The sequence below is a fragment of the Entelurus aequoreus genome, linkage group LG11 (genome assembly GCF_033978785.1).
Source record: "Entelurus aequoreus isolate RoL-2023_Sb linkage group LG11, RoL_Eaeq_v1.1, whole genome shotgun sequence".
NCBI classification, from domain to species: domain Eukaryota; kingdom Metazoa; phylum Chordata; class Actinopteri; order Syngnathiformes; family Syngnathidae; genus Entelurus; species Entelurus aequoreus.
In genome coordinates this window covers 29,344,244-29,416,332 of record NC_084741.1, presented here as the reverse complement: position 1 = coordinate 29,416,332, position 72,089 = coordinate 29,344,244, and the positions used below count along the sequence as shown (strand labels likewise).

The 72,089-nt window shown below is 41.0% G+C and overlaps 1 protein-coding gene and 1 long non-coding RNA gene across 3 annotated transcripts in view; both read right to left on the bottom strand.

Moving 5' to 3' along the window:
• Positions 1-3,643, bottom strand: part of LOC133660620 (uncharacterized) — a 4,196-nt gene extending 553 nt beyond the window's left edge. The window contains exons 1-2 of the long non-coding RNA XR_009827848.1: positions 3,595-3,643; positions 3,465-3,515 (exon numbers count right to left, since the gene is read on the bottom strand). This is a non-coding gene — a long non-coding RNA (uncharacterized LOC133660620). The remainder of the gene's footprint in view (positions 1-3,464; positions 3,516-3,594) is intronic.
• Positions 3,644-25,688: 22,045 nt separating this feature from the next.
• Positions 25,689-67,912, bottom strand: LOC133659961 (transcriptional repressor scratch 1-like). Of its 2 annotated transcripts, none has more exons than XM_062062908.1 (2): positions 67,368-67,912; positions 25,689-29,096 (listed from the first exon to the last, which is right to left on the bottom strand). In XM_062062908.1, the coding sequence occupies exons 1-2, from the start codon at positions 67,480-67,482 to the stop codon at positions 28,369-28,371; spliced, it is 843 nt and encodes a 280-aa protein (XP_061918892.1). In that variant the 5' UTR covers positions 67,483-67,912; the 3' UTR covers positions 25,689-28,368. The 2 variants fall into 2 exon arrangements, with proteins under 2 accessions (XP_061918892.1, XP_061918893.1); XM_062062909.1 differs by having other exon boundaries at positions 25,689-29,093.
• Between the last annotated feature and the right edge of the window lie 4,177 nt (positions 67,913-72,089).

The following is a 72,089-nucleotide window of genomic DNA, read 5'->3' as shown; positions in this document are numbered from 1 at the left end:
GGTTGTATGTTATACTGGTATTAGTATCGTACCACGATACTAATGAATCATATTCGGTACTAGACCACCTCTGAAACGTACCAGTCCCGAACCCCCGTCGTCACGTCGTGACATTGCTGGTTTACAAGCAGACGAGCATGTTCGGCAGTGCACAATCACGGAGTACTTACAAGCAGACCCAATGTGTAGACAGAAAAGAGAGAACAGACGCATTTTGGCTTAAAAAGTAACGATAAAGGTGAAGTTATAACACTGAAACGCCCTCAGGAAGAGGTGCTTTAAGACATGGCTAGCTAGCCAAAGTCCAGTCGCAGTCAGCAGTGTTTTAGCTATTTCTGAATCACTAATCCTCGCCTCCATGGCAACTAATAAAGTACGTTTTTTACAAGTATCATCCCTGCAGGACGAGGAATAGCTAAACATGCTTCACTACACACCGTAGCTCACCGGCGTCAAAATGTAAACAAACGCTATTGGTGGATCTACACCTGACATCCACTGTAATGATACCAAGTACAGGAACGTATCTAGTCGATTTTACTGTGATTATGTCGATATTATTTGGCATCATGACATCTTCTTTAATTTTTTTAAAATTTATACTATGTTTATAAACTCAGGGAATTTGTCCTTGGACACATGAGGACTTTGAATATGACCAATGTATGATCCTGTAACGACTTGGTATCGGATTGATACCCAAATTTGTGGTATCATCCAAAACTAATGTTAAGCATCCAGACAAAGCAGTATAAATGATTATTACATTTAAACAGAAGTGTAGATAGAACATGTTGAAAGAGAAAGTAATCAGTTATTAACAGTAAATGAACAAGTACATTAATAATGATTTTTTTACCATAATTTTGGCAAAATAGTAGAATGGAAAATGACACAATATGTTACTGCATATGTCAGCAGACTAAATTAGGAGTCTTTGTTTGTTTACTTACTACTAAAAGACAAGTTGTCTTGTATGTTCACTATTTTATTTAAGGACAAACTTGCAAAAAGAAACATATGTTTAATGTACCGTAAGATTGTTTGTTAAAATAAAGCCAATAATGTAATTTTTTGTGGTCTCCTTTATTTAGAAAAGTATTGGAAAGTACCGAAAAGTATCAAAATAATTACTGGTACCGAAAATGTACACATCAAGGCTGTGTGCTGACCTATTTAGAGTGGGGATAAGTACAGTGCCACAGTGGCACCAGTGCAAATGGAAATGGTGGTAATCAGACCAAAAAACGAAGTAGATAATGTTGAAATATGTCAAATAAAGTAGCGTCACAACGAAGGCACACTCGAGTCTGACGCTTGTCTGAAACGGTGCTGTTGACCTTAACAACAGTGCTCGGTTCCTAGGGCACATGACACTCTACACACCAGCAACATCAATCCATCCATTTTTCCACACGTTATCATTATGCAGCAATCACACAATCGGCAAAGTGCATTCACAAACTCCACCATTCTGGATATCAACATCACACCACAAGCAAGTCATTATACTAAATGAAATGTGTTGATGTGTGCACGACTATTGCCTTAAAGACATCTAGCAAACACCAATATAACGTTTTTGTCATGATCCCACATGACAGCTTTGACTTTGTTAGCTATTTTCTTGTGTTTTGTATAATTTCCTTTACTGCTACTTCCTTCTTGTTTTGCTGCACTTTCACTTTCTGTTCTGTTTCCTGTCAGCACATCTGTTTTCCTCTCCTTGATCTAGCCTATTTAGATTCACCTGTTGCTCCTTGCCTGTCACGATCTCTGATGACAATTATTAGTTTCTGGTATGTTGTTTATTTTCTTGTTGAGCCCTGTTATTTGTGTTCCTATTACGTGTTTGCCTCCTTTTCCCACCGCTTCTCCTGTCTAATCATCTTACCTGCACATCGCCTGCCATCCCTACATTCTGGAGTCAGGACCAACACAATTGTGAGAAGTTCCCCTGCTACACCGGAACATAACATTGCCAGTGCTGGATCAATGTGATTTGAACCTAAACACGTCCTTGTCGTCTGTGCACTCCCATGCACTAAATTTGTTTTGAACTATCTGCGTTTTTTCTAATTAAACATACTTCTTGCCTGTACATTAGGCTGACCATATTCTGAAATCCCAAAAAGAGGACATATATGTGTGCCAAGGCGGGGACTAGGTGAAAATTTGCCAATGATACTCGAACTTGCTTTATAAATAATATATTTATTTAAATAAAGCATTTTTCTCCTCTGTTGACAGCAGTGTTGGCGCTAGGAATTTTCAAAATGGGGTCCCAGGGACCCCATCAAGTAATAAAAATGGGGTACCACAGTAAAATTGTGGGGTCCCACTTTCTCAATATTGGGCTAATCAGAAGTCTAGATTACGACTCGGAGAGCGTAGGACAGACAATTAAATGCTTTAAATGATACTGGTGTTATTTAAATATGTACAGTGCAACAAATAGTGGACAGACATTGATAGGAATGGCCATTCAAAACAAAAGAAAAAAACAAAGGAATCTCAACAAACAATGTTGGTTTAGTTCATTGATTAAGAGTTCAGGTAATTCATACAAGGTGGTATCAAAAGTTCTTCAAGTTCATAGGAGTCATATGAGACTTGTCGCAGTCCATATGCGCACTCACAGTTTATACGGCCACACGGGTTTGGGTTGTGGATATGGCAGTTTGTAGTGACAGTTCAGTTTATGGGCAGGGTGTGTATGAGGTAGTGCAAAGGGCTGCAGAGTAATGAGATGCGAGGCAAGGGGTTCGGCTATAAGCCGCCTACCGGCCCGACCAGAGCAGGAGGAGTTCAGGGGTTGAGAGGTGGAGATCCTTGGGCTCGGGCTCAAGGCCTATCTACAGCTCGCCATCCAAGACTTAGGGACCTGGCCTACACAGGACCCGGAGTTCAATCAATGTGCGCAAATAAACATCAACATTAGACTTAATGTTGTTCGACCTTCAATAAATAAGCTACACTTATTATTATCATTATTAGCAATAATACTGCTAACATTAACAATATTAAACAATCCCATGTATGTACAAAATAACAAACACGACAGTACACAGTGTTGTCACTATGACGGGTGCAACATGAACAATATTAAACAATAGAAAATAACAGTGACGTCACTATGACGGGTGTAACATTAACAATATTAAACAATAGAAAATAACAGTCACGTCACTATGACGGGTGTAACATTAACAATAACAGTGACGTCATCGGGTGTAACAGTGTTCATTCATTGTCTTTACCGTAGCATAAAAAGTGCAGATGGCCTTAAAAGGCCACAACACTCAGTCACCATATGTAAGTACCCAAAATAAAGACTCAAAATAAATATAAATTCAATGGGATCAGAAACATTGGAGGAAACGGGATTAAAAGCCGATGCTAACCGCCCATAGACAATACATGGGTACGGCTAGCAGCTACTATTAGCAAACATATTCACTTACCAACTCGGTTTAATAACTCTCTCGTCGCAACTCGGCCCTGATGGTCGGCACCTATAAGTTTACAATTAGTTGTAAAATGTTGGATGTTTTTTTTTACGATATGCAGGCAAACGACAACTTTAAAACATACCGGCTTCAGATGTCCCCAAGCTTAGCCACCGCACCTGGCAGCCATCTTGGGACGGTGGATCATATAGAGCGCGATAGGCTGCAGCGGGTCAAGTGAGCGCGTGTGTTAAACTCGTGAGATTAAACGTGGAAACGGCGCAGGTAATATGAGGGGATGCCATGAGAGGAAATACGGCTTATTTCCCACCCGTGTTACACGCACGCCTCCACACTTTGTTTTGTTTAACCCCTTCTTAACTCTGGACGTACATTGAAAATACACGCAACCCTAACTCAAAATGCCGGACATTTGAGGCATTTAAGAAACCCCGCCCGGACATCCCCGCAAAAGAGGACATGTCCGTGGAAAAGAGGACGTATGGTCAGCCTACTGTACATCGCCTTCCTTGCTCTGCATCCTGGGTTACAGAACAGGGAACATAACAGTTATCCCAGCATCACCACATTTTGAAAATCAGTTAGCAAATGTTGCTGAAATTGTGCAGAAAGCTCGCAATTTCATTACTCTACTGTAAAATTGTGCAGATTTTATTGTCACACTCTTTTTATTGTTTGGACTTGTGTTCTTTTTTCACGTGTGTGGTGTTTAAGTTCCTACCTGGTGCTCTTATTTTGTAATGTCACTTCCTCTGCCTTGCCATTGAGCACTGGCTCCCACATCCATCCGTGATTGGCAACCGGCACACACCTATTCCTGGTTGCCAATTAGGCTCATATGAAGGACAGGGCTGGATCATTGCTTCTTCCGTTGTTCTCCGAAGACTAATCTTTGAGTAGTGGCTTCCCGCAACCTCTGCTAGTGTGCTTGAGCTCTCTTTGTTGCTTTTGCTATTTTGTGCACTTCCTAGCTGCACAAGTTTGTGTAATTAAATATTGTTTTACTCACCTACCAGCTGCCGTTTTTGTGTGGGGTCAAGCTCCAAGCACCGCTTCACCAATTGTGGCATTTATTGCACATTTTGCACATAATTGCAATCAACTTGCTGTAGATTTTTTGTCACATAGGTGACAGTAATACTTACTCAAAATTGTATTTGCATATATTGTCTATATATATAATAAATATTTGTATATACTTCCCCCTGGTGTATGTTTGCCGTCACCTCCCCTTTAGTTGAAACACAACAGTAAGTTCCCGCCAAATTAAATATCAGGACCTGACGGCACAGTTCCTTAGCCCCGCCCCCAGTGACTTTCGTTCCGCCCCCTGTAAAAATATATTTATTTTTTTTCTCCTCTTGCCCCAGTCACCATGTCTTTTTCTTTTTTTCACTCTACACGGGAGGATTTGTCTTGTCCTGCCGAACGGTCATGGAAAGGCATGTTCAGTAGTGATATGAGCAAGGAGGAATTTTCTCGTCGCCTGGACACCCTCCTCCCACCCTTAAAGACTGTTCCTCAGTCAGCAGGAAGCGTCTGGCATCCCCTTTCGAAGGGGGGGGATAGTACTGGTGGCTGTGCTGGTGTGATGGCGCAGCTGCAACCAAACAGGCTTCCCCTGCCAGACTAATTCCACCTGTCTTCCGCTTTTCCCAGCCGCAGCCACCAGTCCCCTGGCTAGCCTCTGAGCTAGCACCAGCCACCAGGCTAGCCCCTGAGCTAGCACCCGTCCCTCGGCTAGCCCCTGAGCTAGCACCTGTCCCTCGGCTAGCTCCTGAACTAGCACCCGTCCCTCGGCTAGTCCCTGAGCTAGCACCCGTCCCTCTTCTAGCCCCCGAGCTAGCACCAGTCCCCAGGATAGTCCCCGCATCTCCTCCAGCTCCCAGGCTGACCCCCACGTCTCATCCAGCTCCCAGGCTGGCCCTGACCTTCGCCCCTCGGCCAGCAGCGCCAACTTCTGCACTTCGGCCAGCAGCGCCGACTTCTGCACCTCGGCCAGCAGCGCCGACCTCTGCACCTCGGTCTGCAGTGCCGACCTCTGCACCTCGGCCTGCAGCGCCGACCTCTGCACCTCGGCCTGCAGCGCCGACTTCAGCACCTCGGCCAGCAGCGCCGACTTCAGCACCTCGGCCAGCAGCGCCGACTTCAGCACCTCGGCCAGCAGCGCCGACTTCCGCCCCTCGGCCGGCAGCGCCGACTTCCGCCCCTCGGCCGGCTCCTCAGCTGCCCTCCCCGTCTCCGGCTTTGACTTCTGCTGCCGCTTCCATGGCGCCAAAGACATCTGCCGCTTCCACGGCCCCGAAGACGTCTGCCGCTTCCACGCTGCCGATGACGTCTGCCGCTTCCACGCCGCCGATGACGTCTGCCGCTTCCACGCCTGCATCGCCGATAACGTCCGCTGCTTCCACGCCGCCGATGACGTCCGCTGCTTCCACGCCGCCGATGACGTCCGCTGCTTCCACGCCGCCGGCTTCCACGCCGCCGAAGACTTCCGCCGCTTCCACGCCGCCGAAGACGTCCGCCGCTTCCACGCCTCCGACTTCATCCTCTTTGCCTCAGACGTCACCACCTCATTTCCGGCGAGACGCACCATGGCGCCACTCGTGTCTGCCTTCCCGACGGCCAAGATGGTGGCCATTCCTGGGTCGGCCGCCCCGCCGGCCTCAGCGGCGTTCTACTCGCCGCCGCCACCAGACTTGTCTCCGGTGGATTCGGGGACACTTGGGCCGGCGACCCACCACCAGTTCGCCCCTCCGCCCTCCCCTGTCTGTTGTTCCTGTTTGGGGGGGTTCTACTTCCAGGACATCTGGAATCTGTCCATAGGGGGGGGGTACTGTTACGGCTCAGACCCCTGCCATCTGCGCGCACCTTGGGACACGCCCACGGCCGCGCAAATCCAGGGATGCGCCGTGCGCGTCTCCGCCCTGCAGCAGCCGCCAGCTGCAAACACTCACCGGCTATGACTGATGATGAGGGCGTGCCGGATAAAGGCAGGGTGGACCCAAGGATCGGCGCGGGAACTTAGCTTTCTCATGGTATACCGTAAGCGTCAAGCGTTATGCTCTCTTGTCTTGTTTTCCTCTCCGTGGCTTACTTGTCCCTTGTTTCTCCCGTGTCCCCCGCAGAATTCCCTCCGTCGCCTTGGAACTGAGCTGTGCGCATCACTTCTCTGGACCCCTCTGGATTCTGACTGCCTCCCTTGATCCTCGACCCCCCCACTTTGGACTCTGACTTCTTGACGCCCCTCTCAGCCCCATGGACCCCCGCTTGTATCCCGGATCACCTGCCTGCCCCTGGACTTCCTCTTCTCTCGTGCAAGACTTGGTAACACACATTCCAGTTAAATACTACACATAGTCTTACACCATACACACTGTTGTATTCTAGTTCACACTCCATTTCCTTAGTTTAGTTGTATTGTTTAGCATTATTATATATATATTGTCTATATATATAATAAATATTTGTATATACTTCCCCCTGGTGTATGTTTGCCGTCAACTCCCCTTAGTAACCACAACATTTCTATCTGCATTTGAGCCCGATGCTATCAAGTTAGCTCAGTAGCTAAAGACCTTCGCCGATGTATTGTCGTGGAGATAAAAGTCACTGTGACTGTCCTTTTCGCGTTCTCGACTCTCATTTTCAAGAGTATATAGTATCCGAGGTGGTTTAAAATACAAATCCGTGATCCACAATAGAAAAAGGAGAAAGTGTGGAATCCAATGAACCCTTGTACCTAAGTTACGGTCAGAGCGAAAAAAGATACGTCCTGCACTGCCTCTCTATTCCTTCACTCTCACTTTCCTCATCCACAAATCTTTCATCCTCGCTCAAATTAATGGGGTAATCGTCGCTTTCTCGGTCCGAATCTCTCTCGCTGCATTGTAAACAATGGGGAAATGTGAGGAGTCCTTCCTCCTGTGACGTCACGCTACTTCCGGTATAGGCAAGGCTTTTTTTTTAATCAGCGACCAAAAGTTGCAAACTTTATCGTCGTTGTTCTCTACTAAATCCTTTCAGCAAAAATATGGCCATATCGCGAAATGATCAAGTATGACACATAGAATGGATCTGCTATCCCCGTTTGAAAAAAAAAAAATCATTTCAGTAGGCCTTTAAGCATTCACACACAACACCAGCAGTTTGGAACCAAGATGAAGTGATAAAATTAAGTTAAAATACACCATATTGCCAAAAGTATTTGGCCACCCATCCTAATGATCAGAATCAGGTGTCCTAATCACTTGGCCTAACCACAGGTGTATAACATCAAGCACTTAGGCATGGAGACTGTTTCTACAAACATTTGTGAAAGAATGGGCCGCTCTCAGGAGCTCAGTGATTTCCAGCGTGGAACTGTCATAGGATGCCACCTGTGCAACAAATCCAGTCGTGAAATTTCCTCGCTCCTAAATATTCTAAAGTCAACTGTCGGCTTTATTGTAAGAAAATGGAAGAGTTTGGGAACAACAGCAACTCAGCCACCAATGGTAGACCACGTAAACTGACAGAGAGGGGTCAGCGGATGCTGAAGCGCATAGTGCAAAGAGGTCGCCGACTTTCTGCACAGTCAGTTGCTACAGAGTTCCAAACTTTGTGTCACCTTCCAATAAGCCCAAGTACAGTATGCAGAGAGCTTCATGGAATGGGCTTCCATGGCCGATCAGCTGCATCTAAGCCATACATCACCAAGTCCAATGCAAAGCGTCGGATGCAGTGGTGTAAAGCACGTGGTCACTGGACTCTAGAGCAGTGGAGACGTGTTCTCTGGAGTGATGAATCACGCTTTTCCATCTGGTAATCTGATGGACGAGTCTGGGTTTGGACGTTGCCAGGAGAACGGTACATTTTGGACTGCATTGTGCCGAGTGTGAACTTTGGTGGAGGAGGAATTATGGTGTGGGGTTGTTTTTCAGGAGTTGGGCTTGGCCCCTTAGTTCCAGTGAAAGGAACTTTGAATGCTCCAGGATACCAAAACATTTTGGACAATTCCATGCTCCCAACCTTGCGGGAACAGTTTGGAGAGGGCCCCTTCCTCTTCCAACATGACTGTGCACCAGTGGACAAAGCAAGGCCCATAAAGACGTGGATGACAAAGTCTGGCGTGGATGAACTTGACTGGCCTGCACAGAGTCCTAACCTGAACCTGATAGAACACCTTTGTGATGAATTAGAACGGAGACTGAGAGCCAGGCCTTCTCGACCAACATCAGTGTGTGACCTCACCGATGTGCTTTTGGAAGAATGGTCGAAAATTCCTATAAACACCCTCTGCAACCTTGTGGACAGCCTTCCCAGAAGAGTTGAAGCTGTATTAGCTGCAAAAGGTGGACCGGCATCATATTGAACCCTATGGGTTAGGAATGGGATGGCACTTCAACTTCATATGTGAGTCAAGGCAGGTGTCCAAAGACTTTTGGCAATATAGTGTATAACAAATGTACATGTGGAAGCATAGGAGAAAATGTATGTACAAGTTTCAATCTTGCATTTTATTGCAAATAACTGTGGTGTGTTCAAGGACCCTTGAATAAAGTCGGGAACAGAGGTGTCACTTGTTTGTAAAGACAGTGGCAGATTTAACTCCCAGGAGATGCACTAATAATAACATAGTCATAATAATATGAAGGAATTATTATGATCCGTATTATCCACTGGTGTCAATACTATTAGCTACTGTTTACTTTACACTCTGAAGTAAAGGGATACTGTTTTTTAAGTATATTTTAAGTGACAGTTTATATGATTATTTAAATTCCCTTTTTAGCCACTTTCTATTGAAATCGGTGGCACTTTTTTGAAAAAAAGCACCTATTTCTTAACAAAACCAAATTATTTATGGGGGGTTATCTTCATATGTTCTCGATCGGTTAATCCCATTTTTAAAAAGAAAAAAACAAAATTAAAAGACTGGTTTCATGTGTGTGTATGAGGTGGTGATGTTGGATGTAGGGTGGGATGGGGGAGAAGGGTCTTTTGGAAGTCTTGTGTATGGGGTACCAGAATTTAGTGCTAGGGCAAAACATTTGCCGAAATGTGATGGTTGATCACATGTTACATTTCCAGAAATATAAGCTGAGCTGGGACAGTCCGAGTCACTCATGTGAGTGCTGCCAGGACCTACTTATTACACACAACTGAAAGATGGACATGGAGTCTTTGAAATGACCACAGTTACACTAAGGGTGTGTTCTCCTTTGTGGATGAAAAAGTGAGGTTGCGTGGACGGCGGAGAAACGAGAAGAAAAGGAAAAAAGGTCATGTAGTTATTAGATTGCTGCTCTCTCATCCTGCACTGATCACATTCAAGCTTGAGGTCATCGGCGTGACATCAGATTATTACACGTCTTCGCCCTTTCACGCCCCATGTGACCTCGCATTAAAGATCATTTTCCTCTTTCACTTGAGTGGCCACTTTTTGCCTCGCTGTCCTCTAATTGGTTGCTGAATGATGAGGGTGTTTTTTGGAAGGGGGATTTCTGACGAGGCTTGGGAACATAAATACAATCCCACCTGTGGTTGTGCTGTTAAAAGATACAGGTGTCGTCGCTATTGTTCCTTAAGCTTTACTTGTTGGATTTTATTTTGCACCTTTGACGTTCCCTCGATCCTCGCTAATCACACACTCACACACATGCACGCACACACACACACACAAGCACAGTGTTAATTTGACTTGCCAGGAAGGAAATGGTGTGATTCGCTCGACTGAGTCCCCGGACAGGAATCTAAAGACAGTTAGGAGAGTGCAGAGCAATCAAGCGATAAAGCTTATTATCAGAGGGGAGCTATATTCTAAGACTTATTATCTACCAGGAGTTAAATGACTTCCAGGTCCTCAAAGGCCCGGTGGCCTGGTTTGGCTTGGCAGGAGAGGGAGGAGAGGTTGGAGGGTAAAAGGATGGAGGCGATAGAGAGGGATGAAAAGATGTACGCGGTGGGGTGGGAGTAGGAGTGGGGGGATGCTGAAGGTGATTCATAGGTGTGCACGGGCACTGCTGTGAAACCAATTTTCTACTTGAAGTCGTGAGATGTACTTCACTTGATAAAGCTTCATAAAGTGCTGCATTGTGTCGTTTCTGGAAGCGGCTCGTCTCCCGCGAGATAGTGGAGATTGTTTTTAGCGTCAGATGCTACAAGTGATGACAGCAGCAGCAACAGACTTTTGGACAAAGCGGCCTAATTGGATTGTGGTGTCACAGCAGCACAGACCCCTAAGTGAAGAAGAAAGCTAAGGGTGTTCCATCAGTGTTATTCTGCCGATTATCCGTGAGTAAGATTGTCCAATGCAATCACGTTAATTAATTAGTACGTTTTTACGTACGTGTTATTGACAATGTGTAACAATATCAACAAAATAGTACGGTGGTACCTCAAGTTAAAATGTGTTTTGAGATAAGACTTAGAGACTTAGACTTAGACTTCCTCTTATTGTCATTCAAATTTGAACTTTACAGTACAGATAACAACTGAATTCTGTTGCATTAGCTCGTTGCAGTGCAGGATAAAAGAGCAATAAGGTGCAGATATAAATAAATAGATTACTATAAAGATAAATATATTGCACTTTTGCATATGCATCCACGTTTATGGATGTATGTTAAATTGTCTTTATAGAGTCCAGCAGTGAAAACAGTCCTTAGTGGGGTTGGGAGGAGTCTGCAGATTTTCTTAGCCCTGATCAGGCAGCGGCTTTTTGCGATTTCCTGGATAGGAGGAAGAGGAGTCCTGATGCTCTTTTCCGCCGTCCTCACCACTCTCTGCAGAGACTGCCAGTCTGAGGCACTGCAGGCTCCAGTCCGACAGAGATGCTGTTGGTCAGTAGGCTCTCTATAGTGCCTCTGTAAAATGTGGTGAGAATGGGGGGAGGGAGCTGTGCTCTTTTCATCCGACGCAAAAAAGTGTATGCGCTGCTGAGCTCTTTTTACAAGAGCTCCGGTGTGTAGGGACCAGGTTATATTGTCATTTATCTGCACCCCTAGGAACTTGGTGCTGCTTACGATCTCCACTGCTGTGCCGTTGAAGAAGAGTGGAGTGTGGCTGGACTGGTGCCTCCTGAAGTCGATGATGATCTCCTTGGATAAGAGCTGTGGTGTTAGGGTCAAGGTGTTGACCCCAGGATGCGGAGATGGGAGGCAAGGTGGAATTACAAAAAGTAAATATTTTATTTAGTCCAAAAAGGGTAACAAAAGACGATGGGGCAGAAGCGCACACCATGTATCACAGAACAAACAGAATCCTCAGTGGTCGGCAGGGGGATCGGCCAGGGCACACTGAGCACAGAGAAAGTCCAACAAAAGAGATCCTCTCTACCTCAGGGAGGCTAGGAAAAGAACACAAGGAGTATAGGGATATCAGGACTAAAGAGCGACCAACGTACCAGTACTGGGTAGGCGAAGCAGGCGCATGAGACGTGGAGAGCACAGGAAACAATAACCGGCAAGGAAAATCTGTCTGTGACGAGCTTAAATACTAACAGGCTAATTAGTTGCAGGTGTGCCTCAAAGTCAGCCCCTCGCCGAGGACGAATAAACTGAAAACATAGACTACAGGACAAAATGCAGACATCAAAATAAAGGGGAAGGCAGGAGAATAATAAAACACAACATGAGGTTTTGCTAATTGTTATGCTTTACATTGCAAACAACAATTGGAGATAGAAGCATTACATCGATAGCATTAGCTTACAGCTGTTTTTTTCCCAAGAATTAGAATGAAGAAAGTGAGTATGAAGGACACTGCTGAGAAAAAGAAGCGGCGTTGATTTGAGATACAATTGTTTCGAGTTAGGAGCTCCGTCACAGAACCAATTAAGCTTGTAAGTTGAGATACTGCTCCAGTTCCATATACCTCCGCTATTATATATAATTGTTTGCTCAAAACACATTCAGTAGTACACAATAACTAAACAAACAAACAGAAAAGGTCACGATGTGAAAATAATCACATTTTAAATTAGAACCGGGCTTCCATGTGCTGAAAGGCACAGGCGTAAATTGTTCTGCAAAAACGTGGTGAACTTGACAGTCGCAGCTATGACCATTACTACTGAAATGAAATGGTTTTATTTAAACGGGGAAAGCAGATCCATTCTATGTGTCATACTTGATCATTTCGCGATATAGCCATATTTTTGCTGAAAGGATTTAGTAGAGAACATCGACGATAAAGTTCGCAACTTTTGGTCGCTGATAAAAAAAGCCTTGCCTGTACCGGAAGTAGCGTGACGTCACAGGCTGAAGGGCTCCTCACATTTCCCCATTGTTTACAATGCAGCGAGAGCGATTCGGACCGAGAAAGCGACGATTTCCCCATTAATTTGAGCCAGGATGAAAGATTTGTGGATGAGGAAAGTGAGAGAGAAGGATTAGAGTGCAGTGCAGGACGTATCTTTTTTCGCTCTGACCGTAACTTAGGTAAAAGGGCTTATTGGATTCCACACTCTCTCCTTTTTTCTATTGTGGATCACGGATTTGTATTTTAAACCACCTCGGATACTATATCCTCTTGAAAATGAGAGTCGAGAACGCGAAATGGACATTCACAGTGACTTTTATCTCCACGACAATACATCGGCGAAACACTTTAGCTATGGAACTAACGTGATAGCATCGGGCTTAACTGCAGATAGAAACAAAATAAATAAACCCCTGACTGGAAGGATAGACAGAAAATCAACAATACTATTAAACCATGGACCTGTAAATACACGGTTAATGCTTTCCAGCTTGGCGAAGCTTAACAATGCTGTTGCTAACGACGCCATTTAAGCTAACTTAGCAACAGGACCTCACAGAGCTATGCTAAAAACATTAGCTATCCACCTACGCCAGCCAGCCCTCATCTGCTCATCAACACCCGTGCTCACCTGCGTTCCAGCGATCGACGGAAGGACGAAGGACTTCACCCGATCATCCGTGCGGTCGGCGGCTAGCGTCGGATAGCGCGTCTGCTATCCAAGTCAAAGTCCTCCTGGTTGTGTTGCTACAGCCAGCCGCTAATACACCGATCCCACCTACAACTTTCTTCTTTGCAGTCTTCGTTGTTCATTAAACAAATTGCAAAAGATTCACCAACACAGATGTCCAGAATACTGTGGAATTTTGAGATGAAAACAGAGCTTTTTGTATTGGATTCAATGGTGTCCGAATACTTCCGTTTCAACGATTGACGTCACGCGCATACGTCATCATACATAGACGTTTTCAACCGGAAGTTTAGCGGGAAATTTAAAATTGCACTTTATAAGTTAACCCGGCCGTATTGGCATGTGTTGCAATGTTAAGATTTCATCATTGATATATAAACTATCAGACTCCGTGGTCGGTAGTAGTGGGTTTCAGTAGGCCTTTAATGCTTTGTTAGCATTCCTTGTTGTTAGTAATGAGTGTCTGGCGTTGCTCACGTCAAAGCTGCGTGATTGATGTCGAAAATGAATGCATCAAAAAAGTAAATTTTCACTTTGCTTGTGTGATAAATTATACCGTATACAATTTTCTTATATCGATGAGGTGGCGACTTGTCCAGGGTGTCCCCGCCTTCCGCCCAATTGTAGCTGAGATAGGTTCCAGCGCCCCCCGCGACCCCGAAGGGAATAAGCGGTAGGAAATGGATGGATGGATGGATTGTGAAGTAGAATTTGTTTGTATTTGGTCACAGAATCTTTTAGAGGATTATTCTTTATTACTCCATTATTTTAATTTTCCTGAGGGAACTCTCCTGAAGGAGTCAATAAAGTACTATCTATCTATCTATCTACTAAGGTCAAAAGTGCACATGTCCATCACAAACTCTCCAGAGAGTGGTGGCTCTTGCCCCTAGGAAATTGGAAGTCTCCAGAATTGCAGGTTTGGAGTTTAGGAGGAAGTGTAAAGACGTTAGCAACATCTGGTAAGAAGCCCTCATAAGTAGGAGTAGAGGATAGGGGTCGTAGGTCATCCGACTCAAACCGATCACAGGAAATAGGTTAACTGGCCAAACAACAAGTTGGGCTTTTGTCCAGACTGATCGGCTCCAAGAATATAGTTACGAAGAATGGGGGTCTTTGTGTAAAAGGTATTTAAGGACAGTTGTCTGAGAGGATATCAGAAGAGTGATTAGGTCCATACTCATTCTCCTGGAAGCTGCAGATTCCAGTCTGAGGCTCGCTGAAACAAATAAAGCTTTTTGTTCGATGATCACTCGTTGGCGTCTTCTTGGCTTATCACTCATCACACGACCATCAAATATGCAACACCCGAACAGCTGCTGATAGTTGATAGGAGTCTTGTTAGCCTAAAGTGCTTCGCCGAGTCCGATGCTACGACATCAGTATTGTTAAATTGATTGATTGTGGCGGTCTGCTCCCTGTATGATCGGTGTCAAAGCTTGGGCCGCTATCCTGGCAGTATGGACATAATTTCTAGGCACAGTCATAGCGTTGATCCGGTGTGGTGGTTGCAGGATTAGGTCACATCTTTTTGCAGGTGATGTGGTCCTGCTGGCTTCATCTGGCAAGGATCTTCAGCTCTTACTGGATCAGTTTGTGGCCGAGTGTGAAGCGACTGGGATGAAAATCAGCACCTCAAAGTCTGAGTACATGGTTCTCGCCCGAAAAAGGGTGGAGTGCTATATACGGGTTGGGGAGGAGATATTGCCCCAAGTACCTCAGAGTCTTGTTCAAGAGTGGGGGAAGAATTGATCGTGAGATCGACAGGCGGATCGATGCGGCATCTGCAGTGATGCGGACACTGCATCGGTCCGTCATGGTGAAAAAGGAGCTAAGCCGGAAGGCAAAGCTCTCAATTTACTGGTCTATCTAAGTCCTTATCTTCACCTATGGTCATGAGCTTTGGCTTATGACCGACAGGACAGCATCACGGGTAGAAGCGGCAAAATGAGTTTCCTCGGTCGGGTGGCGGGGATTTCCCTTAGAGATAAAGTGAATATGCTTATTTAACAAGCATATTTAATATTTTTGGCCAATGTAACATTATACACAGTTTGAACAGTAACACTGTGTTTGAATATAGGAAACTAAAACACTGTACTTTAATCAAGTGATCCTTTGGTGTACCATTAGATGGAGCCACAGTTTGAGAATCACTGGTTTAGTGAGTCCTCAGGTCGCACTGCCAGGGTTGGCTTCGGCTGTAGCTAAACGCAGGGGAAAACAATCAAACTTGACTCTTTAGAGCAAATAAGCGTAATAATGTTTCCTTAGGTAAACTGAGTGAAGGATGATCACCTTTCCCAGAGGGGAGCAAGGGAGTGAAATGGTTGACGCTACACCCTGACATCAAAAGCAGGGTCCAATTTCTGCTGAGTCTCACCAGGGATGAGTGCAGACTCGGGCTTGGGTGTGCAGAGTAACCGCCAAGCTATGTATCCGGTGGGGGGGCTCCGGCGGCAGCACGTCCCAACAAGCCCCACATCTCTCATCTCGTATCATCCTCCCAACACAACCGCTGTGCGCGGTGGTGCTCCACTCGCCTCCCTCCCACAGAAAGAAAAGGAAGGTTCAATGTCCACTCTTGTCTTAATCCAATTGTCAACAACTCTAAGACATCTTTATGTTTAGTATATTTTTAATTACATAGATATTATGTATTTGTAGTTTATTGTTCATCCAGTAAGACTTGAAAAGTCTCATAGGCCGATTTTGCTAATGTAGAAAATGCATTATTTCTATAAATATAGATATTTTTCTAAGCATGATAAAAAAATATTGAGTAACAACCTTCTGAATATGTGCTTTTGATTATAAATAGTATTTTGTATTACAACAATTGGTTATCCATACAGAGAAGGCATATGTGAAATGTACTGAAATGTACTGAAATTATATGGTAATCCAAAGATGTTCATTAGGACTTCAAAAAAATGATGCAATGTGTTATTCTTATAGTTAGACCTGTGTGTTTATTTCCATACCTGACGGTTTCGGCTACAACTGTTGCCTTCCTCAGATGTCGTCACGTGACCAACATCAGGTACGGAAATAAACACACTGGTCTGGCTATAGGAATAACAAATTGCAATGTAAAATTATAAGCTATTTTTGAGTAAACTTTGAATGTTATTTGAGTATCAAATGGAAGTATCCTGGTTTTTGGGAATCAAAATATGTTTATGGAAGTTATCCCCAGTTGGGATATTTTAAGTTTTTCCTTGCCCATTGTAAGTTTGTCAACCCCTGTGAAACACTTGTGATTAAGGGTAAATAAATACATTATAAATGATTGATTGACATAAATTAATTGTCAAAAAAAGGGTAGATAATAAAGCCACAGTTTAAAATTAGTATGTTCACCATACTGTACCTGAATCAATCAATCAATTAAAGGCCTACTGAAATGATTTTTTTTTATTTAAACGGGGATAGCAGATCTATTCTATGTGTCATACTTGATCATTTTACGATATTGCCATATTTTTGCTGAAAGGATTTAGTATAGAACAACGACGATAAAGATTGCAACTTTTGGTATCTGATAAAAAAAAGGCTTGCCCCTACCGGAAGTAGCGTGACGTAGTCAGTTGAACATATACGCAAAGTTCCCTATTGTTTACAATGATGGCCGCATGAAGTGAGAGAGATTCGGACCGAGAAAGCGACAATTTCCCCATTAATTTGAGCGAGGATGAAAGATTTGTGGATGAGTAAAGTGCAAGTGAAGGACTAGTGGGGAGTTGAAGCTATTCAGATAGGGAAGATGCTGTGAGAGCTGGGGGTGACCTGATATTCAGCTGGGAATGACTACAACGGTAAATAAACACAAGACATATATATACTCTATTAGCCACAACACAACCAGGCTTATATTTAATATGCCACAAATTAATCCTGCATAAAAACACCTGCGTGTTTGTTACGCTAGCTCCTAGCTCCTCTGCTAGCTCCTAGCTCCATAGAACACGCCAATACAATTCAAACACCTGATCAACACACACAATCACTCAGCCCAAAAGACCGTTCACCTAACCCAAGGTTCATAAAGCTTATATATTTTTAAAAAGTTACGTACGTGACGCGCACATACGGTCAAGCTATCAAATGTTTAGCAGCCAAGGCTGCATACTCACGGTACCTGATATTCAGCTGGGAATGACTACAACAGTAAATAAACACAAGACATATATATACTCTATTAGCCACAACACAACCAGGCTTATATTTAATATGCCACAAATTAATCCTGCATAAAAACACCTGCGTGTTTGTTACGCTAGCTCCTAGCTCCTCTGCTAGCTCCTAGCTCCATAGAACACGCCAATACAATTCAAACACCTGATCAACACACACAATCACTCAGCCCAAAAGACCGTTCACCTAACCCAAGGTTCATAAAGCTTATATATTTTTAAAAAGTTACGTACGTGACGCGCACATACGGTCAAGCTATCAAATGTTTAGCAGCCAAGGCTGCATACTCACGGTACCTGATATTCAGCTGGGAATGACTACAACAGTAAATAAACACAAGACATATATATACTCTATTAGCCACAACACAACCAGGCTTATATTTAATATGCCACAAATTAATCCTGCATAAAAACACCTGCGTGTTTGTTATGCTAGCTCCTAGCTTATATGCTAGCTCCTAGCTCCATAGAATACGCCAATACAATTCAAACACCTGATCAACACACACAATCACTCAGCCCAAAAGACCGTTCACCTAACCCAAGGTTCATAAAGCTTATATATTTTTAAAAAAGTTACGTACATACGCAAAAAAAAGTTGCGCACATACGGTCAAGCGATCAAATGTTTAGAAGCCAAAGCTGCATACTCACAGTAGCACGTCTGTGTCTTTGTCATCCAAATCAAAGTAATCCTGGTAAGAGTCTGTGTTGTCCCAGTTCTCTACAGGCGTCTGTGTATCGAAGTCAAAAGTCCTCCTGGTTAGAGTCTCTGTTATCCGAGTTCTTCCATCTTGACTGCATCTTTCGGGAATGTAAACAAAGAAGCGCCGGCTGTGTACTGTTGTTACTGACTACGTTCGAAAAATACGTCCATTTCGCACCGACAACTTTCTTCTTTGCTTGCTCAGCTTCCTTCTCCATAATGCAATGAACATGATTGCAACAGATTCACGAACACAGATGTCCAGAATACTGTGGAATTATGAAATGAAAACAGAGCTTTTTCGTATTGGCTTCAATGTGGAAGGCATACCCGTGTTCGCCGGGCTACGTCACGCGCATACGTCATCCTCAGAGGCGTTTCGAACCGGAAGTTTAGCGGCAAATTTAAAATGTCACTTTATAAGTTAACCCGGCCGTATTGGCATGTGTTATAATGTTAAGATTTCATCATTGATATATAAACTATCAGACTGCGTGGTCGGTAGTAGTGGGTTTCAGTAGGCCTTTAAGGTTTATTTATATAAAGCCCTTAATCACAAGTGTCTCAAAGGGCTGCACAAGCCACAACGACATCTTCGGCTCAGATCCACATCAGGGCAAGAAAAAAACTACACAATGAGAAACCTTGGAGGGCACCGCAGATGTGGGGACCCTGCCCCCTGGGTGACCGGTGCGATGGACGTCCAGTGGATCTAGTTAATAGTGTGAGAGTCCAGTCCATAGTGGAGCCAGCAGGAGATCATCTTGAATGGAAACAAGTCAGTAGCGCAGAGACGTCCCCAACTGGTGCACAGATGAGTGGTCCACCCCGGGTCCTGACTTTAAACAGCTAGTGATTCATCTGTGGTCACCTAATAACCTCTCCACGCAGGAAAGGGGGGCAGGGCAGAAAAGAGATGGCAGATCAACTGGTCTAAAAGGGGGTCTATTTAAAAGCTAGAGTATACAAATGAGTATTAAAGGCCTACTGAAATGAATGTTTTTATTTAAACGGGGATAGCAGGTCCATTCTATGTGTCATACTTGATCATTTCGCGATATTGCCATATTTTTGCTGAAAGGATTTAGTAGAGAACATCGATGATAAAGTTCGCAACTTTTGGTCGCTGATAAAAAAAGCCTAGCCTGTACCGGAAGTAACGTGATGTCACAGGTTGACAGGCTCCTCACATTTCCCCATTGTTTACACCAGCAGCGAGAGCGATTCGGACAGAGAAAGCGACGATTACCCCATTAATTTGAGCCAAGATGAAAGATTTGTGGATGAGGAAGTGAAGGACTAGAGTGCAGTGCAGGACGTATCTTTTTTCGCTCTGACCGTAACTTAGGTACAAGCTGGCTCATTGGATTCCACATTCTCTCCTTTTTCTATTGTGGATCACGGATTTGTATTTCAAACCACCTCGGATACTATATCCTCTTGAAAATGAGAGTCGAGAACGCAAAATGGACATTCACAGTGACTTTTATCTCCACGACAATACATCGGCGAAACACTTTATCTACGGAGCTAACGTGATAGCATCGGGCTTAACTGCATATAGAAACAAAATAAATAAGCCCCTGACTGGAAGGATAGACTGAAAATCAACAATACTATTAAACCATGGACCTGTAAATACACGGTTAATGCTTTCCAGCTTGGCGAAGCTTAACAATGCTGTTGCTAACGACGCCATTGAAGCTAACTTAGCAACAGGACCTCACAGAGCTATGCTAAAAACATTAGCTATCCACCTACGCCAGCCAGCCCTCATCTGCTCATCAACACCCGTGCTCACCTGCGTTCCAGCGATCGACGGTGCGACGAAGGACTTCACCCGATCATCCATGCGGTCGGCGGCTAGCGGCGGATAGCGCGTCTGCTATCCAAGTCAAAGTCCTCCTGCTTGTGTTGCTGCAGCCAGCCGCTAATACACCAATCCCACCTACAACTTTCTTCTTTGCAGTCTTCATTGTTCATTAAACAAATTGCAAAAGATTCACCAACACAGATGTCCAGAATACTGTGGAATTTTGAGATGAAAACAGAGTTTTTTGTATTGGATTCAATGGAGTCCGAATACTTCCGTTTCAACGATTGACGTCACGCGCATACGTCATCATACATAGACGTTTTCAGCCGGAAGTTTAGCGGGAAATTTAAAATTGCACTTTATAAGTTAACCCGGCCGTATTGGCATGTGTTGCAATGTTAAGATTTCATCATTGATATATAAACTATCAGACTGCGTGGTCGGTAGTAGTGGGTTTAAGTAGGCCTTTAAGATGGGACTTAAATGTTTCTACTGAGGTAGCATCTCTAACTGTTACAGTAGGATATTCCAGAGTACTGGAGCCCGAATAAAAAATGCTCTATAGCCCGACAGACTTTTTTTGAGTTCTGGGAATCACTAATTCACTAATAGAACGCAGAGATCTTGAAGATGCTCTATCTTTAAAATACTCACTGAGTCTAATCTTGCATGCCATACATTTTGGTTAAAACATGTAGCATTTTGAGGTTCAACTGTATGACTATCAACTTAGCCACTCCTATCATATATTCTTGCAGTGGTCCTTCATTGAGGTGTCATCAGGTTTGCCCCTGATAATTACCATTGTCACTGTCATGACCTTTTGCCCCAGGGCATGTCTTGTTTGTGTTTTCCTATAGTTCTTCTATGTTTCGTGTTTATTTTTTGTTGTCAGCGCTCCCTTCCTCTCTTACCTACCTCTTGTTGCTAGGAGTGTTGATTGTGCACCCCTGCCTTTGTTTGGTAATCAGGACTCCCACCTGTCGCTGTGAGGGCTCTATATGCCAGTCTCGCTGTCCAGTTGGCACTGGACAATTGCTGGCCTTGTGCTGCTGTTTACGTTTATTGTGAGCTGTTTGCTACTTCCTATGTTTCATGTTTGTTTTAATATGCTATGCTACGCTTCTCGTGCGCTTCCCAGCGGCACAACTCATTGTGTTGTTGCCTGCTCAAAGAAGTAGTCTTACCTGCTTTCTGTCATTTGCCTCTGTATTTTTTGGATCACGATCACCCCGACCATGCCAAGATGTGACAGAATGATCCAGCCTACAAGGGGATCTACGGTGTCGAGGAAATGGAGGAGTGGAATTGCAGATTATTAAAGGCAATGGAAACTAAGAGCCTAAATTATTAGTCGGCAGTGAACGAGACATTAATGTGGTTAATCTGGTTCCCACTGACTCTGTTTGGTGTGGTGACAACCACTACCATTCCAAGATGTGAAACTTACATTAAAGTTCATATGAAGCACACAAGTCTCAGCCTGAGAATATGGTTCTAAGTGGGTTTTTGTTTGCAGGTTTTCTTCACTTTTAGAGGATATATTTGGGAGAAATATAACCTTAGAGGAAAATCTAATTTAAAACATTTGTATGCTCGTACAACACTTAAAACCTTTAGCATATCAGTATGTGGAATTTATTTATGGAATGGATTAACCAAAGAAATCAAACAAAGCACCAATATGATTCAGTTTAAGAGACTGTTCAAACTACAATGTTCACAAAGTACACGGAACAATAATTGTGATGAACATCTTGAAACCTTTTTATTTTTTTACTGAGACAAATATTATTTATGTATTTAATATTTGTTTGCTTACTATGGTATATTGTTTAGTTATTATTTATTTGTTCATTGTTAAAGTTAAAGTACCAATGAAAGTCACACACACACTAGGTGTGGTGAAATTACTCTTTGCATTTGACCCATCCCCTTGTTCCACCCCCTGGGAGGTGAGGGGAGCAGTGAGCAGCAGCGGTGGCCACGCTCGGGAATCATTTTTGGTGATTCAACCCCCAATTCCAACCCTTGATGCTGAGTGCCAAGCAGGGAGGCAACGGGTCCCATTTTTATAGTCTTTGGTATGACTCGGCCGGGGTTTGAACTCACGACCTTGTGACACTCTAACCACAAGCATATTCAACCAACCATAAACATATTAAATGTAATAATAAAAATCTTGCTTTGTATATACGCTTGTTTGTACTAATCAGTCCCATTTTTATAGTCTTTGGTATGACTCGACCGGGGTTTGAACTCACAACCTACCGATCTCAGGGCAGACACTCTAACCACACGTCTTTTACAGAGAACAAGGAAATTGGATAACATTGCTATGGTATGAAAAGGGATAGGATTGAATAAGCTCTGCTTCTTCCTACTACTTTTCGGACGTGCTGTAATTAAACAATTGGAAATGTGTGATGCATTACATTGTATTGTATGCATGTTCGAAATAAACTGAAACTGAACTGAAGTCAGTGAAGGTCAAGAATCCAACTGAAGTAAGTGGAGGCGAAATAGACGTGCAAGTGCAAGGAGACTCTGTGACACTCTCAGTTAAACATGGCTAAATGTCCACATATTGATTTGGGAAACTGCTGTGTTTCTTTAAGCAAAGCAAAGCAGCCCATTAGTGGCAGTGGGCAGCCTCCAGCTGAGGAGCGCTAATGAGCCCGCTGTGCCCTCCCTCCATCTCATCTGCATCTCTTTAAACATACAATATTGACTGTGCTAATATGTGCATGTGTGCACAGAGAGTCATCATCAAGCTTCTTCTCCAAAAAGGATCAAAAATGGACAATATGTTGGTTAAGATAGTTCTTTATTATGAAGTGCCACAAAATGCTTTGTGTTCATTGTGCTTACATTGTCTAAATACTGGCTCAAAAGACCCAGGAGATCCTTCTAGATCTCCTGAGATAAAGTGTGTCGGATATCACTGTACAGCAGTAAAAATGCCTCAATCCTTTTTTATTATCATTCTTTTTTTTTTTCTTTTTTTTTTTTTTTAACAAACCCTCGTCCAATAAATTATTATTTGAGTTGCCCTTCAGCTGGGAAATACAAAAAAAAGGGAACAAAATGAAGAGAGGTTAAGCGAGTACAAGTTTTCAATTTTACTTCTCTACCTGAATTACTAATTTGTTTCATTGTGCTACTTTCTTTTTAAGGTGGCGATGATTAGAATGGAAGTGCTTAGAGAGCGAAATATGTGGAGCTTGCCTGGAGAGCACTGGTGTGCAGGTGTTGGAATCCAACGCATGTAAAATTGCAGCTTCAACATGAAAGTTAATTGATTAAAAGTGTTTTTATATGTTGTTGGCGTAATGCAGGGCCATGCCAAATCCAGCCCGGGAATGATACTATACTAGCCGCCAAGTCCAGTACAAAACTTAGGAGCCAAACATTTTTGCAGAAAATTCCTAAAAAAACACTCGAGTGCTCCTGTTGTATAGAGGAACTTTGACCATTGTAAACACATTGGTAGATCCTTGCATTGGCATTTTAACTTTGCTAGCAAACATAGAACACCGGGGTCCAAACTTGTGATTTAAATAACCGAGGCATTCCTCAAGGCACCCCTTTATGCCCTCTCTATTTTTGGCAGTTACACATAGTTTTTTTCAGTAGTGTGATCTATGTTACTAAGGTGTTGCTGTAGCTTGTTGGTGTTTCTCAAGGTTCTATTTTTTAGTATGTCGTCTCGACTATCCAATAAACATAATGCGTTTGTTTGTCCCCATATTTATTGTCCAAACCAAGAATCCCAAGTCTTGGTGACTCAGTCTGTGCTTATTGTATTAAGTACAACTGCACAATAAGCCACCTTGGGGCCGAAGAAAGTTGCGAGTGCCAGCACTTCAATAAAGAAGGTGAGAAATGTAGAAATCAGTGACACACACACACACAAGAAACACTTCTGAATTCAATAAATAACTTGTTGCAAAGTATGAAGCTCTTCCTTTCCTAGTCTTCAATGAAGGTATAATTGATAATAAATGTATCCATGTAATATTTTCTGTTGTCTGGATATGGATTTGGATTGTCCTTATTTCTTATGGGAAAAATAGCTTATGTTTTCATACAGTTTGTTTTTATGTCTGACCTTTTGGAACAGAAAACTGAAGTTCTTTGTTTGTAGTCACATCTAATGGAATTTCACATTTGATTTAATTAACATTTAACAGAGTAATTAATCAATTTATGTTCGCACCAACTGTTAAAAAGAATCAGGCATTTGAAGGACGGTTTTATGTCCTCCAAGCCTGAGTGGCACCAGGCGGGAGGTTAAGATTTTCATTAACGCCTCAGAATCCCCCAGGAGGAGCTGGATGAAGAAGTCTGGGCTTCTCTGCTTAGGCTGCTGCCCCCGCGACCCGACCTCAGATAAGCGGAAGAAAATGGATGGAAGGATGGATGGATGTTTTGTCATGATTAATTATCAGGATTATCACAGGGAGATTATGCATGGGCCTTTTTTTGCTGCTGGATAATGGGATGCAAATTCCTCAGTAGAGTGCATGTTGAAATTCAATGTTTCCCTCAATGAACCTTTGCTCCCCGACCCGGCATCACTCATGCAGCCCTAGATAACGATGCCATGATCACAATGCTTGATTGTATGTACTGTATACCGGATACTAGCTTGTCTGGTTGAGTCTCACCTTCAGAGCTCATTGGCGAGCGCTGCTCGACTTTACTCTCAATGGGTGTGGATTTGTATAGTCGCCGGTTCGAACCTGCCATGTGACCACCCTTATCTTGGTTCTCACTTTTGTTGCCAGATATTCAAACATCGCTGCCATTTTCAGTGGCTAGTGAATCTATACTTCTGTACACTGACTACTCTAAAGCACATCCATGCTCACTTTCTACAGTATTGTAACAATGATTGCTGAAGTGTCTTTGTGAGATACTGTGAATTTAACATTCGTTTAAACCTTGGCAGAGTTCTGCGCTCTCTGATTACTCTTTGTCTCCATTGTATATATATACGTATATATATATTGTATATATATCCATCCATCCATCCATTTTCTACCGCTTATTCCCTTCGGGGTCGCGGGGGTGCTGGAGCCTATCTCAGCTACAATTGGGTGGAAGGCGGGGTACACCCTGGACAATATATATATATATATATATATATATATATATATATATATATATATATATATATATATATATATATATATATATATATATATATATATATATACACACAGTCGCGATCAAAAGTGTACATACACTTGTAATCCTCCTTTTTCATTGTCCCATTTAAAGCACCAGTTTCTTTGGCAGCAAAACAGGCCCAGAGCATAATACTACCACCACCGTGCTTGATGGTATCATGGTGTTCCTGGGATTAAAGCCCTCACATTTTCTCCTCCAAACATATAGCTGGGTATTGTGGCCAAACAGCTCAATTTTTGTTTCATCAGATCACAGAGCTTTCCTCCAGGAGGTCTTATCTTTGTCCATGTGATATCAGATGAAACAAAAATTGAGCTGTTTGGCCACAATACCCAGCAATATGTTTGGAGGAGAAAAGGTGAGGCCTTCAATCCCAGGAACACCATTCCCACCGTCAAGCATGGTGGTGGTAGTATTATGATTTGGGCCTGTTTTGCTTGATTGATTGATTGAAACTTTTATTAGTAGATTGCACAGTACAGTATATATTCCATACAATTGACCACTAAATGGTAACACCCAAATAAGTTTTTCAACTTGTTTAAGTTGGGGTCCACGTTAATCAATTCATTGCTGCCAATGAAACTTGTGCTTTACAGAGAGTAAATGGGACAATGAAAAAGGAGGATTACCTCCAAATTCTTCAGGACAACCTGAATTCATCAGCCCAGAGGTTGGGTCTTGGACGCAGTTGGGTGTTCCAACAGGACAATGACCCCAAACACCTGTCAAAAGTGGTAAAGGAATGGCTAAATCAGGCTAGAATTAAGGTTTGAGGATGGCCTTCCCAAAATCCTGACTTAAATGTGTGGACAATGCTGAAGAAACAAATCCATGTCAAAAAAACAACACATTTAGCAGAACTGCACCAATTTTGCCAAGAGTAGTGGTCAATAATTCAACCAGAAGCTTGTGGATGGCTACCAAAAGCGCCTTATTGCATATGTAACCAAATATTAACATTGCTGTATGTATACTTTTGACCCAGCTGCTTTGGTCACATTTTCAGTAGACCTATAATAAAATTATAAAAGAACCAAACTTCATTAATGTTTTTTTGTGACAAAGAAGTGTGTGCTCCAATCACTCTATCACAAAAAATAAGAGCTGTAGAAATTATTGGAAACTCAAGACAGCCATGACATTATGTTCTTTACAAGTGTATGTATATTTTTAAGTCCTGGATAAAACATTTGCAGTGCATTTGAGGCTCATTTTTCAAAGGCTCAAGATCACATGGGCAACATAACACATCTGTACAAAACTGCCGCCTTCACAACCTCCTCAGATGTGTTTGTGTTACTTTATGTCTGAGATGAAGGTGAAAGTAGGCCATCATTGCTTTTGTCCTTAGAACCCCTAAAAAAAACATTCAGCTGAATCACCGATTGAATTCTAAACTCTTCATCTCGGATGAAATAAAGGTTAAACACGCCTGAGGAAGTGCTGCAATTATCACACGTTCTTTGTGAGAGAATCTCTTGTTCATATCAAACCTATTATTCTCCAATTGTTGGAAAAGGGATGTGAGGCGTTTAATCGGACAGATGTTCTCGGAGTGTGTGGCTATGCAAGCTTACATAACGGCAATCTTTTTTTTTTATTATTGTGCGTATGTTCTCCGTGTGTCTCCAGGGAAGCTCCAGGAATCTGCATTGGATGTTGTTGTTTTTTGGTGGGGGTTAGAGAGCTGGCCTCAGCCGCACTGCAATCGGCCATGTGCATTGTTCTCTATAGCATCATCTACTGAATCACTGGGAATGTATGGCTTTGACTGATGTAAAAGAAGTGTGACCTTGAAGGTGCAAGACCATCCAGCTATATAAGTGCATGCTTTTTCTCCGCAGTCTAAGAATGCACGCTTTATGGTTTAAAAGGAAGTGCGGTTGAATAATGCATTGCATTTCAACTTGACCACAGTGCAACATCCAACTTGCTGAACCTTCACTTCAGATTCATGCACCTGCAGATCACCGCAGGGGTGTTTTTTTTAATTTTGTATTTTTATACTTTTATATATTAGGATTGTACTGTTTTTTTTTTTTTTATGCAGCAAGGCGGCCGATCCCAGCTCTCTTCCCTAAAACCCTACATTAGTTCTACTCACTAAGAGGCAGGCAGTGCATAACACCAGAGGAAAATACGTTTTTCTTTTCTTTTTTTTTTTCTTTCGCTAACACTACATTGGCATTATCCCTGATGTCTGTAATATTTGCTTTTTTCTGTTTTATTGACTATAGGTGAAGTAAAACATACCTGATTTTTCAAACTGCTATACAGTAGTAGGTAATACTTCATAAAATACCATGCATTAGTGTGATTATTGCTTCGAAAAAAGTCCTACAGAGGCGCCAAGAGAAAAATATTGCCCCTCGGTTCTATGTATAGAATTTATATGTTGGCATAGTTTTTTTGTGTGTTTTTGCATGCAATTTGTGGGGGAAAAAAAAAAAAACAGAAAAAAATAGCACAAAAAAGTGGCATATGCTTTGGCCTGTTGTGATTAAAAAAATACACAAATGGAAAATAAAAAACACATTCATAATAAATAAATAGATAAATAAATAATAACAAAAATGTTTTTCCTCAGTAGTGGAGAGAATATGGTCACTTGGTGCATTATTATCATCATTACTATAATTATTACTAGTATTCCTCCAAAAAAAAGGTTGTAAGCGTCATAGTGCAGAGAGGAAGCCAGCCGTTAGCTCCGTGTCATCCTCATCATCATAATCCATGTATAGATAGAAGCTATATTCCTATCAGTGGTATTACTATTGCCTCTGTACAGAGCAGAAAGAAGAGGTGAACAGTTTGTTTTTGTCTGGAAGTGCATGCGTAAAACAGTCCAGTCCTTGATGTCAAGGTGGGAAAAATTGTGCTATCTTCATCAGCGTTAATTGGCTCCAGGGGAAAGCGAGGTGCACAATGTGAGCGTGGAAGAGCGAGAGAGAGAGAGAGAGAGAGAGAGAGAGAGGTCTGAAGAAAAACAGTTTGCAGGAGTGGATTAGTTTGTTTTTGCAAGGGAGGGAGGGAAGTGGGCGGGGTCATGCATCAAGTGGCCCGAGAGGGGAGAAGGGGCCTTTGAAGCAGGCCGACTCGTAGTGCTTGTTCAGGTAACTCTTGAGCGCGAAGGTCTTGTCGCAGCGTTTGCACTTGAAGTGTTTGAAGGTGGAGTGGGTCTGCATGTGAGCACGCAGGTTCGAGCGGTCTGCGAAGGCCTTCCCGCACTGGGCGCACCCGAAGGGCTTCTCGCCCGTATGGGAGCGCATGTGGCCCTGCAGGAGCCACGGCCGGCTGAACGCTTTGCCGCACACGTCGCACTTGTGTTTGAGGTCGTGCGTGAGCAGGTGCATGGCCATGGCGGGCATGGACACGTACACTTTGCCGCAGGTGGGGCATTTTTTGGCCAGCTTGCTGTCCAGCGAGCGGTGCGTCTGTTTGTGCCGGCTCAAGTTGGACGAGGTGGCGTAGGTCTTGCCGCACTCGTTGCACGTGTGCCTCTGGATGCTGCGAGGGCTGCCCATGGCTTTCCTCCTCGAGCGGCCGTCTGTGATGAAGAAGGCGTCCACTGTGTAGCCTTCGCTGACGGCGGCGTCGCCGTTGATGTAGCCGTCGGTGAGTTCCGAGCCCGGGCTGTCCGGGGACTCCGAATCCGGGGCCCCGTAGTCACTGTGGATGCCATCGTAGAGGGGGTCCGGGGAGGGCACCTTGATCCCGCCGTCACTCTCGCCATCGTACACAGACGGGCTGATGTAGTCGCTGATGTAACCTGCTGAAGAAAACAATGCAGATTAGCATTCTGTTCCGTCACATTATGTCTAACCATATAAGGCCACTTTATGACAATATTGACTTTTTGATGTAGTGTGATTGCCTGTCTGACAAAAACATGATTTATGATGTTATTATTTTAATGGTGATCGCTATTGATTGACGAGTGACTCTGAAGACAAGATATAATGGTTTCTTAAAGGTCTACTGAAATTAAATGTTCTTATTTAAACGGGGATAGCAGGTCCATTCTATGTGTCATACTTGATCATTTCGCGATATTGCCATATTTTTGCTGAAAGGATTTAGTAGAGAACATCGACGATAAAGTTTGCAACTTTTGGTCGCTGATAAAAAAGCCTTGCCTGTACCGGAAGTAGCGTGACGTCACAGGTTGTGGAGCGCCTCACATCTGCACATTGTTTACAATCATGGCCAGCAGCAGCGAGAGCAATTCGGACCGAGTAAGCGACGATTACACCATTAATTTGAGCGAGGATGAAAGATTTGTGGATGAGCAAAGTGAGAGTGAAGGATTAGAGGGCAGTGGAAGCGATTCAGATAGGGAAGATGCTGTGAGATGCGGGTGGGACCTGATATTCAGCTGGGAATGACTAAAACAGTAAATAAACACAAGACATATATATATACTCTATTAGCCACAACACAACCAGGCTTATATTTAATATGCCACAAAATAATCCTGCATAACAAACACCTCCCCCCTCCCGTCCATATAACCCGCCAATGCAAATCAAACACCCGCACAACACACTCAATCCCACAGCCCAAAGTACTGTTCATCTCCGTAAAGTTCATACAGCACATATATTTCCCCAAAGTTACGTACGTGACATGCACATAGCGGCACGCACGTACGGGCAAGCGATCAAATGTTTGAAAGCCAAAGCTGTACTCATGGTAGCGCGTCTGCTATCCAACTCAAAGTCCTCCTGGTCGTTAAAGTTAAAGTTAAAGTTAAAGTTAAAGTACCAATGATTGTCACACACACACTAGCTGTGGTGAAATGTGTCCTCTGCATTTGACCCATCCCCTTGTTCACCCCCTGGGAGGTGAGGGGAGCAGTGGGCAGCAGTAGGCAGCAGCGGTGCCGCGCCCAGGAATCATTTTTGGTGAGTTAACCCCCAATTCCAACCCTTGATGCTGAGTGCCAAGCAGGGAGGTAATGGGTCCCATTTTTATTGTCTTTGGTATGACTCGGCCGGGGTTTGAACTCACAACCTACCGATCACAGGGCGGACACTCTAACCACTAGGCCACTGAGTAGGTTATGTTGTGTTGCTGTAGCCAGCCGCTAATACACCGATCCCACCTACAGCTTTCTTCTTTGCTGTCTTCATTGTTCATTAAACAAATTGCAAAAGATTCACCAACACAGATGTCCAGAATACTGTGGAATTTTGCGATGAAAACAGACGACTTAATAGCTGGCCACAATGGTGTCCCAATATGTCCGCTACAATCCGTGACGTCACGCGCAAATGTCATCATACCGAGACGTTTTCAGCAGAATATTTTGCGGGAAATTTAAAATTGCACTTTACTAATCTAACCCGACCGTATTGGCATGTGTTGCAATGTTAAGATTTCATCATTGATATATAAACTATCAGACTGCGTGGTCAGTAGTAGTGGGTTTCAGTAGGCCTTTAAACCTCTTTTCCAGTGCCTCGTACAGTGGAACCTACTTGTGCTAGTGCCTCCTTTCCACTTTTTTGCTCTCGCGGACTACTTGCTTGTGGACTTCCTAGTCGTTATTCTCAATTTGGCAAGTAATGTCGTCCAACGTTCCCTCTAAGGTGCGCGCCTGCGCAATTGCGCACTGCTCATGCATCCTCTGCGCACAGCAAATGAATGCTGCGTAGAAAATAAAAAATCCCATCTGAACTTTAAACAAAATAAACACATTACAATTTATTCTGTATGATTTTGCAATGCAACTCTGTGAGTGACAGGTGACAACAAGAGTGGCCCCAATGAATAAAACAATCTTTGTCAACACAGTTCAATTATCGTCTGTCGAGACACTTTACGGACAGGAATTCCATCAATCACTTTATTGAGCAAAACTGTTTGTAACCACACCAAAATCATGAGTAAAAAAAACGTTTATCTATAAAAACTGTTAGTTTTCTGCCATACAAACCAGGTTTAAACCAACTTTGTCATCCGTCGTTTCAACAGAAGCCGCTTGCTCTGTCTCACCTGCACCAACACACGCACTCATGGCACTTAGCCAGTGCTGCGTTTAAGGCCACACAAAAAGTTGGACAACCCCAACGCCACACAACGTGTAAATGCCAGGTTGTAACACTCTGACTCCTCAATCAGATGTGTGCTTATTTTACTGCCATTTATTAAGAATGTTAATCTAAGGATATTATTCATGAAATATTGTCACTAGATTTCATAAATGCTAATAAAAAGATGTATTTTACAGACAGAAAGTTACAGGAACTAAATGTAATCTCTGAAAGGGGTAACATTTCTTTTAAAGGCAGGACCCGCAGCCAGACATACAATACTAGCACATTGGTCAAGAAAAACATGTTTTTTTTGTTATTTTCATTGTAAGAGGGCAAAATCACTTATATCGGAAAATAGTTTTAATAAAACATTTAAATTGTTCTGATGTCAGGTTTGGGGCTGGTGTGGCGACAGTGTGCACGTGTCTGATGTTGCTCACATGTGCTCCACTGAATACTCAGGGAGTTTGTGCGTTTGCTCACAAACATTAAAAATTAGAGGGAACATTGATGTCGTCCCTCGTTTATCACAGCGAATCGATTCCAGGCCTGACCGTGTTAAAATATTTTATACAAAGCAAGATTATTATTATGAAATTGAATAAGTTTATGGTTGGTTGAATATGCTTGTGGTTAGAGTGTCCCAAGGTCGTGAGTTCAAACCCCGGCCGAGTCATACCAAAGACTATAAAAATGGGACCCGTTGCCTCCCTACTTGGCACTCAGCATCAAGTGTTGGAATTGGGGGTTAAATCACCAAATGATTCCCAAGCGCGGCCACCGCTGTTGCTCACTGCTCCCCTCACCTCCCAGGGGATGAATATGGGGATGGGTCAAATGCAAAGGATAATTTCACCACACCTTGAGTGTGTGTGTGACTATCGTTGGGACTTTAACTTTAACTTTAACTTTATTGATATAGTTAGATTTTTTTTTTACAACCTCCGAAATACGTTTTCAACATAATTAGAGCCCTCTAAACATGAAATAACACCCATACTGTATAATCACTTTTTGCACTAAATTCACTCAATATAATGTAGTGACCTTGAGTTGGTTCTACTGTAGATTACATACAGTGCTCACCTGTAGGGATGGTATAAATGTACAACGTATATCAAATGAGTGCGGTATTTTAAAAACGGTGCCGGTGTTTAAACGATGCCTGAACCAGTATGAATTTTTTGTAAACAAAATACGAAAAATATTTAAATTTTTATGGACATTCAAGATGAACAGATTAGTAATTATAATTTGTCAATTATGTGAAATAAATTATAACTAAGTAGAGATGGGTATTGAATTTGGTACTTTTGAGGCACTGACCGGATTCCGTCCTTACAACCGGGTGTCAATTCACATTAAATCAAACTGTGCCATTTTTCTATATCTGTCACGTCTGGTTTCAGACTAAACACCTGATCAAGTAAAGAATCACTATGGCAGCACTCAGGGCGGACTCAGCCAAACTCCCTCTAAGTAATGTTGCTATTTTCAACACTTGTTTGGTAAAAAATGCTCCAATGTAGAATAAGGCTTCACTCTTTCAAAATGTGCTAGCTTGATGGTGATTTACATTTGATTTTTAATAGACAGGCTACTACGAGCATTAGCAATTTTACATGGCGATTTTAACACCTACAAATTTGGTAATGGAAATTACAACTAAGATGACATTTTATAATCAAACAGCTGGTGTGTAAAAAGCACAATACTTACAGTACAAACACTTTGTAGGGCACAACATAACACATTCAGCTTTCTGGAAAAAGCTACTTCCGAATTAGACAACATAGCCTTTACAGTACTGCCATCCAATGTCTTTGAAGTGCAACTACTTTGCACGAGACTCAAATGGCATAAAAAAAAGATAATATAACAACTAGGCAGCACAGTTATCATAATCAGCTCATTTTTAAATGTTGCATAAAAAAAATATATTTTTGTTATTAAACAATCAATCAATCAATCAAAGTTTATTTATATAGCCCTTAATTACAAGTGTCTCAAAGGGCTGCACAAATCACACAATGTATTAACGCATATAAAAGTACTGGAAATTGGTTTCGTTGAGAACTCCCGGTATCTTTTCCAAGATACCGGGAGTTAGTACCATAATGGTTGAAATGTTAACGATACCCATCCCTATTTATAGTTTGAGAATGCAACCCCACTGGCTGTAACAGTCATTGGTGCATAATGAGGAAGTGTTATGTTGTTGTTGCTACTGTTGTTGTTGCGGCCTTAGCGGTTGTTGTGGGCTGCCGTTTTAAGATTGTTAAGATTTTGTTTAAAGTAGTTTATAAAGAGCGCCAGACTGAGAGCTTCTCTTGGGACGCTACAAGACGTTACTTGTACAATATCACCCCAGGTCATACCTGCCAACCCTCCCGGTTTTACCGGGAGACTCCCGGAATTCAGCGCCTCTCCCGATAACCTCCCGGAATACATTTTCTTCCGATAAACTCCCGAAATTCAGCCGGAGCTGGAGGCCACGCCCCTTCCAGCTCAATGCGGACCTGAGTGGGGACAGCGGCGACAGTCTGTTTTCACGTCCGCTTTCCCACGATATGAACAGCGTGCCTGCCCAATCACGTTATAACTGTAGAATGGGACGGCGTGGCGTAGTGGGTAGAGCAACCGGGCCAGAAACCTGAGGGTTGCAGATTTACCATCCAAAAATCGCTGCCGTTGTGTCCTTGGGCAGGACACTTCACCCTTTGCCCCCGGTGCCTCTCACACCGGTGAAATGAATGATGAATGAATGGTAGGTGGTGGTCAGAGGGGCCGTAGGCGCAAACTGGCAGCCTCGCTTCCGTCAGTCTACCCCAGGGCAGCTGTGGCTACAAATGTAGCTTACCACCACCAGGTGTGAATGAATGATGGGTTCCCACTTCTCTGTGAGCGCTTTGAGTATCTAACAATAGAAAAGCGCGATATAAATCTAATCCATTATTATTATTATTAGAATGATCGAGGGCGAGTTCTTGGTTTCTTATGTGGGTTTATTGTTAGGCAGTTTCATTAACGTCCTCCCAGCGCGGTAACAACACACAACAACAGCAGTCACGTTTTTGTCTACCGTAAAGCAGTTCGTCTGCCGTAAACAGCAATGTTGTGACACTCTTAAACAGGACAATACTGCCATCTACTGGATAGCCTCCGGAACACTGAAATTCAAGTATTTATTTTATTTATATGTATAATAAAATAAATATATATATATATATATATATATATATATATATATATATATATATATATATATATATATATATATATATATATATAGCTAGAATTCACTGAAAGTCAAGTATTTCATACATATATATATATATATATATATATATATATATATATATATATATATATATATATATATATATATATATATATATATATATATATATATATATATATATATATATATGAAATATATATGAAATACTCAAGATGGTGAATTCTAGCTGTAAATATACTCCTCCCCTCTTAACCACGCCCCCAACCCCTAACCACCACCCTGCCCCGCCCCGCCCCACCTCAAGGTTGGCAAGTATGTCCCAGGTACTTGCTGGAGGTGGCTGAGTCTGCATTTGTTTAGTAGAGAAATGAAGCCCCAATACCTTCTTGTTTTTTCCGTCTGGTTACTATTGCATATGTTGGCACCGTTGCCTTGATGGAAACAGGTTTCGGTGCCCATCCCTATACTAGTATCATTGATATGGCTGTCTCCCGGCCACTAAGATGCGGCCACGATACTTAATCAAATCATGGGTAATTCCTAAGTAAGAAATGGGCTCTAAAGTGCTAAAAAAAAAAAGGGCTTAAATTGTTATGCAAAAGGTTGGTCAAATTGACAGTTGGTCACCCTAGAGCAGGGGTGTCAAACTCATTTTAGATCGGGGGCCACATGGAGAAAAATCTACTCCCAAGTGGGCCGCACTGGTAAAATCACGGCACGATAATTTAAAAATAAAGACAACTTTAGATTGTTTTCTTTGTTTGAAAACAGAACAAGCACATTCTGAAAATGTACGAATCATAATGTTGTTGGGTTTTTTTTACACTTACATGTTGCGGTTAATAGTATTCTATCTTTATTTGTCGTTATTTATACTTTCTGAATACACTATGTGATAATGTTCATCATTTGAAATTAATTAACTGGTGTTAATTTTCAATCTATCACAATAAAAAAATAATACCAAAATCAAATTACAGGATGTTATTTATGTAGTTTGCTCATTTTCCTCGACTGGTGCACTAACATCATGTGGTTTATTGTTTTTACATATGTAGGATAATCTACAAAGATGCAAATAATTGCTATTGTGACATCTAGTGGACCCATTTAGAAGAGCAGTTTATTTCATTCAAAAATGTCGGCTCATTTTTATACACAGCAAACTCATCCCGCGGGCCGGATAAAACCTGTTCATGGGCCTGAGCCGACCGCCGGGCCCTACGTTTGACACCCCTGCCCTAGATCAATAGACTTACATTTAGACTTTCTTTATTGTCATTCAAATGTGTTTCTTTACAGTGCAGATAAGAACAACATTTCCTTGCAAATTGCGTGTTGTAGTGCAGGATAAAAATAGCAGCAACTGTTTGCATAATAAAAACAGCAGCAAGTCTTTAAATAAATTAAAACAGCAGCAGCAGTATTTACATAAAATAAATATATTGTACACTTGTGATGTATGTTATATTGTTTTGTTATATTGTTTTTTTACAGTCCAGTGAGGTAGTTCTGAACGGGTTTTGTGGGGGAATTGAGGGAATATTTTTGGTGTTCAAAAGTCTTATGGCCTGTGGGAAGAAGCTGTTCCAGAACCTGGAATTTCTGTTTCAGAGACTGGGGAACCTTTTCCAGAGTCCTGCAGCAAAAACAGTCCTTGGTGGGGATGGGAGATGTCTCTGCTAAATTTCTGAGCCTTGTTCGGACAGGGGATTTTTGCTATCTCCTGGACAAGAGGAAGAGGATTCTGAATGATCTTCTCCACTCTCCTCACCACTCTCTGCAGGGACTTCCAGTAGCTTTGTTATTAGCATTCCGTGTTGTTAGCATTGTTTATTGTTTGCATCGCTCTCGCAGAAGGTTTACCGATGTCATGTGGCGCTGATGATGTCACACCGTGCACTGCTACATCTCGTCTTTTGACATCGCTCACGTCAAACGCCCACCAATGTCGACATTTTTTTTCTGATGAGGTAGGAGTTGAAGATGGAAGTACATGAACAAGTTTTTCCGCAAAAATGTTGTCAATTTAGCCGTCATGTCGTCAGCTGTGTTCATCCTATACCCGGGATCGGAAGTCTTGTTTGGTGAATATCTTTATTGCCACAACATAATGATTTAAAACAAGACAAATACAGCACTGTAGGATTGTACGGTATACCGGTATTAGTATAGTACCGCGAAACTAATGAATCATATTCGGTACTATACCACCTCTGAAAAGTACCGGACCACCGACGAATGAAGTGAGTTTCTTACAAGTATCATCCCTGCAGGACGAGGAATAGTTAAACATGCTTCACTACACACCGTAGTTCACCGGTGTCAAAATGTAAACAAACGCCATTGGTGGATCTACACCTAACATCCACTGTAATGATACCAAGTACAGAAATGTATCTAGTCGATACTATTATGATTACGTCAATATTTTTTGGCATCACAACATCTTCTTTCGTTTTTAAAAAATGTATATTATGTTTATAAACTCAGGAAATATGTCTCTGGACACATGAGGACTTTGAATATGACCAATGTATGATCCTGTAACGTTGGGAAGACTATATCTCCCGGCTGGCCTGGGAACGCCTCGGGATCCCCCGGGAGGAGCTGGACGAAGTGGCTGGGGAGAGGAAAGTCTGGGCTTCCCTGCTTAGGCTGCTGCCCCCGCGACCCGACCTCGGATAAGCGGAAGAAGATGGATGGATGGATGGATGGATGATCCCTTTAACTACTTGGTATCAGATTAATACCTAAATTTGTGGTATCATCCAAAACTTATGTAAAGCATCCAAACAACAGAAGAATAAGTGATTATTAAATTTTAACAGAAGTGTAGATAGAACATGTTAAAAGAGAAAGTAAGCAGATATTAACAGGAAATGAACAAGTATATTAATAATTCATTTTCTAACGCTTGTCCTTAATAATTTTGACAAAATAATAGAATGGAAAATGAAACAATATGTTCCTGCATATGTCAGCAGCTAAATTAGGAGCCTTTGTTTGCTTACTTACTAATAAAAGACAAGTTGTCTTGTATGTTCACTATTTTATTTAAGGACAAACTTGCAATAATAAACATATGTTTAATGTAACCCAAGATTGTTGGTTAAAATAAAGCCAACAATGCAACTTTTTGTGGTGCCCTTTTTTTAGAAAAGTATCGAAAAGTACCGAAAAGTATCTAAATCATTTTGGTACCGGTACCAAAATATTGGTATCGAGACAACACTACCGCACTTAAGACACACAACTTAATACAACACCTAACTTAGGCAATATTAAATATGTAATTTATGCCTTGTTTTTTTTTAGTGAAGTCACAATATTTGAAGCACAATGCAACGAGGGACGACTGGATGTTTGCGGGCATTCCCTATTTTACTGGCCCTCTCCGATACGCCTTTTGCAGACAACTTTTTGCTTGTTTTTCTTGGACTTTTTAGCTTCATGCAACTACTTTTTGTTTGGCTCCATATTTTTTGCCGAGCCTTGGATATAACTTTATGTTTTGGGCTTAATTAAGAGCAGGGGCCTCATTTATCAGGGTTGAAGCAGACAAAACAGTTCCGTCAGCAGGTGTGCAATGTGTGTACGCATGCTGAAAAAAATATATGCCAAAAGTGTGCGTATTCCTACACATTTTTTTTACTATCGACGTCAGATGGTGTCAACACGAAATAAAGTTCATACTTGCATGAAAAAACAGACATGTACTATAAAATATATACACATATCCATATATTTCACAATTGGCATTTCTTTAATTGCGGATTTGTTGTATTTGTTAGAGCCTAAATATGAAAATTTTACAGCTGTAAAATTGTAGTTATATTGTACATGCAGTTGTAATGTGGTGGATCACTGAAGCATTGTTCATTTTGCTCATTTTTAAAAGAATGGTAAACTGTATGTAGCACTCTATAAATATGTGTCAGGACCTGTTGTAGCAGACCTGACTTTATTTTGTATTTTCCTCATTTCTGTATTAAGTTCATTTCCTGTGCCCTTACTTTTGTTGAACTTCCTGTTTGCCTTCACCACTCCTCTGGCCTGAGCACTGTCTCACCTGTGTCACCTGTCCCCGAAAGGCAATCTGGGCTCACCTGTTCCAAGCTGCCAATCAGGCTTCTTTATATGCCAGCCTGCCCTCCACACATGGCTCAATCATTGTTTTTTTGTCGTTCAGCTTGTATGGCATGTTCCCTGTGCACTTCCCAGCTGCACTGTTACTGCCTTGTTTTTTGACATTAAAGTCATGTTAACCTGCGCTACGCCTGTCGTCTCTGCATCATGGGGTTGTGCAAGCAAAAAAGCAAACACAATCCATTTAGTATGTCTGTCTTTATGTATATGCAGAATATATGCTGATGATTAAAGTGCTCACAATACTGGGATGAGGAGATGTAGATAAAGTTAAAGTACCACTGAGAGTCACACACACACTAGGTCTGGTGAAATTACCCTCTGCATTTCACCCATCCCCTTGTTCCACCCACTGGGAGGTGAGGGGAGCAGTGAGCCGCAGCGGTGGCCGCGCTCGGGAATCATTTTGGTGATTTAACCCCCAAAATAATAATTTAGTGGCAGCAATGTGATTAATCAAGGCTAAAAACTGTTTTGCGTCTATGTTTCGCTGGTTTAAAAGGCTTGTGAAAACTGGCACAGTTACGCACAAACAGCAGGGACAAATGAGGCTATTATGCTGCAATAACAGACAATGGAGAGAGAATCTTCCAACCGTGTGCATTTCAACATGGTTGGACTGTCAGAAATAAAACAAATATTAGACTTAATATCTATTCAGCAATGCCATATATAATTGTATAGCTGCTGGATGACTTAAGCCAAAACACCAAAACAATCCACCCATCCATCCATCCATTTCCTACCGCTTCCAGGGTTGCCTATCCCAGCTGCAGTCCAGTGGAAGGCAGGGTACTCCAAAACAAATTTGATTACTTTGTTTTGGTGTCTGTTGGCATATTTGTTAATTGAAAAAAACTGAATTGAAATTGAAAAAAACGTATTCCAACATGCATTTTCTTACCGCAGGATCATTCCAGCGCACCATCACAATTACTGTCTGTGTGTTTGGCACAACACCAACATCTACCAGAGCACACCTTCTGCATTTCTAAACACATATTATGTTGTCTAGACTTGGGCTAAGACCCAGGATCTTCTTCAATCTTAAATCCACACCTGTTTTTCATGATTACTAGTTGAATCGTGCAACATTTGGCATTACTTGACAAAATAAAAAAGAAATGAAAATGTTTTTCTTCTTCTCAGCTGTTGTTCTTACTCACAGTGGAGCTGATATTATTACTGGTCAAATATTGGCATTCTGTGTGTCATTTTTATTATATATGATGATACTTAGCACTTCATAAAATGATCTAATTACGGTGGTCGATATAATAAGCAGTGCACCAATCTGAAAATATCACCTTTTTCTTACTTCAGAGACAGGGCAACAGGTTATCCTTTTAATCATCTCCATGTGTGCATATTTAAATTCAATTCTCCTGTTGTCATATGATATTTGATGCTCTTATATAACAGAACGTCTGTGCGATTTTCTTTTTTGTACGTCTTGACTGCAATGACAATAAAGCTTTGGTACATGCACAATTATTTCTTCTGGGACTAACAGTTAAACAGGTGCATTTTGTTAGTTGCTGTGGTATAATCTAGGTCAATAATGCCATGCTTTTATTTTGAAGCCTACTTTCCAGTGAAGAGGAAGTCACCGCCTGCAGGTTTTGATGCCTTGTAATTAGACAGCAATTACGTTGTCATTGCCGTTGCTAAGCAATAATGATGAAGTTAACAGTGTCGCAACACACAAAAAAATGATCGACCATGTATGTCGACAGCAACTCGAGCAGGTATTTTTTTAATAAAAGGTGCATGGTGGACTTGTCAACATCGACATAAGCAGGACTAACTTAAGCAGATTCTACTGTTTTTATTTACTTATATTATACATGGCTCTACTGACGCTTGATATAACCAGGTAGTATTTCTAGTATTTGGTCAGTCTGCAGCCAGGGTGCTGAGTCAGTACCACAAGCCAGCACCGAGAAATGGAAATGCAGCATTAGTGCTAACAATGTTGAATATGGACTGTATTGTTTTTAAAAGATGTATTGTTAAATTTTAGCTCAACAGAGTCTGATTGAGGCACACATGTCAAATTTGGTGACTAAAGTAACCAATTAATTATGAATTTGTGTTAATGTGGATGTATATTATCAATGCAATGCCTTGAAGACAGTGTGGTAAAATGTAGTTTTTCTCCACATTGTACCCCTAAAGGGACAAGCGGTAGAAAATGGATGGATGGATGTTACAAGCTATCATCGGATGTCATTAGTAGAAAAATATATATGTCTACATCCTGTGTATATACAGTATAAGTGTGCATAAACCTGTTAGTCATGACTGTGCACTTCCTCTCAGATGTACTGTACACACCCACCAGTAGCACTTGAAGCATTCTGTTTAAGGTTTTAGCTGACTTTTTGTTCCAGGAAGTGGACATGTGTGTGTGTGTGTGTGTGTGTGTGTGTGTGTGTGTGTGTGTGTGTGTGTGTGTGTGTGTGTGTGTGTGTGTGTGTGTGTGTGTGTGTGTGTGTGTGTGTGTGTGTGTGTGTGTGTGTGTGTGTGTGTTCTTGTATTTCCACCCTTCTTGAGACATCAACAAGGAAAAGTACCTTCCATATGAGGACCGGTGAACAAGTTAGGACCGAAATCCTGGTCCCGATACAGAAAGCCATTGCATATAATAGAGAATGTCTCATTTGCACCCCTGGTGGTGAAATCTATCAAAATTAGGGCGGACCCAAGAAGGAGGGATTTTTCAAATTGACTGTGTGTCGGTTTTAAAAGTGCTCCCCCTCTGGTCAAATATGAAATAACAAGTGTGTGTAAGAAATTGAAATGCGACCCATCCATCCATTCATTTTCTACCGCTTATTCCCTTTGGGGTCGCGGGGGGCGCTGGAGCCTATCTCAGCTACAATCGGGCGGAAGGCGGTGTACACCCTGGACAAGTCGCCACCTCATCACAGGGCCAACACAGATAGACAGACAACATTCACACCCACATCCACAAACTAGGGCCAATTTAGTGTTGCCAATCAACCTATCCCCAGGTGCATGCCAAAATCAATACAAAAAAATTTAAAAAATATGTATATGGAGACATACTGTAATAACTTGAAGTAAATCATGAAGATTAAAAAACAATTACAAACAAAAATAAATTAACTAAAAACAGTCTTTTTCTCACAATGTGTTACCTTTTTTCTTGTAAAATTGGGAACATTTTCTCATATTTATTTTTGTTTCTGTAATATGGCAATATTTTCTCGTAAAATTATAAAAATTGTATGTAAACTTATTAGTTTTTAATGCAAAATGGTGACATTTGTCATTTAAAATTTTTTGAGTAAAATTATGACTTTTGTTATAATTTTGCTAAGTAAAATTCAGATTATTATTATTATAATATTTCCAACATTTTAAAGTTTTCTTATAAAATTGTGAATTTTATCGAGTAAAATTACGACCCTTTTCATAAAATTGCCAAAATGTTAAGCTTTCCTTGTAAAATTACAACTCTTATGATAATATTGCACAAATTTTTAGTTTTTCTTGTAAAATTTTGACTTGTGTTGAGTAAAATTACGACTTTTATAATAATAGTGCCAAAATTCAAAGTTTTTCTTGTGAAATTGTGACCTATTTCTTGTTCATTTTTCACATCAACCTTTTTCATATTTGCATAGTATGTATATATTACTAATGTTTAATGTTGTAAATACAAATCTTTATATATACATCTAGAAAGGGTGGTCCTAAAGAGGGAGGCATTTTTCTGAGGTCTCAGGAAGGTAACAAATACAAGAATATGTGTGTGTGTGTGTGTGTGTGTGTGTGTGTGTGTGTGTGTGTGTGTGTGTGTGTGTGTGTGTGTGTGTGTGTGTGTCTTTGTGTGGTGTGTGTGGGATTTGAATAGACGTAATAACTGCTGCCTGTTTATTGGCTTGTAATTTTTAGCAGCGTAGCAACAAACATATTTCCCTCCAAAGTCATCATGTTGTCAACGCACTGCATTAGTATTTATTTTTTTTACTATGAACTTGGAATGATTCATAATTTAATGGCCAAGTCAGACTTACAAATGTTGATATGCCAATTAGACTTAGTTCGGCTAAATTGGACTTATTGTAAATCAATCAGCTTAAAAGATTTGTTGTTGTTTGTTCTATCCAAGGTTGTCTGCAGTCGGTACATTGCAGAAATCATCAAATTGTTAATCCTTTTATGATTTATGGTTGCTTTTAGATTGTGATTTGTATTGAAAGCACACAGAGGAGAGTAGGGATATAAGGAGTTTCTGTTGCAGGACATTTTCACTACGACATATGTATGATGTATATATGTTTTAATCAGATTAATCACAGGTTATTAGTTTGCTTGCATAAACACAATTTGCTTAAAGGCCTACTGACATGATTTTTTTTATTTAAACAGGAATAGCAGATCCATTCTATGTGTCATACTTGATCATTTCGCGATATTGCCATATTTTTGCTGAAAGGATTTAGTAGAGAAAATCGACGATAAAGTTCGCAACTTTTGCTCGCTGATAAAAAAAAGCCTTGCCTGTACCGGAAGTATCGTGACGTCACAGGAGCTAGTATTCCTCACAATTCCCCATTGTTTACAATGGAGCGAGAGAGATTCGGACCGAGAAAGTGACGATTACCCCATTAATTTGAGCGAGGATGAAAGATTCGTAGATGAGGAACGTTACAGTGAAGGACTTGAGAGGCAGTGATGGACGTATCTTTTTTCGCTCTGACCGTAACTTAGGTACAAGCTGGCTCATTGGATTCCACACTCTCTCCTTTTTCTATTGTAGGTCACAGATTTGTTTTTTAAACCACCTCGGATACTATATCCTCTTGAAAATGAAAGTCGAGCACGCGAAATGGACATTTAAAGTGACTTTTATCTCCACGACAATACATCGGTGACACACTTAGCTACTGAGCTAACGTGCTAGCATCGTTCTCAAATGAAGATAGAAACAAAATAAATAAACCCCTGACTGGAAGGATAGACAGAAGAGCAAAAATACTATTAAACCATGTACATGTAACTACACGGTTAAAAATTCTCAGCCTGGTAAGGCTTAACAATGCTGTTGCTAACGACACTAAGGTTAATTTAGCAACTTAGCAACCGGAACTCACAGAACTATGTACTCTCTCCTTTTTCTATTGTGTATCACGGATTTGTATTTTAAACCACCTCGGATACTATATCCTCTTGAAAATGAGAGTCGAGCACGCGAAATGGACATTTAAAGTGACTTTTATCTCCAAGACAATACATCGGTGACACACTTAGCTACTGAGCTAACGTGCTAGCATCGTTCTCAAATGAAGATAGAAACAAAATAAATAAACTGACTGGAAGGATAGACAGAAGAGCAAAAATACTATTAAAACATGTACAACATTTTCATTATTCTCTTTCTCTTTGTCTTCAAAAAAGCCAGCCAAAAGGAAACCCAACCCCACCCCCAGCAACCCTACCTGGCCTCCCCCTCTCCCCCTCTCCAACTCCGCCCCTCCCCCTCCCTCCCCCTGGAGGACGATCTCTCCAACTTCAACAGCAATAATAACCAACAATTTTTCTGGTCAGTACCACAACACAGGGGACTCTGATGCTCTTTTTGGTTCCAGTGGACTACACATCATCCACCTTAATGTGAACAGCCTCTATGGAGCCAAACTTGACCAAATCAGAGAAATGTTCCTCAACACGAAGGTAAAACTCTTGTGTTTCTCTGAAACCAAATTTGATCAAAGTATTTCTGACTCAGAGATAGAAATACAAAACTTTTCGGTTATCAGAAAGGATAGGAATAAACACGGTGGGGGCGTTTGTATGTATATTCACCAGGATATTAAATACATAACTCGCACTGATCTTAACCACAATGACCTGGAATCTGTGTGGGCGGAAATCAAATTTAAAAACGCTAAGCCGGTACTAATAGGGACTGTTTATAGACCCCCTAATCAGAGTGATTTCTATGGGGCTTTGGAAGAATGCTTGGCAGGGACAGACAACATGGAGAAAATTATAGCTGGGGATCTGAACACAGATATTCAACGCAAAGATGCGCCTGTCTTCAGATCCTTCAGCAAGTTTTATAATCTGCACGGTCTTTCCCAGCTAATAGCGCTACCCACAAGGGTGTGTGATTCCACGCAATCAACCATAGATCTCATTCTCACTTTAGACCGGCCTAAAATAAAAAATAGTGGGGTCATTATCTGTGGTCTTAGCGACCACTATCTAACCTTCTGCACCCGTAAAATAGCTAAACCTAAAGCCAATGGCCACATAACAGCCCAATCCAGATCCCTGAAAAAATACTCCACTGACAATTTCAATTTAAAATTAGATGAGTGGGACTGGTCCCCTGTGCTCGCAAGCAACCTGGTCGATGTTGCTTGGGATCGCTTCAAAACGGCGTTCCTAAAGATACTAAATGACATGGCTCCCGTGAAAACAGTCAGGATCAAAGCCCGCTCGGAACCATGGATGAATCCGGACCTATTAGCTGCCATAAAAGACAGAGACAGGAAATACTCTGAATACCAAAAATGTAAAACAGAAGTAGTTAAACAACCCAATAATATCAACCTCAAATTACTCCTTTCAACTCTCAAAAAGCAATGCAATAAATTCAGAAATAAGTCAACCAACCTGACTAAATCCTTTAAAAAAAATTACATTAACGACAAAATAGAGGAAAACACAAATAAACCATGTGAGCTCTGGAAAATTCTCAACAACCAGCTTCCTGGTTGCAGCCAGAAACTTAAAACAAGACTCGCCAACATCAGCATCAAGGAGGGTGACTCCCTCATTACAGACAAAATGGAGGTAGCTAGCAGACTTAACATCTTTTTCACCAGCATAGCAGCACTCTTGTCAACAAGCTGTCACACCACTCTGGTCGCTTTGGTGTAGAACACATTAAAGCCTTCTAGAGAAAGCTAGGAGTATCCAACGATGATTTCAAATTAGAAATAGTCACAGCTGATGAGGTGTTTAAAAAATTGAGCCCGCTCCACCCTAACAAGGCCACCGGCCTTGATAATATTCCCTCCAGATTCCTCAGGGACTCTGCCTCCATCATTGCCCCGATCATCACGCACATAATAAACCTATCAATTACACAAGGCCAAGTACCAAAAGATTTTAAGATAGCAAGAGTAACTCCCCTCTTTAAAAAAGGAAGCAAATTGGAACCTGGCAACTACCGACCTGTTTCTATTCTCAGTTCCGTTTCGAAAGTAATGGAGAAAATAGTTTATGAACAGGTCGATAGTTACCTTGCCACTAATAAACTCATGTACAAATTCCAATCCGGCTTCAGAACTAACCACTCCACTGACACATGCCTTCTCTATCTGACCGACCACATCAAACATGAGGTGGACGCGGGCAAATACTGCGGCATGGTCATGCTGGACCTTCAGAAGGCCTTTGACACCGTTAACCACGCTATACTGTTGGATAAGCTCAGAACAATCGGATTTAACAAAACCTCATGGAGCTGGATGCAATCTTACTTGGAGGGGAGGGAGCAGGTGGTAGAGGTGAACGGCACCGTGTCCCCCCCCCCCCTCTCGGTGAGCTGTGGAGTCCCCCAAAGCAGTATATTGGGACCTTTACTGTTCCTAATATACATAAACGACATGTCATCGGCATGCGACTGTGAATTGTTTTTGTTTGCGGATGACTCTGCCCTGCTGGTATCCGGCAAGGACAAGTCACAGGTGGAGAAAATCCTCAGTGCTGAGCTCTGTAGAACTTGCACCTGGCTCGCTGACAACAAGCTATCCATACACTTGGGTAAAACAGAATCCATCCTGTTTGGGTCCCACATCAAACTTAAGAAAGTCAATGACTTCACCATAAAAGTAGGTGACATTGTTATCACCAGGAAAGATGAGGTCACCTACCTAGGTTCCATTCTAGAGGCTAACCTTTCCTGTGATAAAATGGCAACCAAGGTAATCAAAAAGGTTAACCAACGAACAAGATTTCTCTACAGAATTTCCTCTCTGGTCAACAAAAGCACCTTGAGGATTCTGGCGGGAACTCTCGTTCAACCTTTTTTCAATTACGCATGCACCTCCTGGTACCCTAGCACCTCCAAAACCCTCAAATCTAAACTCCAAACATCTCGGAACAAGCTAGTCAGGTTACTTCTAGACCTCCACCCCAGATCCCACCTCACTCCTACCCACTTCTCTAAAGTGGGCTGGCTCAAGGTGGAGGACAGAGTTAAACAACTTGCACTGAGCCTAGTCTATAAAATCCGCTACACCTCCCTGATACCGAAGTGCATGTCAAACTACTTCCTTAACGTAAATGACCGCCATAACCACAACACCAGGGGGAGCTCCACTAACCACGTTAAACCCAGATTCCGAACTAACAAAGGTCTTAACTCATTCTCTTTCTATGCCACATCAATGTGGAATGCGCTCCCAACAGGTATAAAAGAAAGGGCATCTCTATCCTCCTTCAAAACTGCAATAAAAGTTCACCTCCAGGCAGCTACAACCCTAAACTAACACCCTCCCCGGATTGCTAATAATCAAATGTAAACAATCAAATGCAGATACTTTTTCTTTTTCTTATGCCTTCTGATCTCTCTCTCTCTCTCTCTCTCTCTCTCTCTCTCTCTCTCTCTCTCTCTCTCTCTCTCTCTCTCTCTCTCTTTTCTCTCTCTCTCTCTCTCTCTCTCTCTCTCTCTCTCTCTCTCTCTCTCTCTCTCTCTCTCTCTATGTCCACTACTTGATGTCCATATCCCCCCCCCCTCCACACCCCTGATTGTAAATAATGTAAATAATTCAATGTGATTATCTTATGTGATGACTGTATTATGATGATAGTATATATGATAGTATATATCTGTATAATGAATCAATTTAAGTGGACCCCGACTTAAACAAGTTAAAAAACTTATTTGGGTGTTACCATTTAGTGGTCAATTGTATGGAATATTTACTTCACTGTGCAACCTACTAATACAAGTCTCAATCAATCAATCAATCAACCAACATGTAACTACACGGTTAAAAATTCTCAGCCTGGTAAGGCTTAACAATGCTGTTGCTAACGACGCTAAGGCTAATTTAGCAACTTAGCAGCCGGAACTCACAGAACTATGATAAAACATTAGCGCTCCACCTACGCCAGCCAGCCCTCATCTTCCCATCAACAGCCGTGCTCACCTGCGTTCCAGCGATCAACGGCGCGACGAAGGACTTCATCCGTGGGTTTGGCGGCAAGCATCAGCTAGGCGTCTTCTATCAGGGTAAGTAGTCCTTGTTGTGTTGCTGTAAGTATTGTACTTAGCCGCTAAGACACCGATCGATCCCACCTACAACGTTCTTCTTTGCAGCCTCCATTGTTCATTAAACAAATTGCAAAATATTCACCAACACAGATGTCCAGAATACTGTGGAATTTTGTCGAAGAAAACAGAGCTTTGTGTATTCTGTCCAATAGGGCCCGAACACTTCCGTGCATTTTATGACGTCACGCGCATAAATCATATCCAAAGGAGATTTTCAACCGGAAGTGTGGCGGGAATTTTAAAATTGCACTTTATAAGTTAACCCGGCCGTATTGGCATGTGTTTCAATGTTAAGATTTCATCATTGATATATAAACTATCAGACTGCGTGGTCGGTAGTAGTGGGTTTCAGTAGGCCTTTAAGAAAGTACCCCAATATTTGGCTATTAATGTAATTTTGGAGTCAGAATGTCACACAGGAACATTTTTTGAAATGTTTTACTGAATTGCACGTCATTGATTTGCTCAAAACTTGGTGACAGTAAGTACAGAAAGAATTCCATCCATGTTCTACTGCTTTGGGTCGCGGGGGTGCTGGAGCCTGTCCCGGCTGCACTCGGGCGGAAGGCAGGGTACTATAGTAAGAATTGATTGCCCAATTTGACAGTGTTTGCGGTAATATAGCAAACTAGTTACAGCTGTATAGTATATTATTAGTAATATAAAATACAAACCCTGTTTCCATATGAGTTAGGAAATTGTGTTAGATGTAAATATAAACGGAATACAATGATTTGCAAATCCTTTTCAACCCATAATCAATTATTGCACTACAAAGACAAGATATTTGATGTTCAAACTCATAAACTTATTTTTTTTTTGCAAATAATAATTAACTTGGAATTTCATGGCTGCAACACGTGCCAAAGTAGTTGGGAAAGGGCATGTTCACCACTGTGTTACATGGCCTTTCCTTTTAACAACACTCAGTAAACGTTTGGGAACTGAGGAGTCACATTTTTTAAGCTTCTCAGGTGGAATTATTTCCCATTCTTGCTTGATGTACAGCTTAAGTTGTTAAACAGTCCGGGGGTCTCCGTTGTGGTATTTTAGGCTTCATAATGCACCACACATTTTCAATGGGAGACAGGTCTGGACTGCAGGCAGGCCAGTCTAGTACCCGCACTCTTTTACTATGAAGCCACGTTGATGTAACACGTGGCTTGGCATTGTCTTGCTGAAACAAGCAGGGGCGTCCATGGTAACGTTGCTTGGATGGCAACATATGTTGCTCCAAAACCTGTATGTACCTTTCAGCATTAATGGCGCCTTCACAGATGTGTAAGTTACCCATGTCTTGGGCACTAATATACCCCCATACCATCACACATGCTGGCTTTTCAACTTTGCGCCTATAACAATCTGGATGGTTCTTTTCGACGTCCACAGTTTCCAAAAACAAATTCAAATGTGGACTCGTCAGACCACAGAACATTTTTCCACTTTGTATCAGTCCATCTTAGATGAGCTCAGGCCCAGCGAAGCCGACAGCGTTTCTGGCTGTTGTTGATAAATGGTTTTCGCCTTGCATAGGAGAGTTTTAACTTGCACTTACAGATGTAGCGACCAACTGTAGTTACTGACAGTGGGTTTCTGAAGTGTTCCGGAGCCCATGTGGTGATATCCTTTACACACTGATGTCGCTTGTTGATGCAGTACTGCCTGAGGGATCGAAAGTCACGGGTTTAGCTGCTTACGTGCAGTGATTTCTCCAGATTCTCTGAACCCTTTGATGATATTACGGACCGTAGATGGTGAAATCCCTAAATTCCTTCCAATAGCTGGTTGATAAAGGTTGTTCTTAAACTGTTCAACAATTTGCTCACGCATTTGTTGACAAAGCGGTGACCCTCGCCCCATCCTTGTTTATGAATGACTGAGCATTTCATGGAATCTACTTTTGTACCCAATCATGGCACCCACCTGTTCCCAATTTGCCTGTTCACCTGTGGGATGTTCCAAATAAGTGTTTGATGAGCATTCCTCAACTTTATCACTATTTATTGCCACCTTTCCCAACTTCTTTGTCACGTGTTGCTGGCATCAAATTCTAAAGTTAATGATTATTTGCAAAAAAAAAATGTTTATCAGTTTGAACATCAAATATGTTGTCTTTGTAGCATTTTCAACTGAATATGGGTTGAAAATGATTTGCAAATCATTGTATCCCATTTATATTTACATCTAACACCATTTCCCAACTCATATGGAAACGGGGTTTGTAATAAAGACACCCATAAACAATAGTGTTATATCCAAGAATACACAGACTTGACTGTGTGCTCACAAGACTGTTTATTATTATATACGACACTTCCAACTTCTTTACGGCCCTACACTTCACTGTCATAACACACCAACACCAGCACATAATGTAGTATAGATTGTATGTTACATTCACTCCCCTTTTAAAGTATGTCAACAACAACAACAACGATAGCAAGACTTTACACAAAAACAGCAAACAAAACACATAGCTAACCTAACGGGGTAGCCAGGTAGACTGCCGGCCCACCCGCCTAGTCTTGTGGATTATTCTGCCACATGAAAAAAAAAAACTTTTTTTTTTTTTTTTTTTAAGTCTGTAACATAGACGTCCAAATACAGCGATCTTTGGCGGGCCCTGACAGGACTGAGCCCAGGCTACACAGGGTCATCCTGCATACCTGGGTCAGGTGGGACAGGTGGCACAGGCATCTGTGCATCAGCAACCCCAGTCACCTTCAGTGTGGTGCGGGTCCACTGCCTGATCTGAAGTGGACTCAAGCGGCTGGCGTGGTTGCAAAGCTGAAACTTAAAGGAATTGATGGAAGGGCACCACCAGGAGTGGAGCCTGCGGCTTAATTTGACTCTACACAGGGAAAGGATTGTCAGATTGATTGCAGAACGGGGCTAGTCCTAGTTGTTCGATGATCTGGCGGGGTGTTGGCTAAATGAGAGCAGTTTGTTGGACCGGTTGGGCAAGTGCAGGGATTTTTGCGCCGTGCTTCTGGTCAAACTGCTGCTGCATGCGGCGTTAATGTTCAGCTACTCTGTTGCCCGTAGCAGGATTATCTCCCTTCGTCGGGTGCAGGTGGTCAAGGGGTAGCTGGAGCTCACGTCCGAGCATCAGGAGGGCTGGAGAACTACTGGTTGTGGCGTGGTCGCCCTGTAATGCAACAGCGTGCTTTGCAATGCTGAGGAGAATGGGAGGCCATCCGCCATTCTTGAGGGCCTAGTTTGACCGCTCCACACCGCCGTTGGCATGAAGGTTATATAAGGCGGTCATAATGTGGTTGACTCCCTGCTCCTCAAAAAATATATAAAAACTGGCCAAGATGAACTAGGGCCCATTGTCAGTGGTGATGGCATCAAGCACGCCTCAACGGGTGAACAAAGAGCAAAGGAAGTCGGTGACCACAGTGGTGGTGACTGAGCCGGTGTGCTGCACCTCAGGCCACTTAGAATAGAGGTCATAGACGACAAGGAGGAAGCGTTGGTGCTGAGGTAGGCCATGGAGTTCCCTGCAGATGTCAAGCTGAATGTGGGACAACGGTGCTGACGACCAGGGCCGGATAAAAAAGTCTTGCCAGTGGTGAGGCATGCTGTACAGTCCTTTACCAGAGCCTCCAGGTCTCTGTCGATGCCTGGCCACCAGACTAGACACCTACAGCGTTGCTTGACCCTGACGATGCCCAGACGACCCTCATGCAACATGACTCGTGCTCTCAAAGCGTAGGGCACCACAGTGCACAGCCAGCGTGTCACACAGACATTGTTCCAACAGCGGATGTCCCCCTTGACACGATAAAAAGGTGCTAGGTCCTTTGGCACTTTTGCTGGCCAGCCCTCTTGGATGAACTAACGTAGCTGTGTGAACACAGGGTCCTGTGCTGATGCTGCTTGCAGTGACACAGCTGCTTTAAAGGGTGCGTGCAGCATGAGGACCACCTTGAGTGGCGTTTGGCACAGTGCTGGGTGTGGCGCTGGAGAGGAAGTCCGCCACGATATTGTCCCTGCCTGGTGTGGTAAAGTTATACGCCTGCAGTCTCTCGGACCACCTGAAGAAGCACAGCGGCTTGTGACCTGAGCCGGTCGTTGTCAGGAGGGCTTTGAAGCGTGAATTGTCGCCCGTAGAGGTGCATGTGCCATCTCTCCCAAAAGAGCCACAATTTCCACACAGGCTACCTGCTGTAGCTCCCTTACGTCCTGTGACATTCAATCAATCAATCAATGTTTATTTATATAGCCCTAAATCACAAGTGTCTCAAAGGGCTGCACAAGCCACAACGACATCCTCGGTACAGAGCCCACATACGGGCAAGGACAAACTCACCCCAGTGGGACGTCGATGTGAGCGACTATGAGATACCTTGGAGATGACCGCATATGTGGGTAACCCCCCCTCTCTAGGAGAGACCGAAAGCAATGGATGTCGAGTGGGTCTGACATAATATTGTGAAAGTCCAGTCCACAGTGGATCCAACACATCAGCGAGAGTCCAGTCCATTGTGGGGCCAGCAGGAAACCGTCCCGAGCGGAGACGGGTCAGCAGCGCAGAGATGTCCCCAACCGATGCACAGGCTAGCGGTCCACCCGGGGTCCCGACTCTGGACAGCCAGCACTTCATCCATGGCCACCGGACCTGTGCAACTCCCCCTCCCCAAGGGAGAGGGGAGCAGAGGAGAGAAGAAAAGAAACGGCAGATCAACTGGTCTAAAAGGGGGGTCTATTTAAAGGCTAGAGTATACAAATGAGTTTTAAGATGGGACTTAAATGCTTCTACTGAGGTAGCATCTCTAACTGTCACCGGGAGGGCATTCCGGAGTACTGGAGCCCGAATAGAAAACGCTCTATAGCCCGCAGACTTTTTTTGGGCTCTGGGAATCACTAATAAGCCGGAGTTCTTTGAACGCAGATTTCTTGCCGGGATATATGGTACAACACAATCGGCAAGATAGGCTGGAGCTAGACCGTGTAGTATTTTATACGTAAGTAGTAAAACTTTAAAGTCACATCTTAAGTGCACAAGAAGCCAGTGCAGGTGAGCCAGTATAGGCGTAATATGATCAAACTTTCTTGTTCTTGTCAAAAGTCTAGCAGCCGCATTTTGTACCAACTGTAATCTTTTAATGCTAGACATAGGGAGACCCGAAAATAATACGTGACAGTAATCGAGACGAGACGTAACGAACGCATGAATAATGATCTCAGCGTCGCTAGTGGACAAAATGGAACACATTTTTGCGATATTACGGAGATGAAAGAAGGCCGTTTTAGTAACACTCTTAATGTGTAACTCAAACGAGAGAGTCGGGTCGAAGATAATACCCAGATTCTTTACCGAGTCGCCTTGTGTAATTGTTTGGTTGCCAAATGTTAAGGTGGTATTATTAAATATTATTAAATATACTCACCTTAACGTCCACATGAGGTGAGGGGCTTTCAGGAAACTGTGCATCTGGGGCCACTGTCTAAGGCTGCGATGCTAATTGTGCAGCAGACTCGAGTTGGAAGGCCATTTCTACCACCTTCGTCTGGTGACATTAACAATTTTACCAAAGCTTTGGGAGTGTCCTGTTTTCAGCCAGCTGATCGTGAATCATTTCGTCTTCCAAACGGTCGAACCTGCATAGGCTTGCCAGGCAGCGGAGATTGGCGATGTAGTTGCGTACCGACTTGCCGGCGTGTTGTTGGTGCTTTTGCTGAAGATGATTCACCTGACAGTAATGCTCTTTGGGGCAACAAAATACCCAGCCAGCAAAGCGACACAGTCCGTGTATATCTGCACTGATCCAAGAGTGTTAAAAATCATTTGTCATGTAGCCTAGCATTGCTAGCGTTATTTAGCCTGATGGCCGCAATAAAAGTCTCAAAACACAAATGCCAGCGGGACCACAAGATCTGCGGCTCACCCGACAGAGCGAAAAAGGGAGGCAAAGGAAGCTCCATCCTTATCGTCAATGTTATGTCCAAGAATACACAGACTCGACTGTGTGCTCACACGACTGTTTATTATTATAAACTCCTTCAAGGCACCACACTTCACTGTCGTAGTACACCAACACCAACAAAGCATAGACTGTGTGCTACGTATAGTGCACCACTTACATCTGCATTTACTCTCCTTTAGTCTAAACAGTTTAAACAAACAAGATTATTTACCTTTACAGATGACAGCTCTGATCTCTTTTTTTGAATTAGCGACCAATCTAGTGATTTTTCCGAGTGTTACTGGAGGCTTTTCTCGTGTCTTGGAGGCTCTGAGGCGAAAGCACGCTGCATTTACTTTCCTCAACGAGCAGTGGCAGGTGCTGCCGTGAACCCCTGCCAAAGCACTCACAGGCGTTAGGTCTGCTAGCGAGCAGAGCGAAGACACTCACCACTCATATTCCAGACTGCAAATGAAATGTGCCAGCATAGTTTGTTGGCCTCTTTTTGCTGTCTATGTAGCATTTATGCTAGCGACACCATCCTCACATTCATGTTTCGCTTTATGATGCTATTTTAAACTTGATGTGCGATGAGGTGGTGACTTGTGCAGGGTGTACCCCCGCCTTCCGCCCGAATGTAGCTGGGATAGGCTCCAGCCACCCCTGCGATACAGAGAAGGATAAGCGGTAGAAAATGGATGGATGGATGGATGCGCCAATTATAAGAAAGTTTGTCACTGCAATACCAACTAATTACCTCAGTTGTATCTAAAGTTCCGTCTGAGATTGTAATGAATTGAAATTGGGCGCAGAGCATATCGCTCTTACTATCACTGCCCATGCAATGTCCACCGCCTTCCAGCAGTCAAAACAAACACTGTAATCAATCATTAGTCCTTTTTGATAGCACAATTTATTTTTCAATATTTACTTGTGTTGACACATAAACGTTGACCGCTCTAGTCAACATATAGGAATGGCAGAAAACCTTTCAAACTTGAGATTATGTCCTCGCATCATTTAGTCGTATAAAATGTCTCCTTTTCATCAAGATGGAAAAGTGTCCTGCAAGTCAATCAATCAATCAATGTTTACTTACATAGCCCTAAATCACGAGTGTCTCAAAGGGCTGCACAAGTCACAACGACACATCAGGGCAAGAAAAAACTAAACCCAATGGGATGACAATGAGAAACCTTGGAGGGGTCCCTCCCCTGGCTACCGGTGCAATGGACATCGAGTGGATCTAGCATAATATTGTGAGAGTCCAGTCCATAGTGGATCTAACATAATAGTGAGAGTCCAGTCCATAGTGGGGCCAGCAGGAGATCATCTTGAGCGGAGACAGGTCAGCAGCGCAGAGACGTCCCCAACTGATGCACGGATGAGTGGTCCACCCTGGGTCCTGACTTTGGACAGCTAGCGCGTCATCTGTGGTTACCGAATCTGACATGAACCTATATATTATTTTGTTCTTATTTTTGCTATTATGGGTTTGGTTCGACTTTAAAGTACAAGCAGTGCTTCTCATTAGGGATGGGTATCGTTCACATTTGAACCGATACGGTACCATTTTCTGGTACCTGGGAATCGATACTGGTACTCAACAATACCAGTTAACAGTTCCTATTTAATTGTTTTTTAAGTAAAATCTAATTTTTACTGCAACATTTAAAAATAAAATGAGTATAAGAACTGCTGTCTTGTTGTTATATCATATTTTCATTTGTATGACATTAGGTTGCAATTACAGTTGCAAGTCCAGGACGTTAGATGGCAGTAGTGTATGGTTTATGGTGGTTCTTTTTTGTTGTATGTTTGCACCCCAAGAAGTGTTAATAGTGTAAGTATTTTACTTATAAAGTTTTTTTTTTTATAAAGATTATTTATAAGGTTAAAAAATACAAGGTTCTTGATCATCACTTTTCCCAAAGTAATCTGTCTGCTATGATTAGTCGTGCTGTTGCTGCTGTTGAAGGAAATAGCAAACATGACGTTTCTGTGAAATTAATACTGTACGTATGTTTAAAATAACCAAAATACGTAAACATTACATGTTATAATGAACGTGCCTGTTACTACATTACTTATATACTTACAGCATGTATATAAAACATAAATGGAGGATGTTTTATAGGGCACTTAATGGGCCAAATAGACACAATGACGTAAGACACTTTACCTCCATTGTTTATTTAGGAGTTATAATGCTTTGAAAAAGAAAAACATTTGTGTGCTTGTCTCATAAAATAATTGTGAATGATAGGCAAAATTTACACAAAAAAAGTCACAAGACACTGAATGGAATAATAGGAATGTCTAAATTAATCACAGATTTCTTTTTTTTTTTTAACATCCAGAAACTTCTATGTTCGTTTTTTTGTTTTTGTTTAAAAAATATATATAATAAATATGTAATTATGTATTAATATGTTTCTACATACCTTTATATTATATTATCATTAAATATAATACAAATATTACAAAATAGTATCATTATTTTTGGTATAAGGAGATACACTTTGAACATACTTTACTTAATACTAACTTTTCCATTACTACCATCAACCTTTTTTCACCAACTGGCTGTGAAAAATCACATGGCTCTACTGCAGGGGTGTCCATATTTTTTCCAGCGAGGGTCGCATATGGACAAATAAGACAGTGCAGGGGCCACTCTGATACATTTTGTACATTGAAAATGTTAAAACCAATACAGGAAATGTTCCAGCTTTGCAAGTTTTAAAGGCAATCTGAAAGTGTGGCCCAGGACAGACCAGAATTGTTACAGTGTTTAAATATATCAATAGTTCTATGCTTTCATAGTAAAAATTCTGTGCTCATATTTTGTGCATATTTGATACAGAGATCCACTTACACTATGTGTGCTTGTTGGTGAAGTTTTCTATGCATTAATACATCTGTTAATGCTAACTATTTGTGCAACTGGGCTATGTGCAATTATAGCAGCACTTTAACTTACTGTATATGCAAAAATTTAGCACACTTGCACTTTAGCACCATAGCACTTCTCCATCTGCTTTGAGTACATAAACTACTATGGTGACTTTATTCTTGATTTGTCCTGATCTGAGTGAGGTCATGCAGCAACCTATTGTTTTATATGGGTCACCATTTCATGTCATGTTTATTATTACATCTGAGTATCTGTATTTTATCCTAGTGTTTTTGTCTGAAGTTGGTGTGTCTAACTTGTATGTATATATTCTTTTATAGTCCTTGTTGTATAAACCATCAACCTGGCTGGGACTACAAATGGAAATTAGCCTTTTGCTACAATCTGGCACAATTTGCATTTTCTGTGTTCAATAATGTGCATTATTGTCCCATTTAACAAATAAAGATATAATGAAAAAAATACAAAGTAGGTCTATCAATAGATGCTAAACTATTATTTACAGCCATTACTGTATTTGTCAGCAAATACTGGTACAGTAATTTGCTTAGTTACTGTAGGTAACTAAGCAAATTAGTAAAACAATATAACCGAATCCCTTGTACTACTTTTTAATTTTGTATTGTTATTATTATTCGCTACTAGTACTATATTGTCAATTGAAATATTTTCAAGGGCTTTAGCTCTCTCAAAAACTTAAAAAATGTACACACCATGACAGGACGGTAGTCATCAGCGACAAAGTAAAGTAAGATGCAGAGGGAGTCCACCATTTGGGTTAATCCAAGACATGTTTATTCTGTCTGTAGAATTTGCCGTGGGCCAATAAAAAACGAGCCGCAGGCCACAAATGGCCCCCCGGGCCTCACTTTTGGACACGTCTGTTCATGAACAAAGCAATCAAATATGGTTCCTTGTCTTGCAAACAAAGCTGATGACTTTTGGACTGTAAGGTGTTAAATGAGTCATTACATCAACAAACACATTGTACATATATGATGCATTTATTGCAGGTATTTTCACTCTGCATGAAGTAGTAGTATTTAGTCCACGCCCCTTTTTATGATCCCCTCTATTTGCAAACTTTTCGCGCTAAATATGCCTCTGTGTGCGAACCCTGTCTCGGTGTACAATTCAAGTATTGTGTGTGCCACCGGAATCCTTAGTGGGCTGCCATTTTCATGACATCACTTCCTGTGAGGTACAGTATACACAGGGCCTTGCCATTTCTGTAGAGGCAGAGGCCCTTCCGTCACATCTTGTTTACGCAGTTCATTACTTCCACTTCTGCCACTTCTCAGCGCTTCAGTGCGTGTTTTTCTTTTCTCGCCATTGACCAAATTTTGTTTATTTTGCTTAGTCAATATGGGTCCAAAAAAGTCAACAAACAAGCCTGGAAATCTGTAAACCTCCCGCCTGGCTCTGACCGCCTTTCCTTCTCTGCCTAGTGATGGCATGTGGCCAGGTGAAAATTGTTTTACTTTTTAACCTTTTTATTTTTATAAATGTAGCAACATGGGTGCTAACGTTTTGGAAAACATCAAAGGGACTTTCGACAAATTAGCTTGCTGTTGTTGTTGTTGTTGTTGTTGTTGTTGTTGTTGTTGTTGTTGTTGTTGTTGTTGTTGTTGTTGTTGTTGTCCAGCTATCCATCCATTTTCTACCGCTTGTCCCTCTCGGGGTCGTGGGGGATGCTGGAGCCTATCCCAGCTGCATTTGGGCGGACGGTAGAGTACACCCTGGACGTTGTTTTGATAATGAAGAGGTTGTTAATCTATTTTCCCCTTGTTATGTGTGTTTGATATATATATATATATATATATATATATATATATATATATATATATATATATATATATATATATATATATATATATATATATATATATATATACGTTAGGTCAAGAAAAAACACAGAGGCTATTTCATCCCTAGAGGCATTTATATAAATGCGAAACAGGCTTGTAGGGATTAAATAGCCTCTGTTTTTTCCTGACCTAACGTATATTCCGCTCTACCCCGGTATTGAAAACTGTATAACGGATAAACCACAGAAACCTTGATTATATATATATATATATATATATATATATATATATATATATATATATATATATATATATATATATATATATATATATATATATATATATATATATATTTATACATATATATATATATATATATATATATATATATATATATATATATATATATATATATATATATATATATATATATATATATATATATTTAGATATATATATATATTTATATACGTTAGGTCAGGAAAAAACACAGAGGCTATTTCATCCCTAGAGGCTGTTTCGCAGGTTTCCCTTTATATAAATGCGAAACAGGCTTGTAGGGATTAAATAGCCTCTGTTTTTTCCTGACCTAACGTATATTCCGCTCTACCCCGGTATTGAAAACTGTACAACGGATAAACCACAGAAACCTTGACTATATATATATATATATATATATATATATATATATATATATATATATATATATATATATATATATATATATATATATATATATATATATGTATATATACAAACATATATATATATATATATATATATATATATATATATATATATATATATATATATATATATATATATATATATATATATATATATATATATATATATATATTATTTATATATATATATTTAAATATATATATATTTATATACGTTAGGTCAGGAAAAAACACAGAGGCTATTTCATCCCTAGAGGCTGTTTATATATGTAGGTATATATATGTATATGAAGTGCACTGGAGGAGGTGCGACAGGCAGAGATGCCAAGCAGTTAGGTCTGTACTTATTAATTATAAGTATATGTATATATGTATACTGTATATGTACACACATATTATAATGTTTTCAAAGTGTGCATTCTTTGGACTTTTGTGACCAATTATTCATGTTTTTATTGTTTTTAGAGGGAACTCTGCTTCACCATACAAACATTTCGATTCACGAACCATGTCAAGAACCAATTAAGTTTGTAGATCTAAGTTCCACAGTGGTAGTAGTTGTAGTAGTAGTACTAGTAGTAGTTGTAGTAGGCTTTGTGTTGCTCTTATTTAGTAGAGGCGACAAGCCCTAAATGACTAGTTTGTATCCGCAGGGCGTCCCTCCTATCGTAACAGTCCAATTACACACAGAGCAACACAAGTGTGGCATAAATTATTCCCAACTCTGCTTCATTCGACCAGAAAGTTGCTGCCAACATGCTTTGGCTCAGAAAGGCTAAATCCTGCACTGCAGTGAGTGTTCTGAGGATGGAGGGAGGAGAAATAAAAAGGTAGCGGAGGACAAGACGACTGCAGGTAGCGTGTGGAGCCACGCGGGCCTTGTTAGCCTCGACATGATGAATAAACCACTGACAGCTTTTTTGGAGAAAAAAAAAAACCTTGCCAGTGAGGGGCACACACGCGGGGGAAACACATGCTGATGCAACAACGTGTCAGTGGAAGCAGCGAGAGGATGCATGGAGACGTCTGCTCAAGGGTGGAGTGAAGTTCACAGCACATAACAATGAGTCACTCGGCTTGCTCCTACTGTACGACATTCAGGAATTAAGCACACAACTTAACACACACATTGTTTGCTTTGTGTCAGTCCCACACTTTCATTGATCAAAAATGCTGGTACTTCACGCTAAAAGGCTACTTTGACAGCATGATGCATTTATCTCCAACTAAAAGGAAGAGGAAATGAGTTTATTTGCAGCGATACTGTGTAACTTCTGAGGTTGAACACAATATATTTTTGTTCACTGCTTTTTTTTGCGAAAGAAAACAGAAATAATCTGTTAAAGCCTCGAACTGTCACTATCCAAAAAAAATGTCATACAAGTGTAAAAGGACATAAACCACTGATAATGTTGAAATGTAAACACACCAAAACACTTAAGGCCGAATCTTTTAAGATCCAAATAAGTGCTCAAAAGCATGTGCAAACTATACAATTGTGTGTAGCCTACGTGCTACTGCTACGAACTGGACTCTCACATTATTAACCAGTAGGGGGGTCCCCACATATGCGGTCCCTTCGAAGTTTTCTCATTGTTCCGATTAGTTTGAGTTTGTTTTGCCCTGATGTGGGATCTGAGTCGAGGATGTCATTGTGGCTTGTGCAGCCCTTTGAGACATTTGTGATTAAGGGCCATGTAAGTAAACTTTGATTGATTGATAATAATTTTTTTTTTAAATGAAAATGATCTTAAAACTGTGATTGATAACACTTTAAAGCCTGCTCGGTGGCCTTGTGGTTAGAGTGTCCGCCCTGAGATTGGTAGGTTGTGAGTTCAAACCCCGGCCGAGTCATACCAAAGACTATAAAAAAATGGGACCCATTACCTCCCTGCTTGGCACTCAGCAACAAGGGTTGGAATTGGGGGTTAAATCTCCGAAATGATTCCCAATCGGCCACTGCTACTGCTCACTGCTCCCCTCATCTCCCAGGGGGTGGAACAAGGGATGGGTCAAATGCAGAGGGTGATATCACCACACCTATCAGTGGTACTTTAACTTTAACTTTGATAAACTCACAGACATTCACTGGAGAAGAATGGGAATTTGGAGGGTTTGTTTTGGATTTTTTTTACAAAAATATGCTGTTATATAATTACTGTTTATTGTATTATTCACTATTTATTGCTTTTATTGTATGTGCCCTGTACAGCACTTCAGTCAAAAGCTTGACTTGACTTGACTTAAATGCTAACACGAATACGAGAGATATTTACAGCCTTCCCCATTAAGAAAGGACATACTCCAATATTCAACAATGCTGTCTGAGCAACTATACTAAACTATTCAATTTTGCACATTGAATTTACAGACTGTGCTATCTTAGAACTGTGATCGATCAATACCCGAAGGAATATTGGCAACAGGACCTGAACTCGCATGACCCCTTGTTTTATCTATCATTAATAAAACACTTTAAAACCATTACAAACAAAAGTGAACGAAGATAAACATATTTAAAAACTCATTGAAAAACAAAATGGCTCTAAAAACAACAGAACAATATTTTCCGCCAGTAAAAGTATGTTGTGTGTCAATCTGTTTTGTTTATTTATTTGTTAAATAAAATCTAGTTAAAAGATTGCAGTGAGTGGATAAGTACTTTTTTGAGGATATTCAACAATACAGTGATAAAAATGATTAGCATAATAATTTTGGTCACATTAACTGTGGTATGAACGTTTCTTATCGATACATCCCCAGTACCATTAGTGGACGTTTTGATCGTCTAAGACTACATGTACAATTGATAACAAGTGCGAAAGTGGTGCAGACTGCCCTATTAAAATGAAGATTGTGCGTGTATACCGTCTGTCACCATGGAGACACTCATTTCCTTTAACATTTATGACATCATATGGTCCAACCGGTGGCACTTTGTCTATGTTGTTGATGAACAAGTACCACTTTTTCTAGGTTAAATTGAATTGCAATCTATACAACAAAGCCCATTTTTTAGCGCACTGAAAGTGCGCTTTGCAGTGTTGTGATGGTGAGTCCGGAATGAACCAGATGCCAGAAATGCATATTGCAAACATTTTTTTTTTTTTAATTAGGAGATATGTTTTAATAATATATTTCTTAAATGAAAAAATGCATACCATTTAAAAAAAAAACACCAGCAGGCACCAAAAGTATCCAATTCAGCCCTATAAGTCATCCAGCATCTATGAAATTATAAAATGATATTGCTGAATAGACAACATTTTTTAATACATGCACCTGGGGATAGGCTGATTGGCAACACTAAATTGGCCCTAGAATGAGCATGTATTCTGCATTTACATTATGGACAGACATGCTAATTGAATTGCGCTCCTTATTTTGCCCACTTAAAAAAGACGAAATACTCTGCCCACGAGTTTAGTCCTTTTTTACTTTTAGTACAACTTTGTACATTATTTATTTAGGGCTGTCAAAGTTAACGCGATAAAAATGTGTTAACTGTAAGTTCTTTTAACGGCGATATATATGTTTGTTTGTTATTACGTGCTATTAAGGCGCATGCATCCTGACACCTTTTTGACCCTCGGGCCCTATTGTAGGTTGAGAAAATGTCATTGCTTCAGTTGCTGTTGAGCCACCAGCTTTTAAATAGCAAGCAGACATGCACAAAGAAAACAGAGGACATTATGGAAATATCAAATCAAAGCTATGGCGAATCGTTCTCCCAACAAGAAAATACCATTTTATTTTCTAACGCCGTGAGACGACATCATTGGAGCGAACGCCCGCTGACGCGCATTGCCGCTTAAGAGAGGAGCTTTGCTTCCGTGTTTGGATTACGGGAAAGATGAATGATAACTTAAAATGTAGATTGTTACTGTGACTGCTTTAGTAAATGGCATTACAGATCAACAGAAATTAAAGATGTAAGCAGGAAGTTGAAAGGGGACTTTTTTTTTTATGGCAAAAAGTCTGTCTTCAAAACATGTCAAGGCACCTTCTCAAACCAATCACACTTTTCTGGTTTCAAAATAAAAGTGCTACACATTACATATGTTTTAATTACATTAACAAAATAAAAATGTTTAAATTGCATTACGTTACAATCATGATCATGTTTTGAAAAATAATCTGTGATATTTGCACTTAAATAAATGCTAGTACATCAGTTAAGGAATATAAGGGGATTTTTCTGACCGGCTGAAATATTTTGCAAATTATTTTATAACCTGCTCTGGTTGATACTCCTCAGTTAAAGAATGTTTAACAGGCTGAATATTATGATTAATTCATAAATAGAGAAGGTTGAGACATTGTCATGCAGCGATATGAAGACCATTAACTTGTACAACATGGAATGTATAGAATATCAGAAGAATATAATCAGGTAGAAATATCACATATTACATTTGCAAACATCTTTGACAATCAAATCATGATCATTGCAAAACAATTGTTTTGTATTCATGCCTGAAACTGGTATGTAAACATGTGTAGCTCCTCCTCTGAATGCAAGTGCTTCTACAGCAGGAATAAAAATTCTGTATTTCTACAAAATACAAAATCCGGCAAAAGACCAATGCACGCACTGCAGGCCATTTTGTTTTAATCCTCTTTAAAATCGTCTTTTGGTCCTTTTTGTGTTGAGCTGTTTAAACAAGCATAATATTGATTTAAAAAATGTCATCTAAGAAAACAATTTGTCCAGTCATGTTCTTTAAAACTTAATAATTGTCTGTCAAGAGTACAGTTATTAATGATGATAAAAAAAATGATATATATATCTGTGAATAATCGCCATTAATTTTGAGTTAACTATGAACAAATGAAAATATTTGCGATTACATATTTCAATCATTTGATATCCCTGGTTTTAATACACACAAAACTTTAGTAGATCAATCGCCATTAATTTTGAGTTAACTATGAACAAATGAAATTATTTGCGATTACATATTTCAATCATTTGACATCCCTGGTTTTAATACACACAAAACTTTAGTAGATCAGGCCCTCAATCTTAATTACAAACGATGTTACACAAATGTAAAACAATGTCAACCCCCTAACACAGTAAAACAAATGAAAACACTACAAAAGTTCATAACACAAGTGGAATACACACATAAGGTGGATTTGTTCATCTGTTACACAAAAAATTATAAAATAAGTAATTGAACAGTTGTCATGGTAATGTGTGTGGTGTGCTAAAATATTATCGACACATAACCAATCAGTGCCAGCACCAAACTCGACTCTACTGTAGTCCCAGGGGCTTAAACTCGCAGCCTTCATGCCCACATGTTGTGGCCCTCAACTTAAACTTCAAAGTTTAGTGTGATTGCGGCCCACCCACCCAGGGTGGCTAGTAGTTGAATACATTTTGGCAACTTTGAGTCCCACTGTAAATAATATTACTTTAAATAGAATAACAGTGAAAACACAAACATGACAGCACAACAAAAATGTTGTGCAACACAAAGAGCAACTTCCTGTAAGCAAGTTGAAAGTGTGCAACTTTGAGTCCCAATGTAAATAATATTACTTTGAATAGAATAACAGTGAAAACACAAACATGGGAGCACAACAAAAACATTGTGCAACACAAAGAGCAACTTCTTGTAAGCAAGCTGAAAGTGTGTCTGTGCCTGGGAAACTCAAACGTGTCAAAATGTAACTTTTTTACATTTAACTTTACATTTAAAATTAGTTTTAGGTCACTATAGCTGCTAATTAACAGTATGCGTGATTAAAACCTGATTCTGAAATGAGACCACTATTTTTGTGCCTCAAGCCCCTAATCTTGCGTAAACAATCTCAAACTCAAGATTTGTTTTGCTTCAAAGAACCGTTATACCATTTCTACTCCGCTTTCCTGGCAGACCAGGGAAGTTTGGATTGTGTCCGCCCGACCCGTTTTGGTGCCAATTATTGGGACAGATTCTCTCTAAAGACATCTCAGACCACAGGACAATTTTACAAGACAACCTTTTAAGACATAATCAGGAGTTTCTTTGATCAGAAGGGGAAATTGGGACAAAAACATCCTGATTGTCTTTATTTGAGTGTCTCACATAGGGATGGTTACCGAATTTGGTACTTTTCTGGCACCGACCGAATCCCGCCAGTCCTAATTCACTTAAAATCCAACCGTACCTGAGTTGCACGTGACGTTGCGCCCGGTCTTTGCACTTCAGCACTTGTCGATCACGCCAGCAGCACAGAGAGCGTGCGATCAACCAAACTACCTCGGGGTAATGTTACAATTTTCAATGCCAACAAAATAATTGTCTCAAAAAAGGCCCCACTTTTCTAAACATCTTGACGCTAATATACATAGGCATTGCTATTGACATGCTACCGATTTTCATGGTGATTTCAACCTCAGTTCAGTTCAGTTCAATTCAGTTTCAGTTTATTTCGAACATGCAGAAGATACAATGTAATGCATCACTCATTTCCAGAGTTTATGTAATCCTACCGCTTTTCATACCATAGCAATTGTATCCAATTTCCTTGTTCTCTGTAACAGAACAGTGAACAAATAAATAATATTCCATATTAAGCAAACAAATATTAAATACATAAATAATCTTTGTCTCAATAGAAAAAAGGAAAAAAAAGGGTTCAAGATGTTCATCATAATTTCAATAAGTTCTGTGTACTCTGTATTTGTTAATGAAAACTACAACTAAGACATGCATTTCAAGCAAACAGCTGGCGAGTAACAAGTACAATACTGTACGTACAGTATTAACACTTTTTAGAGGGCAGCAAAAAAAAAAAAAAAAAACACACCATAAACTATACACTACTGCCATCTAACGTCCTGGACTTGCAACTGCAATTGCAACCTTATGTCATACTTGCGAATGAGACTCAGAATTGTGATAATATATCAAGATATAAAAACAGCATTAACATAATAAACTCATTTTTAAATGAGTACAAATGTAGCAACAAAAATGAGATTTTATTGTCACTAACCAATTCATATTCATTAACACACACAAAAGTTGTTGCTGTTGAGTACCGGTTATCAATTCCCAGGTACTGGTAATTGGTGAACGGTACCCATCCCTTTTCTCACATGATGTCATGTAAAACGGCAGTTGGAGTAATCTGCAACTTTACTGCGTATTGTTGTGTCACTGTTTCCATAAACACACACAAAATTGTCCGTTTTGTTTGAGTGTTTCCTCCAAAGTGCTCGCTCATCTTTGGTTCAGTTAGCTAACTTTTGTTGGGGACGGCGTGGCGCAGTTGGGAGAGTGGCCGTGCCAGCAACCTGAGGGTTCCTGGTTCAATCCCCACCTTCTACCAACCTCGTCACGTCCGTTGTGTCCTTGAGCAAGACACTTCACCCTTGCTCCTGATGGGTCGTGGTTAGGGCCTTGCATGGCAGCTCCCGCCATCAGTGTGTGAATGTGTGTGTGAATGGGTGAATGTGGAAATAGTGTCAAAGCGCTTTGAGTACCTTGAAGGTAGAAAAGCGCTATATAAGTATAACCCATTTACATTTACCATTTGAAGAAATTTAAAACTGTAGAACTAAAAACGCAAGAAACCTGTTGAGTGTCGTCTTGTCCACACAACTGTTTTCAACATCAGCAAATAACCACCTGTCTCCTCGCTACGTCAACCTTACTTAGCCCGTGTGGGAGGAAGTGGGTATGGGAGGGGTTGGTCCCTTGTTGACTGTGAGCTGAAAATCGATGAAACATGGAATGCATGATGGAGTTGATTTTGTCATGTGACCTTACGGCTGAGATATACCGGGTACATCTCAAGGATGTGCAGGGACTCTTTTGTCCTAATGTCTGCACTTTAGGCGTGTTTTCCAAAGATTGTTCAGTTTTGCTCACAATCGTAATAAGTTGAATGAAAGCATCCTTCACCATTGTGTTGTTTTCAACTATGCAAGTATGTGGGGGGGCACACGCTCGTTCAAGTACACCTACCTTTGTCATGGAGCCGCAAACTGAGCGCTGTCCTGGGCCGGTATGCGTGCTCCAAATCAGACCCGGTGGAGAAATCATCCAGTTTCACCTTTTTCACCAGGAAAGACCTCGGCATGGTTGTGCAAAACACACACACGCTCAGACACACAAGTCCACACACACCCAAACACAGCGGTCCAGCCTGTCCAGCGTGACCTTTGCTTGGAGATTTGGAAGACTGTAGGGAAATTCCTCTGCTGGCTCCTTCCGAAAGCAAGTTCAGCACCGGACAGCTCCTGGTGCTGAACCTGTGCCTTCAGTGTGCACCTGACAGATGGAAGTCCTCTTGGATAGAAACTCAGCAAAAAAAGATGAATATAAGTCTGCCTCTTAAAGAATAGGAGAGGAGAAAGAGGGAGGGATGTGAGAATTTGGAGTCCTTCAGTTTGTAGTCCTGCAGTCCGCCGGTGGACTGCGACTATAGTGGGAGGCTCATTGCATCCTCTCCACGTCCTCTTCTCTTTCTGCTGCTTCCCTCTCTCTTCTCTCCTCTCCCGCTCTGTGCGGTGAGCTGCTCGGTGCGTGTGGCGTCTAGCGATCAGCTGACTGGATTTATATGTGAGAGAGAGAGAGAGAGAGAGAGAGAGAGAGAGAGAGAGAGAGAGAGAGAGAGAGAGAGAGAGAGAGAGAGAGAGAGAGAGAGAGAGAGAGAGAGAGAGAGAGAGTCCAAGGAGTGCTTAATTTAATCCATCCCACCTCTCCAGGGAGAGCTGACTGGCCCGAATGATTTATTGAAGCCTTCCAACATTCTATTTTCTATCTTTGTTTCATCCTTTCTCTTTTTTTTTTTTGTTCTGGGAGTGATAGAAAACCCCAAAAATGAAATATTGTATAATCATCAGGTTTCTCTTTAAATTAGTTGAGAGTGACTCAACAGCGCTTCTGTTGGTTGCAAATAAGTACTGCACAATATTTCCCCTCTGTTGCTTCAAGACAATTCATTCCAATTAGTCACCGGGTTTCTCAGCCTTCCGAGAGCCAGCAATGTTTTCTTTAAAGGACATGTGTCTCACACTATATTTCACTCATAAATAATGTTTTATACAATAAAATAGAAGAGATGTCTTACCAAAAATAGTTGCAATACCAACCAGCATGCCTAAAGGTCAAAAGAGATGCAAGTTAGTTTGTATATAAATTATAATTTATAATCATAAATTGTTTGTTTGATAGTTTGAGGTGTTTTTCAAAGATACAGATAAGAAAGGATACAATTTGAAATAACAAATTGTCTCCAATGCCCTCTGTTATAGGCATTATGTGTTGTTGTTTTTTTTTTTTTTTATAAAGATGCATTTGTATAACGAGAAAAACCCAAAAAAATCATGTTCAAGTAGCAAAAAAACAACTATTCCTGGAATGTTTTTTTTGTTTTTTTTTTTCTACACAGTCTACCAAGTCAAGTTCCTTGTTTTTTTAAACATACTTGGCCAATAAAGCTGATTCTGATGAAGGATGAATGAACAAACTATTCAGTTGGAACTATATACTATATTATACTATACATACATATATATAGTCGAGGTTACTGTGGTTTATATGTTATACCGTGCTCAATTGAGCGGAAAACGTCATTTATTGCTCAAAACATGCTAACAGTTCATCTAAAGTGCATCTGGGTTTATTTTGAAGTGACATTTGCCACCAGTTGGAGTCTCATAACTCAAATTTGTACCGTATATGCATCGATGTATACATCGTCCTGATCACTTACTGTATAGTATAACAACCTACATCCCCTTTCATGTAAAAATGGAGCATGTGCCGTCATGTGTGTATGTTTTTGTGATTAATCACATACGTTAAATCATTTAATTTTTAACAGCCCTAAAATATATATATATATATATATATATATATATATATATATATATATATATATATATATATATATATATATATATATATATATATATATATATATATATATATATATATATATATATATATATATATATATATATTTATATATTTATATATGATAAAACAAATGTAGCTGTAGCTTTAACTAGGCAATATTTTGTAGCTCATAATTGCAGGCGGGGTGAAGTTGGTGGTCATCTGTTAAGGCTTGGATTCATTTTACTGCATGTCTTTCATCTGCAGGGAAACCACTTAAAGATGAAGAATTTGCAGTAATGTGAAAGTTGGTGCTTGCCAGAGCAACTTGGGCAAGTTTGAGGCGGGCGTCCCTCACCTTACTGAGGGTCTCTATCATGTTTAAGTACAACCTATTTTTTTGGGTGGCAAAGTCAAGTTCTTACAAGCCTTTTTGTCTTAGAAGAGATACCTTTGAGGGACATAAAAAATGGTCTTGTTCAAAAGATGATGTATAGCTTCATCAGTGAGACAATCCCACAAGAAAAATGGGTATAGCGATTGGAATTTGAGGTTTTCTTCAAGTCAGTTAACATCAATATTATGAGACTAGAACTGGTCACGCCTTTGACTTGGGTACAAAAGACCTACCATAGACAAAGTGCATGTAAAGTTTTAAGTAAGAGTTTACAGACACTTTTCTACAGCATTTTTATTTCATAATACAACACTAGAATATAAGTTATTATTTTAATTTCTATTGTGCAAGTTGGCTGTTATCTTTAACAACTGGCAAGACGAGTGATTACATAATTTTTTTTCCACATATCTTGCAATCTGTGTGCCCATGTGCATATTGTGGATTTTGGGGTTTATTTCTATGTATTCCATGTATTTAAGTTGGCAGTTATCCTTGATAACTGGCGGGATGAGCCATCGCATTAATTTTGATGTCAATAAGCTTAGCGTGGGCTTTGGCTTTGTGTATTTATGTATTTTGTTTTATCAAAGGTGGTAGTCATCCTAAATAACTGGCAGAAGGAGCAATCGCGTTTATTATATTATAGGTGTGAATGTGTGTGCCTGTATAATGCAGCATGGCTCAGATAGTAGAGCGGTCACGAAGAACCCAACTTTCGGCATCTTTGTCCTTCGACAAGACACTTCACTCACCTTGCTTCCAGTGCCATCCACACAAGTGTATTAATGTTTGTATTAGGACTCCCTCGAAAGGAAATTTTTAATCTCACTGGGACGTTTCTGGATGATTAAAGATTTTTTAAATGCCGAGAGCATAATAAGGGATTTGACTTTGTAGCCTATGTTAATGTATTGTGTTGTAAAAGGTGAAAGTTATCATTAACAACTGGTGGGAGGAGCAATTGCATTTTTACATCATGCATGCGATTGTGCCTGTGTCAGGGAGCGTATTGGAGGCTTTAAGTTTGTGGCCTATTTTATTGTATTTTGTTTATGAACGGTGGCAGTTATCATTAACAACTGGTGGGAGGAGCAATTGCATTTATTACATCATACATGGATTGTGCTTGTGTCAGGGAGCGTATTGAACGCTTTAACTTTGTGGCCTATTTTTGTGTATTTTGTTCATGAACGGTGGCAGTTATCATTAACAACTGGTGAGAGGAGCAATTGCATTTATTTCATCATGCATGTGATTGTGTGTGTTTCAAGGAGTGTATTGGAGGCTTTACCTTTGTGGCCTATTTTTGTGTGTTTTGTTTATGAACTGTGGCAGTTATCATTAACAACTGGTGAGAGGAGCAATTGCATTTATTACATCATACAGGTGATTGTGCGTGTGTCAGAGAGCGTATTGGAGGCTTTAACTTAGTGGCCTATTTTTGTGTATTTTGTTCATGAACGGTGGCAGTTATCATTAACAACTGGTGAGAGGAGCAATTGCATTTATTTCATCATGCATGTGATTGTGCGTGTTTCAAGGAGTGTATTGGAGGCTTTACCTTTGTGGCCTATTTTTGTGTGTTTTGTTTATGAACTGTGGCAGTTATCATTAACAACTGGTGAGAGGAGCAATTGCATTTATTACATCATACAGGTGATTGTGCGTGTGTCAGAGAGCGTATTGGAGGCTTTAACTTAGTGGCCTATTTTTTGTATTTTATTTATGAATGGTGGCAGTTATCACTCATGACTGGTGGGAATTGCAATTGCATTCATTACATTATTGTGTGACTGTGCGTGTGTCAGAGAGCGTATTGGAGGCTATGACTTTGTGTCTGTGATTTGTTTTGTGACAGGTGGCAGTTTTCATTCATAACTGGGGAGAGAAGCAACGAAAATGACATTCGTCACATGAACGGTTTAAATTGCGTGTACTGTACTTGTGTTTGTGCCTTCATACTACCTCTATTAACTGTACAGGAACTATTTCAGGTTAGGCATAAAAAGAACCGAACTACTACTTAACAACAATATAATATAATATGCTGACCTTTTACTTTGACAAACATGTCAACACACATGTGCAGTGAAGCGAAATATATTTATATAGCACTTTTTCTCTGGAGACTCAAAGCACATTACATAGTGAAACCCATCATCTACATCTTTAAGCTACATTTGAACCAGTGTGGGTGGCACTGGGAGCAAAGTGTAGTGTCTTGCCCAAGGACACAACGGCAGTGACTAGGATGGCGGAAGCAGATTTGAACCAAGAACCCTCAAGTTTCTGGCCCGCTGCTCTATCATCTGAGCCACGATGCCCTAAAGAGAGATGACATAACTTAAAATTATATTCTTAGAGTTGCATTAATATTATTATTACTACTTAGCCATACAGTACTGAGCAGCCAGGACAGAGAAGTGTGTACCACTTTATAATGA

Bases quoted from the DNA above. Each gene is read 5' to 3' on its own strand.
- LOC133659961 (XM_062062908.1), bottom strand. From the start codon at position 67,482: ATGCCGAGGTCTTTCCTGGTGAAAAAGGTGAAACTGGATGATTTCTCC. The intron at 29,097-67,367 runs GTAGGTGTACTT...TGTTTTCTTCAG, and splicing joins TTTGCGGCTCCATGACAAAG to CAGGTTACATCAGCGACTAC.